This window comes from Glycine soja, chromosome 8 (genome assembly GCF_004193775.1).
Source record: "Glycine soja cultivar W05 chromosome 8, ASM419377v2, whole genome shotgun sequence".
In the NCBI taxonomy this organism is placed as follows: domain Eukaryota; kingdom Viridiplantae; phylum Streptophyta; class Magnoliopsida; order Fabales; family Fabaceae; genus Glycine; species Glycine soja.
This window is the reverse complement of record NC_041009.1, coordinates 18,955,880-19,018,978: the sequence shown is the minus strand read 5'-3', so window position 1 is coordinate 19,018,978 and position 63,099 is coordinate 18,955,880. Positions and strand designations below refer to the sequence as shown.

Here is a 63,099-nt window from a genome sequence, read left to right as displayed (position 1 = left end):
TTACGGATCAACTTGATCCTACACAAGCATGTGGATTATCTATGTCAATTACAGATCAAATATAACTTCTACGAATCAACAAAAACCTATGCACGGATCAACCTGAATGAGTTGGATGTATAAAAATATTTTAAAAAATAAACGAAAGTATTTTTACTTTTTCATGTAGGGTGCTGGGTGCACCTAACAACAACCTTAAAAAAACAAAAAAGCTTCTGCCTCACGAGCTGTTAAGTCTTTGGGAAAAGGATTTTATAAATCTGCTCTCTAATATTATATTATGTATGTCTTTGGATGAGAGAGAATACAAGTGTGATTTGGAATCTTAACGAAAGATAATTGCTGGATTTGTGAGAATGAATGATGGATGCATGAAAAGGATTTAAACTCACATACTTAAACGTGTATCTTTCATTTTTCTATCAGACAGGGATGTATGAAAGTGATAATATTGTTGAACAGTAAATGTATTTACTTTATGAAATGCACATTTCTCAATAAAAAAATTATTTAAACAACAGTAATAGGAGATCATTAAATATTTTAAAAACTTAATTTATTTACTTATAAATAAGACATATATATATATATATATATATATATATATATATATATATATATTATTTAATGTAAATATATTGATAGTATAAATAATTTTTTATCTTAATATTAAAACAATAAGATACCGTGTATAGTATAATTGTTAGATTTGTAATAATTAATTTTAAAATCTTATATATCTAATTAGTTAACAATATAAATCTGTTTATACTAATAATATATATAAATTAAATTACTAGTTTATAAATAAATTTAATTGAAATAAATTAATTGTGTAAACGTTGCTTTTATAGTGTTATATAATTATGGATTACTATATAATTGAAATTTATTAATTTTTGTAATAATTATTTTCAAATTTATATTTAAAATAATTTATAATTAATTGAAAATGGAACATATTTCAAAATTATTTTTTAAAATACTAAATACATTAATTATGATTTTTAAAAAGACTAATATGACTTTCTATATATGTACTTATTTTTAGGTGTAAATATGTACTTATAATTCTTAAGAATTAAGATAATATTTTTATATTTTTAAAGAGAAATGCCTCATAAGCTGTTAAGTCTTTTGGGAGAAGAATTTTAAAATTTTGCTCTTTTCTCAGCTACTATTATATAATTTTAATACCAATATTGATTGTATTAATTGGATAAAATAATTAATTATAAATAATAAATAGCATACAATAAATTAAAGAAAGGAAGAGTCAAAGAAAAGATAGTTGATAAAGATCTTAATTGTAATAAACACACCAGGGGTGGCTTAGTGGTGGGAGTTGAGGCAAAACACACAAAATCATAGGGTTAAACATCGATTATACACACACACATTAGAGTTGCTTCCTGCACTTCCGTAATTACTTCTTACACTAATTTGGAATATAAAATGACAATTTTTTATCATCCAAATCCGTCTCACTATAACATAAAATATTCACTTTGATGGAGTTGCCTATTCTCGTAGTCATACTCGTGCCTACCCGTTATATATTATTCTTTTATAACCTTTTTGCTATAGCATATATAAATTATATATTATTTTTTTGTTATAAATTTATATTTTATTTTTGAAATATAAATTAATTAGTTTTATAATCAAATAATTTAGATTATAATAACAATAATAATTAAATAACAAACTTAAAATCTTACATTTGACTAAATATATAATTTACTTAAAAACATACTAATAAATTAAAACATAATTAATAACTAAATACATAAGTAAAATATTGTTATATATAATTTAATTCTTAATTCTTTATCTTTAGTTTTTTGTTATTTATTTTTCTTTATGTTGTTTAGAATAAAATATAAATAATAACTAAATATATAATTTATTTAAAAATATATCAATAAATTAAAAGTATAAAAAATGGTGTAGCTAATTACCAATGAGTATTTGAGAATTCGATAAAATCTAACAGAAATGGAGATGTGTGTTAAAATTTTAAATCTAACTCTTTATTATTAATTTTTTAAAGTAAAAAAAAAAAAAAGCCTCATATATTAACTAAAAGATGTTACATATCACTCACATTCTTAAAATATAAAAAAATTTATCTCAAATTTTGTTTAAAGTCTCACTTTTTATTGGATCAATCTTTAATATATAAAGAAATAATATTGCATAAATTATTATACATCTCATCTTGTAATGACTCTAGATAACAGTGACACCCTAATTAATTCTCATCTTATTCCTAGGTCTTTCAGATGCATTGATAGTATGATCAATCTTATACAAAGTTTATGATTAAACCTTTGAGCACTTGTGTTTTGTATTACAGGTTGTTTTAGAAATTCTCGTGTTTCTAAATGCACTTTCAAACCCATGGCTCCCTCCACCGAAAGAAAGTTTTGAGTTCTGACTGCTCTAGAACATTTAGTTATGTAGTGTTTTCTAGTTACCTAATGCATTAAGCATATAATGGTCCCCTAACTAAGACACAGTCAAAATGCATGTGAAAGAAAGAACGTCAGTGAGCACAGTAAAGCAACCCAAAAGGGAAAAAAAATGTGTTGGATTATTTTTTGTGTCGCCTTTTATTACGAAGTGAAAGTTGATAGTGAGATAATGATTTGTGTTCATATACAAATTAAAAGATTATCAGGAACAGAGGGTGTATTCAAAATGAGGTGCAATTCCCTTTCACCTTAAATATTTTTTAAAATTCTCATTACCCTACTGCATGGTTTAACATTCTAGTTTAACCTAATCTTGACTTGTATGACTTTATTATCAATAAGGTTTTGAATTACAGTCGCAGTCACAGTTGTGAGCTCGTTGTAATCCTTAAAAAAATTAGGTACAAATATGATCGATTCCACTGCAATTATAGTCATGATATGATTACAAAAGACTCCAAAAAAACCTTGACATTTATGATTGCATATCTTTTTTAAAACCTTGATTATCACTACAGAACCATGACTGTGATGGCTGAAGGTCATAATAAAATTTCTCGTTTTTTCTATTCATTGATCTTAATTTAAGAATGATTGATTTAAAATACTAGAAAACAAAGGTTTTTTTCTTCCTTCCATGCTTTTGCATATTTGTGTTATATATACTAGTATTATCTATAGGGTAGATTAAATATAACCTAAGATTTGTCATTTTTTCCAACAGGAAAACGAGGATAGAAGTCCAAAAAAGAAAAGAAAGCACATAAGCTAGTCAACATTAGCAGCTGATCTGAATGTAACTGTGCAAAAGATGCTTCGACTTCAATAATTGGCAATTACTCAAGAACACCAAATGGGGCACCTTTTTCCCTATTCAGAGGCAAGTTCAATTAGGGACCAACTTTGATATACATAACTCAATGCTCAAAGACAAGAGCTCACAATGTTAGAGTGAGATTAGAGGCCATGGGACCATGGCATGTTGTGTAGGCTATGGCACCATATAGTGGTCCTTCATAATGGAAGTATGCTGAAGGAAAGCACTACATGACACAAGGAAGTAGATATTGGAGTGGTCAAGCAGCTGAAAATACAATCTTTATTAAAGGGTGGCTTGGGATAGTGACAAATGCTCTTTTAAGTAATGATACAAGAAAAAAAGAGAGAAGGAAAAAGAAGAAAAAGTAGAAGTTTAAGAGACAAAAGACTGTTATATTAGTCTTTAAGCCTTTGGACTTTGAATGAATTAGTCATTATTTTGAGTAAAACACAACTAGGGTAGTTTAGGTTAGCTACTCAAGAATAGTAAGTTTTAGGGGTCCCTTTAATCCCACCAATAACGAAATTTTGCTCCCATACCATAGGCTAGTGGAAAATGCAAAAGCAAATTGCAATACATATCTTTGGTCGAATCACTAATAGAATGACAAAATGTACCTGAATCTTATGAGTATCCGTAAAAATATTTCCAAACAAAAATGATAATTATTTGTATATTGGGACTAGGTACATAGACTAATATTTACTTGCAAATTTATGTGAATATGAACATGGATATGGATAATATAATATTCATTTCGTCCTGTCCCACACATGTCACATATATATAATTATAAATATAATTTTTTTGAAAAAATAATTATGCATTTTTTAATTGTGACTAATATTCTAACAATAACATAGACATATAATAATGGAATAAAATCTTAAATCTAATCCTTTTATTTGTGACTAATTTTCTATGAGCAATTTTAATTATTGTTTTTTATATTATAATCTTTAGTCTTCTTCTTGTGTTCTAGTTTCTATTTGTATTAGTGGATTAGTAATATATATATTTAGGAGATAAGCGTTTGCAAAAATATAGAGAAATTGATTCTAATAATAAAGTCAAAATCTCATCCATTAATTTTTTTTAAAAAAATTACAATATATAATATTTATAGACTAATTAGTTTCAATATATTTTTTTTATAGGTCTTAGAAAGTAATATTACCACATAATGTCAAATTTAATTAGAATTTTTATTAAGAGGTTATATTACACATTAACTTTAAGAATTATTTTGTTGGATGATTATGTTTACAATATTTATTTATAACTTAAATTTTGACATATTAGTATTATGCTTGTTTATTTTTACTATTAGATGATAATGTTTTTAATGTTATATTTTTTAAATTGACAGGACATAAAAAAAAAAAAGGAAAATCAATATAAGATGATTTGACTTGTTACTGACAAAATCCAGCTTAATTGATAGATAAACATGTTAACTTGGGCTCAATTCAGTCAAATAAAAACTTGTGTTCAATTCCTTGCATTGTGTATGCAAGCAGCAAAACTTCAATAATATCTACATTTCGAAGATATTAATCTTTGATTACTAGGTGAAAGATACGCATATGATATACTTAATCGTATAGTTTTCTTCTTCAAAGCTGTGAACCGCAGATGCCTCCTTATTTGTCTAGGAAGCTTAGTGAATAATTAAAAGCTATCCCAAGTCACACTTACAAGTGATAGTTATGATTCAATCGCATCTGCTTATGTACGTTATTATTCAGAAGAAAACCATATGCACAATCATGTTAACAACTGGCAAATGTTACATAAGTTTTAACACAAGTTTAATTAGTCAGTATGTATTAGAATTTCAGTGATATTCAGTTTATGAATCATTGGCAATATGATATTCAGTATATGAATTGAGCCACTACCCTTATGTACAATTCAAACAACAATTATATGCAAATGAATGGGGCATTACTAAGGAATGTAATACACGGGATTTGGAAGCTTGAAGGACCGAACAGATATTGAAGAACCTAATAAATCGCTCCACTGGTCACCAGAATTTCCAAGAATCCTGTATCCATCTTTCTCCATCTCACCTCTCTTCTCTGATTTGTAGAGCACAGCTGGTTTCCCTTGATCATCTGAGGTTCTGGACATTGTAAAATAACAGATTCAGAAAATTCAGCATAAAATAAAAGTAACATAGCTTCAGAGTACAAAATACAAGCATGATGATCCTAAAATTGTACATGATTACATGTACAAAGAAAACAAGTAGAAGCTTTTACCTTGCAGAGACAGCATAAAAGATACAGAGAAAGAAACAGTAAAAGCAAGAGGGTAAATTAACTTAGCAACTAAATAAGTCAAAATTAATGACTTAATATGATGATAGCAGAAAAGATGTTAGATTCCTTAAACATAAACAACCACAAAAAAGGGGGGCTACAACCAGGCATACTGTAATTAACTAGTGCCAAGATATGAAGAACAAGACTCCAGAATACAAGTGGACTGTGATGTAATTTCAGGTATCTTCACAATTCATCCATCAAAATTGAGTATTTTAGTCCACTTTAACAAAATTCAGAACATTCATCAATCCATAAAAGAACTGACTAAAGGTCTATGCCAGCACAGAACAAACATCTTGGTTGTGGAACTCTGAAATTCTGGAAATGAATTGCTCCGTGGAAATGAGGAATTAAATATTGAAGAGGGTGCTATAGTGGAATGCGTTACTTATTCTTAATTTTTTTCTTCTCATTTCAGTATAGCAAGTTAATTTATTAACAGCAACAGAGAAGACATAATCCAAAACATCTACATGAAGGCAAACCATACAGAATTTACAGACACAACAGAGAACATATATTAAAGGCATATGATATGTGATTCAAATAAAAAGAAACATCATCTCAAAATATAGACAAGACTGGCCACATTTGTGCTCATTCCCTTTATAAGACGTATATATGAATCAGCTTATAACTAATAATGCTTTCTCACAGATAATATATGTCTTGCCAACTTCCCGGCCCAATTTATGGATATAGTTCTATCATTGAACAAAAACACAAATTCGCAGACAACAGTGAGATAATATGGAAAGGAGACAAATTTATTTTACTTAAAACAATTGAGACTGTATCATTAAATTAATTTATAAATTTTAACTTTAGTTCTCTGTTCTCCAAAGATATTAAGAAGACAAATATATCATCATCTACCTCAAAAATAAGTCATTCAATAGCTTTCTGTAATTTCATCCAGCAACAGCATCTAGTCATTCACACGATATGCCAATATTGATCCTGACATGGTATTCACATGGATTTTATATGGAGTGCACATATGAACTCAAGAAATTAAAGCTGATGCCTACTGTTAACACTGTAGACACACTAGGTACACTGAAACTAGGGAGAGCAATGATAATTGATAAGGAATGAGCATGAAATCTTTCCAATTAATGTAGCATACAATAACAACTACAAAAGCCTTTTTCCCACTAGCTTAGGAGTTGAGATCAGCTTCATGGACTAGACAACATATTGAGTTCTGTCAAACGAATCTATAACAAGGGACAATATCATTTGAAAATAAGTGTGCAGTAAGGTACTAGCTCCTAGATATAGCTCACAAATCTATGTAGAAAGATAAGGGCTTCAAGTTAACCCTTGGTATACTCCTCTGGTTATAAGGAAATTCTGTGACCTTACCATGTGCAATCGGGATCCATTAAATTCTTCTATGGTAGAAGTAGTACATTAGCTGTAGCTAGCTAATGAGCAAAACTCATTTTGTAAAACTATATTCTCTTAACCAATCACCATTAAATAGGCTGCTTGAAATCTATATGCAATGCTCCACCTGACCTTGTCTAGAGCCATGCAATGCATCAAAATATCTGAAATCCACACCTTTATTCTCATAATTTCTATTATTTGTTTGTAGTTCTATTAATTGTACCATCCTGCTTTATTTTGCCTATACTTGATCTTCTCACTTGCAAACAATTAAACTAGCTTAACTTGAACTACAGGTATTCTATCCCTGAGAAAATATCAACTTTTAGTGTAACTTTTCTGATGTTCTGAAACATTAGTGCCAATACGATTTCTGGTAAGCAGATTCTGCCGTCCATTGAAAAAAGGAGGCTGGAATCAATGGGTCGTTTGCAAGATTCCTCCTAAAAATAAAATAAACAAAGGCAGAGTTTATCCTTCTTCAATGTTATGTTCTGGGTCATGCAACATTGTTTTAGGGTTTAATTACTCATTTGGTCCCTATAATTTCATGATTTGTATCTTTTAGTTCCTATAGTTTGAAGGTGATATTTTTAGTCTCTATAATTTATATTTTAATCTTCTTTTAGTTCCTATAATTTAAAAGTGATCTTTTTAGTCCTTATAGCTTGTATTTTGATTCTCTTTTAGTCCCTATAGTTTGAAAGTGATCTTTTTAGTCCTTGTTAATATATATATATGTGTGTGTGTGTATATATATATATATATAATTAACAACAAATTAGTTATAAATTATCAACTATTTTTTTATTATAAATTATCTTATGATAAATTAATTATGAATTACTAGTTAATATTTTTGTAGTTAATTGTAATTGATAATATTACTCATATTTTGATAATAAGGACTAAAAAGAAATTAAAATATAAAGTATAGAGACTAAAAAGACTATTCTCAAACTACATGCAATTAAAATGTAAATTATAAAGGCTAAAAAAATCACTTTGAAACTATAATGATATATTTTTTATGATAGCATCAAACATGCTAGGAGACAAAACCGTTGAACCATAAAGGAAATGGTACTATAACCTTATCATTTCAGATTATTCCTCATGTAAACATGCCAAATCTTTCAGCGACAAGTACAACGCACAATGCATCTGAATGATTTGGTGGTTTAAACACAAAATAACAAAATTTATCCAGATTACAAAAGCATTAAATTGTGGCAGTCATGCCAAACAGAACATGCACATATATTCCAATCTTATAGCATTTATTTAATATACAAACTTCATTTTCTATTCTAAAATTAGCAAATATGTTTTAGAAATTACCTTAATATGAGCTGGTCCCAGTCCTTAAACCCAGCATTGATCAAATTATCAACAGTGACACTCCTGTGCCTTTCATTACGTCCAGTCAGTAAAATAACCTTGAATCCCAGATTCAAAACATCTTCATAGAGCTTTAAACTGGGTTCAATGGCTGTAGCTACACCCTTTTCCACCCAATCGTTAAACTTCTCGTGGTCAAAGACCTCAAGCCTGCAAGCAAATACAAACAAAGGTTCAATGTTAGGAAGAAAGCAAAATAACACAAGTTAGCATGATAAATACAGAAGAATACTAGAGCCATTCATTCCTTGAGGGAATATTCACTGGAAGGAATAAGAAAACATCAAAACCTGAATAATCGCTCCAAATGGTCACACTACAGAACTTTTGGCTTAAAAGCTCTTTGGTGTAAAAGTTAAACTCCAATTCAAGCTCCAAATTTATCCAAACAAAAACTAGGGACGTTTAATTTTCAAATAAAAAATTGAACCCAGTTTAAAATTAGGGGGGGGGGGGGGGGGGGGGGTTATTGAGTTTAATTTTCAAATAAAAAATTTCACACTTTCAATCAGATCAGAAGTCATAACAAATTTCACTTCTTCTATTGGTTAAGTAAATTAATAGAGAAACTAACAAATTTATCGTGACAATTCTTGACGACATTAAATAATCTCCACAAATATCGAAAAATCCTTCAAATATACCTAACATAAGAACTAAATAGATGAACAGTCAATTAGAAAGTATTTACATAATCTCATCACTTCAGAACTCTTTAGCAAAGAGGATAATTCTTATGTTACTACGGTTTACTCTAACAATTAATGAAATTGTTAAAACGTGACCTAGAAATTCATGGTTAAGAGAAAAAAAAAATACATTATTATTAAGCGAGAAGAATTCATAGGTTCGTCAGTCTTTTTCACGTAGATTAATTTTTTAAATTTTTTTATCGACAAATGTTAATTAGTTTGTTAATTTTATTAGAAAGGTAGATGGAGATTCAATATCGTGACCTCTCCATTCTTTCCATTATTCCTTCTTTCTTCACCTATCTCCAACTATTGGGTCAACTTATATATATATATATATATATATCTGACAAAGATTAGTTATATCAGCCATAAATATTCCGCACACCAATGTCATGGTGAGGCAAAAAAGAGTAACTAAATAAAATACAAAGATACCCATATCCATGTGCGGCATAATAGGGGAGATTGGAGAGGAGAGTCTCGTCGATGTCGAAAACCCACGCGTCCTTCCCGTCGTAGCCGAGTGGCACAGTCCTCGCGTACTCCTCCGCCTCTTTGGAGACCATTTCCAGGTCAAGCGCGTAGCCTTTCCCGCTCATATAGTCCTTCACGTACTCCGCGCATTCCTCGGGAATTATCGCCCACGCGCCTAGGTTGTTCGCCTCCCCCGCCACGCGCCACGCGCCGCACCGCAGCACCGCGTCGAACTCCGGGTACTCCACGATCAGCGGGCGCGGGAGCACGGGGTGACCGGAATCGGAATCGGAATGGGAGAGTATGAGAGGAAAGAGGAGGAGGAACTGGAAGAGAAAGGAAGATGGAGGAGGAATCATGGGTTCCCCTCTTTTGATTTCTCCAAAGAGGGGAAAATGTAGAAATGTGGATGAAAGGAAAAATTACGTTGAGGAAGAAATCAACTTTATATGCGTTTCTTTCTCTGTGCAACAGTAACCTATGGAGGAAAATCAGCACGTCTTTTCTTTTAAGATTTTTCATTAAATTATATAATGTGATAAATAATTAAAATAATCTATAAAATATATCTACCTTTTTAATTTTTAGAAAAATTATATAAAGATTTTCAATCAACCTCAAACATAAAAGACTCCTACTCTACCAATCATTCCTAATTCCTAAAAAATCATTCCTAATTTCTAAAAAGTAGAACATATGATGTATTCAATGTGTATTTAGTCGATAAAATTAATTTTATAAAATTGATGGGAAGTGATATCATTCATATTTAGTATAAATTATGATCTAATACAAGTTATTATAGAGATAAGTTAATACTAAAATTTAGTATAAATTTTATGATGCAATAAAAATTATTTAAAATTATTTTAATTCACAATCAATTATACACCTTAAATTGATATCTTAACCTGATTTTGAAAAAAAAAAATTATGTGAAACCAAATATCAACTTAATTTCACGTTATCCATAATCTGTGTATAATCTATAACAATCAATAAAAGGGGATACCATTTTTGGTAATAATTTTTTTTCTCTCTTTTTCTATATCATTTTATCCTTAAAAAATCCACTCAACAACTTTTTCATGATTAAATAAAAAATAAAACAAATCATATACAAATGGAGAATATAAAATATTGAACAAATTTTGATTTACATGTTGATTTTATTATTTTATCCCTTCAACTAAACCTAAAACCATCTAATGTTGTAATCACTCACTAACCATTCTTCACTCTTTGATTTATACGGTTATATCCCTCTCTCATTTTGATGTTCAGTTTTTTTCTCCTATTAAATACGGAGTTGTTAACCATCTTCACCTCATTTTCACATATTGTAATTTTTATTCACGAGCATTCAAGATTAACAACATAGTGTTGAAAGTTGAATTCTCATCCGGAAGGTATTATTTTTCCCTTTGCATCCATTTTTTTTACTGTTTGTCATTTACATATTCAAGAAAGATCATGTACATGTAAAATAATTTTATAATACTTGCTTATATTGTGCATGTAAAAGATTACTATGATGTGAGTTGTATTTGAGAATTATCTGGTAAGTTAATTTTTCACCTCCCTTTTCTTTATGTTTGCTTCTTCATTTATCTTTCACTTTGGTTATTTGCATTTTTCCCCTTCATTGAGGGATATGCCAAAAAATTAAACTGAGTTGAGTATGATAGAACTAACCAAGGTCATGACATGGTGCACGCATGTTTTTTTAATCAATCGTGCCACTCATGGTTTAGAGAGGCTTTAATTTTCGTGCACATATAAAATAATTATATTATAAATTAAATAATTTAAATATAAATATTAAATTAATTATTATAAAAGTTAATAAATTAAATATATCCAAGTATGTGTAGCTGAATGATAATGAATATATTTTAATTAATTACATTTTATACTTTAATATTAAGTCAGGTAATCTCTGATCATTCCAAAGGTAGGATAAGAAAGAGGGTCAGACAAAGAACATGATAAGCTCAATAATTTGCTAGGGGAGACCAAAAAACTACAAGGCACCATCTAAGGAATTCCCATTTGACATGGTCTTATGCCTTTTACAAATCTATTTTGAGAACCACATCACCTTTTTTCCTTTTGTTCTTGTGCATGCCATGAACAATCTCATGGAGATGATGGCATTATATTCTATGTTCCTCCTCCTGAGAAAACTGCTTTGGAATTAATGGGCTAGTGAATTGAGTTGAATACAGAATGCTTTTTTTTTTTTTTGTAGGTGGACAATAATGAATACAGAATTAAGATATATAGAAAAGGTTTATATCGAAAATAAAATATTTTATATATTATTTATGTAACTTTTAATTTTTAATCTGACTGATTAATGAAACCATTAAAATAAATTAACAGTAGACTATTAAAGAGTCGTATACAACTGCGTGGTGGAAATTACTTCATACTGTTTGGTTTGTAAGAAGAAGCGTGGTAGCAATTTTTGTTTTTACAAGGTACCGTGAACGTGAATGCAGCTCCTTTGGTTTGAATGTAGTCAATAATAAATAAAATAAAATAACTAAAGTGATTTTTAAAACAGTTAATAGGGTTTCTAATTTTTCTATTAACTTGATTTTATCTACCAGAAAATTCTACTTGCAAACATAAAATAAAAAAATCAAATTCTAACAATCAAAAGTTGTTATAAATTGTGAATATTTTATTTCTTATTTTGCTCACACTACATAGACGGACTAACTAAATTATTTTATAGATTCCATATACTACAAAAAAAAAACTTCAAATTTAGAAAACAAAAAAATATCCAAATTTAAATGACTAAATACATATTTAAGTTATTATTTATTTGTTTACAAGTTTGGGTAGAGGCACTTTATAATATATCCAAAACATGTTTTTTTTTAATGCAACAAATGTACCCTTGGACAGATTCAAAAACTTATCAAAGGGGTTGGAAAAAAAATTAATGATAAATATATTAAATAAACATTAAATCATAATAATTGACAAATAATAGAGTATTTGTAAAAAAATATGTAATATTAAATTTTTCTCCCATCATTCTCTCTGTAAAAAGCAATCAAACAATCAGTTAATTAAAAATCCACTCATCTTATTTTTAAGCTTATTTTAAAAAATTTCATAATTATGACATTAAATATATTTACATTTTTATTTAGTGTTTTCTTCGTAAAGTATGGGAAATATTTGTAAGAGGATTTATGAAAGAATATAATATTAGAGCATTCATAATATATGATGGCTTAAATAATTAAGTTTTTTATTTTAATTTTGTAAATATGTTACATAAATTTAAGCCCCTTGCATAAAAATTTACTCCAATGTTAAAATTATTAAATTAAATGCTTAAATTTATAGATTGTACAATCCATTAGTTTCTCTCATTCATAGCATAAAATAACATTTTTTTATTCTTAAAATTTTTTAAGTATTGTTATTTATGTTGTTTTATGAATATCGTTACTTATATATGAACAATGATACCTATATAAGCAATGCAACCTCATGTGCTCTGATGATAATTTTTTGTTAAGTAAAGTTGTTTAACTTGAAGTAACCCTCTAAGAAATGACATTGGAGATAACCATACTTTTATGATAACAATATTCCTAATATATAGTGTACATCATTCTCGAGCAAATCACTCATAATGACCAATTTTGTCTCTCTTTAATTATTTAATAACATATCCTTTTTTTTCCTTTATTCTTTGTGTCCATGTCTTCCTCAGTTCCTACAAAAAGTGTATACACTTCCAAGGGTATCAAAAGATCATTTTTATTTATGTACATTGAATACACACTTATTAGCTCTTCAATTTCATCCCTTAAAATAATAATAAAATACTACTGGACTTATGAGTAAATTACTATGAAATTATTCTAAATTAATTAGTAAGTTTGAGTTCGAGTTTATATTAAATATTCAGAGAAAAACTTCATTACTCATAAAAATCTTATCCAATTCGAATAAATATACTTAAAAAAAATAAGTGAACATACTTTTTAAATATAATTGTACAGATACTAAATATTGGAAATAGTTTTCGTGCATCAGATAAAATTAAGGTGCATGAACTAGAATTGAGGAGACTCGTTATATATGCCATCTGGAATTTTTTACTTGGGGAGAGTATATAAGCAGTTCGCGGTCTGCACCTTGAAGAATCATGTTATTTGGTTTTATTTGATGTTCAGATGTTCTTTGAAAGTATAGATAGCAACTATTGTTAATAAGCTGGTTTCATTTTTATTTTTTTTTGCAAAATCCAGCATAAAGTAATTAAACTAAGATGAGGAGAGAAAAGAAAACAAAAACGCCAGGACACACTTCACAATTTCTTGCATTAATAGTTTCCTTCATTAATATCAACTAATTACTGATACAGATTCTACTGTTGTGCTGTTTAAATCAAACATTTATTCTTTACATATTAAGTTTATGGTCATATACCAACTAAAAAAAGTTTTACAGTATTGATATAAGTTTTAAAATAATTATTATAAAACTATTTTCTCTTAAGATAATAAAAAGTTAGTGTATATTTGAATTAATTATTTTTTAAAAAACTTATAACAAAAACACCTTGAAATGATTTTAATTTAAATATTCATTTCATATGACTTCCTAATAAGTATAATACAAATTCACTATTTCTTAACTCTCACTATTCAAATATAATCTAAAGATTTGTATTTTACTTTTATTTCTCATATTAATTAAGACTTGTCACTTGATATCCTTTCTATAATTATAGTATAAAAAGATTTATACCACTAGCATAAATTAGTGCAAACATAAACTTGTAGTTTGCAGTAAAAAATAAACTTGTAGTTGTATAGGTTGTTCTACTTTCTTTTTCTGTTTTTCATCTAACCGTTAAACCATGATTAATCAACTACCATAATGAAAGAGTGACAAGTTAGCTCATCCTTCAAGCCGTGAATGAGTGAGTAAAAACGATTATGAAAGAGTGACACGTTTGATCATCCTTCAAGCCGTGTCATATAATTCAACCATGATTCAATAAATAAACAACTATGTATCACATTTCCAAGTGGGCTATAACGTTAAGCATCAATCTACATTCTACAAGACAATATCATTTCCTGGCCTCCACACCCGAACAAGTTTGTCATAGAATGAGCAAGTAGCCACTAGAGGTTTGGTATTCCCACCTATGTGATTTGCTTCTCCTTTCTGCCAGTCTGCTCCATAGGCAAGAGAATCATGCTTCTTGTAAGTTTCCGACACTTCAGCATTGTTGCCTTTAATGGCGACAATAGCAAAACCATTGTGCATACAAGCAGCCAAAACCAAACCTGGAATGAAGGGGTGGTGCTTAACCCTCCAAACTCCTCCCCCCAAGTTAATTGAAGTCTTATTAAGGGGTTTTGACATTGATCTTAAATCCCATACCCTTAGGTATTCATCATAGCTGCCAGTTAACAAGGTATTTGGGTCATGTGGACTCTTCTCAATGCAACAAACACCCATTTTGTGGACTTCAGAGCTCTGAAATACCACATTGGGAGGTTTATCTCGCAAATCCCAGCAACTGAATTTACAATCATCAGAGCCGGTGTATACCAAATTTGGTTGGTGGATGTCAAAGGAGGTTGTCCAAAGTTCAAAATCATGTGCCTTCCACTCATCTTGTATTTCTAGCTTGGATTCAAGAAGAGAAACAATCGACACAGAGCCGTCAGAAAGCCCTACTGTGATGGATGTAGCTGAAGGATTCCAATCCAGGTACAGGCACATAGAGTTACTGATTTTTCCATTTGTGATCTCCTTTAGATTAGCCCCTGAAATAGAAACAATAAAAAATATTAATACAAGCAAATGAATGAGATGATATCTCTTTAGCAAAATACAAATTTAGAAATATGATAATTTAGATTTCATGGATGAGTAAATGAACAGCATATCCAGCAGGCTGTCTACCTTTGATACTAGCAATTTACATGTAGAGAAACCAAATTTTAGTGCTATAATAATAATCAATAGCTGCTATCAAAAAATATACAAGGTAACTGAAATGAGGTCAAAGTTTTGATAGGTGCAAGAGCATTGCAGTATTCATACTAGTGCACAAGGAATTAACCTTCCATTTAAAAATAGCCAATAACAAGATAGAAACAGCTTATAATCCCAAAAATAGCCATAAATGGGAACAAAACCAGATAGAAGGATGTCATAAATAAATCAGTGTTGTAGTGGGTTTTTAAAACTGCATGTTAAATTGTTATCAAACTTTCAAGTCAACTCAAAAACTCATAAATTCCAACAGTTTACAATTCTAAGTACAGGCAGCCAACTTGCTGTCAAACTCTTTTCTAAATTTACTTGGGTAGAATGGTAAACTCAAGCAAATTTGCATAAACTCTATCCAAGAAGATGGTCAGCAAGTCAGAAATAAAATGTAATTTTTTACCCAATTAACCCTTAGTGACGGCATTTATACTTTTTCCCATGTACTGTTTATGAAACCTACACTTTTCTAGGGGCTCAAATATTACACCAATCAACCAAATCCTTACAGTCTGTTTTGTGCAAACTAATTGAAGCTTAGTTGTAGCATGAAGTTTTGTTATTATCAAGCTTAGTGTTGTCAACTTGTCATCCATACACCCTATGAACTCAGCACCCATTGTGAATCCAAAATCAAGTGTTGCCAACCCATTGTCAAGAAGCAAGGATGTGTGTGAAACAGAGGGCTTTGCACAAACAATAAGGACTAAGCTATTGTGCTTTGATATGGAAAACTTTCTAGACAAACCCCACTATATCATTCCATAAGCAAACATACCATGTAGCAAAACCTAGCATTATACTTTCTGACATTTTAATAATAACATGGACAAACCTTCAACTGTGGAGCCAAATCAAACTATAACTCATCTTGAGTACATGTATGCAAGTCCATGTCTGTGTCTCCATTATAACTTGTGATGGGCTTACCTTGTGTTTTAATATTATTTCTAAATATTTTTATACTTGGAAAATTCGAGCCTGTGAGTCGAGTTTATGGAAGTTTCATGAGTTTCCTTAGATTCTATATTTTGATCATTTTCTATTTTAATACAGTTACAAATGTTATTAAGTTTGACATTTTCATACTGAAAATAGTTATATAGAATGAATCAAGAATTAAATTCATACCTTCCACTCCATTACAGCAACCCCCCAGTATTTTAATCCTCAAGTATCCATCAGCATCTGCTTGAGCTAGAAAAGGACTTGCATGCCCTCCAGCTGGACTCCATTTTATGTCAAAAATCCCAGCAGTTTCCTCACTAAAAACCATGTCAAGGTGACCTGTGTCCACATCAACACTGAAGAGTGAAATGCTTCCATGTCAACTGGGCTGACAACTTTCTTGTAATGTGTAAGTGGATACCGCTAAAACATTCTGGTAGGAATCATGTGGACAAAACTCCACAGAATCAGCATTACCCTTTAAATAGCAATGTGCTATGTCCATGCCAGCCAAATGATTTCCTAGATAGTGCAACAGCAACTTTGCATCAAGTATCAAAGCTTAAACATTATCAAACTGCCCTGGATCAAGCTTTAACACAAATGTAAACCACACACACCTTGTAAGAAAAGTATAATAAATCTGAAATAAAAAAAAAAAAAGATTAATAAGATGTTATGGGCCAGGCCATACAGATTAGTAAACCTTGTGGGGACAGAGCAGTGACTGTTGCAAAAGGGGGAACCTTTTGGAGGAGAGATTATCTCCTATTTTAGTTAATAGAATTTTTGGGTTCCCAACAGAAAATGACGCAACTTTTTGCATAAATAATTTATTGAATTACTGACTGGGCGTTCAATCTTATTGATACTTCCTCCCTCATGTTTTACACAATTATCTTTGATACGTCCCAAATCATCAGTCTTACTGAATGAAACCGGGTACCCAAAATAACCAGTGATGAAACTGAGACAGAACATATGACAGAAAAAAGACGAGACCAATCAGTTCATAATAAAGCATCCAAACAATTAAATGAGATGGAAGTCGCTGGATATTCAAAATGCACAACAGAAAAGAGAAACCTAGACTTTTATGACAAAAATTAGTAGTTGATCATAGATAACTTTTAGGGAAAATCAAAGGGAGTGTCCAAGAAACAAAATTCAGTTGGGGAACCATACCCTCAACCCAAAAGGGTTCTTCCCTCTTCTATTTTGAAATGTGTGAACTGCTTCTAAGTTCAAAGGGTATTGCTATTGAGTATTGTGTTAGTGTCATGCATGGGCTTTAGGATTCGATTTGGTGTTCTGGGCCAAGCAATCAAGCATAGTAAGCTATGAAGCCTAGATACGGGATACAGCACGGGTAAGGCACAACACGGATCCGGCGAATTTTTTGAAATTAAGGATGCGATACGTCTTTGATACGTTAATAAAAAATATAATGCAGATTTCTATTATAAAATTTTACCTAATGTTTATCACTAATCTTAAAAAGAAAGTGACTGAAAGAAACGCAAAAACAGGGTAAAGGACGAAAACACACTATATCACCCCAATAGAAACCCAAAAAACAGGGGGGGAAAGCTAAAAGCACAGTATCATCTCACAGGCACCTTACAATAGAAATGTGAAAAGCCAAAAAGGCAAAAACACACAATAGATACCCAGAAAAAGGGCGAAAACAGAAACCGCGTCGAAAAGGGCACCTTACCTGAACGGAAACCCGAAGAGAATGGGACCTCGCCGGAAAGCACCGAAAAAGGGCGAGAGAAGAGCTACCTCGCCGGATTTGAACCACATCGGAAAAAAGCCAGAGAGGAGAGAAGTCGTCCGTCGACGTTCGGCACCCGTCGTCCGTCACCGGTGGTGCTGGGAGAAGCAGTGGCGTGAACGGGGAAGGGATTCTGGTCTCGTGCGTGGAAGAGACTGATGAGGGAAGCTTAATCTTTTGTCCTTTTCTAATTTTAAAACTTAAATAATCAGAAAATGGCTCAAGCCTTATTAAAGCCATATCCTAATACGGCTTGAGCCGTGTTGGAGCCGTATCTTACTTTTTTTTAAGAAAAGAATATATAAAATAATCCTAATACGACACTGATATGTTGGCCATGAAGTATGGGAGCTTCCCAGATAATAATATGTTTGGACTCCTGCAAAAGGAAAAAAAAAAAAAAAAAACACTAAAGTCAAATTAATTGTTTTTACTTTTCTCTAAGTTGTTGAAAAATAAAACCCTAAAGTGAAATGCATTGTGTGGTAACCCCAGAAATACTAAATGAGAAGTAACATACCCTCTATTATTTAATTTAATAAGTTTATTAAAAATTACAAAACATAACAATGGTTCTGAATGTCATTTTAATGGATAGAGCCCATTTATGCAATTAACCACCGAAACAATTACAGAATTGTCGTTACTCATTAGGAAAAAAAGAAGTTAAAATATATTTTTCATTCATATAAATTTTAAAAAAAAAATGTTTTTCTAAAATTTTTAAGTGTGTTTTTCGTCTCGTAAAATTAAAATATGTTGTTTATTTTTAAAGTCGGGTTTGGATGAATCTGAGCCTATGTGACATCTTTTAAAACTTGATTTATAAGTAAAAATATGTTTTCCATCCTATAAATATTGAAATGTTCAAATTTCATTCCTATAAAATTTTGAGTCTTTTTTCATTTTTAAAAAATTAAAATATGTTACTTTTTTATCAAAACAGGAATCCGAACCCAAACCTATATGTCATTCTTTCATTAGTTTCGTTAATGACTATGAGAATGACGATTTCTAAAAGTTAAAAACGGTCACAAAATGTAAAAAAAAAATCCCCATAAATTTTGTAAATCCCTGATTCTTAACCTCCTTTCCTAACTTTCTTTCCAAATTACAAAAAAGGAGAAGATGAAAATTAAAATATATTTTGGATAAATAGTCATTTTCATCCGTGAATGTGTAGAGCACTGACAAATTTACTCCTGAATGTGTCACGTGTGCTCTTTCATTAACGGTAACGAAAAATATGGATGAATTTGTCGCAATTTTTCACTTTTAGGAATTAAAATGTAAAGTTTTATCTTTCAGGGATAAATTGGTTAGCACTCTAAGAAAATAAGTATTTATCATTGTTTATTTAAATTTGAAGAAGATGAAGAAAGTTAGGAAAGAGAAATTTACAAATTTATGGTTTTTTTTTCATTTTGTAGTAGTTTTTAATCCTATAAATTACCCATTCCCATAGTCATCAATGAAAAAATGACTCGTAGATTCAAATACGTGAACATACGTTTGGGCAAAAAAAAGTAACATATTTCAATTTTTAGATAAAAAAGACTCAAAATTTGACAAGGATAGATTACGAACATTTCAATATTTATAGGAATGAAAAATATATTTTAGCCAATAATTTAAGTTTTAAAAAATGTCATGTAGGCTTGGATTTGTCTAAACTTGACTCTGAAGAAAAATAACACATTTCAATTTTACAAGGATGAAAAATATATAAATTTATTTACAAAAATAAATTCAAAACTTTTTAATATTTATAGAGACAAAAAACATATGTTAGAAGAAAAAAAAACCACAACCCCTTCAACTCTATCGCCTTCAATACCCTTGAATGGTTCCACTAAAAGTTATACATTTATCTTTGTTTCTAAATAAATACAAGAATATAGAAAAGACACTAAATGTCTGTTTGGCTAAACTTCTTTAAAATACTTTTAAGAAAAGAAAATAAAAAATAATAAATGAGATGAACTTCCCCTTAAGATAGAATGAATTCTCCATTTGTTAATTATTATCTAATCCATAAAAATTCTTTCATGATAAAAGATAAAAAAAATATCTCCAAATTAACTAATGAGTAATTAATAAAAAAGTTACAGAGAAACTCATTTTTTTCTTATTTACTTTTCTTATAAGAATTTTCATATAAGTTTATCCAAATATGCCCTAGATAGAAGAAAAAAAAAATGTTATCAAGGTCTATCGGTTGCTGCAACAAACAGTGAAACTAAATATCTACTCCATTGGCTATAGGTTGAAAGGCTGATGCTAGAAGACACATACATATGTTAAATTGAAAAACACAATAATGGTTCTAAATGTCATTTTTAATGGATAGAGCCAATTTATGCAATTAACCACCGAAACAATTACAGAACTGTCGTTACTCATTAGGGAAAAAAATAAGTTACAATATATTTTTCGTTCATTAGGGAAAAAATTCTGTTCTTCTAAAATTTTTAGTGTGTTTTTCGTCTCATAAAATTAAAATGTTATTTTTTGTTCAAAATCGGGCTTGGATGAATCTGAGCCTACATGACAATTTTTAAAACTTGATTTATAAGTTCGAATTTCATCCCTACAAAATTTTGAGTTTTTTTTTTTATTTTTGAAAAATTGAAATATGTTACTTTTTGATCAAAACAGGTATCCGAATGTCATTCAGAACCTCTTTCTCTGTCTCCTTGATAGCTCTGATCAAACCTTTTTTTCATTTTTAAAGAAAGAGGTTGTCGAGGCTGAGAGCATTGTTGCAGTGGCCCCAACAACCTCTTTCTCTGTCTCCTTGATAGCTCTAATCAAACCCCTTGTCATGCCCTTGACACGCAAACCACTCCCTTTCATTTCCTCCTGTAGCTTTTCTGCCATTTCCCAATCCAAAGCCTTCAAGCAGAGAAACTGTATTAACTTATCATACTCATCAACGCTTAGACGACACCATAATCTTCCATCTCCCCATCATTTGAATAAGCGCTAGCAAGAACAGTTTAAGTGTACACATTTGGTCTCATGGCATACACTGCTTATACCTTACCAGCATAACCAAATGAAGGGCATTGATGTTGTATAACTTGTTTTAGAAGATTAGATGGCACTAACTACATGAATGAGTAGTTGTTCTGCCTTTACCTGAAACTCCATAAATTTTACATGATTTCTAGCTGGTGTAACAACATAAATGCTTGAAATTAAGTTGTTACAATGTTTGAATCAATCCTTTGGAAAAGACATTTTGTGTTAAATTTTGCTAGACTTTGATTTGTCTCCCAATCATTTTTTATTGAGTCAACAAATTTTGCATTCATACATGTGATATTTTGCAGGATAATCCTCGTAGGCATAAACCAGAAATGGAAAACACACTTGAGTCTTCTGGCAGTCCACGACATAGAAAGGTATTTAGCATGATCTATTGTGCTGTGAATGTGTCTTTGTATACTCTATGAAAGGTATATATCGTTGTCATGTTGCAGATATCAGCCAGATGGGATTCGGTTGAAGCATGCCGACCTATAGTTGATGAAGCACCTGTGTTTTATCCAACTATTGAGGAACTTATAATTATCACTATCATAGTATTATAGTTTTTGGTGGTGGTTATATTGTATTTTGAATTAACTTTTTGTTTATACTCTAATTAGGAGTTTGAAGACACACTTAGTTACATAGCTAAGGTTCGCTCTCAAGTTGAACCTTATGGCATATGTAGGATTGTCCCTCCAGCTTGTTGGGTACCACTTGTATTTTGCAAATTGAACCTTATGGGAAAATGCAAAAATTCTCACTCGTATTCAGCAAATTGACTTGCTTCAGAACAGGGAACCAATGAGAAAGAAAATTAGGGGAAGGAAACGAAAATGTAGAAAACATTCAAAGATGGGCATGGGTACGAGAACTGCCAAATCAGGTTCTAAAGCTAATGTTGCTTCTGAGCCTGAGGAGAAGTTTGGATTCCAATCAGGGTCAGACTTCACACTTAAATACTTTCAGCACTATGCTAATGTTTTTAAAAATTGCTACTTTGGATTGAATGATACCAATGAATATGAACATGTTCAAACAATTCAAACATTATACAATATAAATCAAAAAGCCTCAAAACTAATATCAACTTCAATTCAAACCAAAAAGCCTCAACATGTTCAAACAATTCAAACATTATACAATATCAAACATTATACAATACAAACCAAAAAGCCTTAAAACCAAATTTCAAACCAATATCAACTTCATCAAAGAATTAACACATAATTTGAAACTTATTTCATTACTCAATCGTACTCTACTTCACCCTAAAAGCCTCAAACTACCCTTAAACCCTAATAAAAACCTTTTTTTTCATAAATTACAACCTATTTTGCATTTTTTAATTAAAATAGGCTCATACGAATCAAGTTGATCCGTAACACTCACAGATATGCCCTAGATAGAAGAAAAAAATGTTATCAAGGTCTATCGATTGCTGCAACAGATAGTGAAACTAAATATCTACTTCATTGGCTATAGGTTGAAAGGCTGATGCTAAAAGACACATACATATGTTAAATTGAAAAACACAATAATGGTTCTAAATATCATTTTTAATGGATAGAGCCGTTAGACTCTTACAGATCAAGTTTATCCATATGAGTTTTACAGATCAACTTGATTTGTAAGACTCGTACGAATCAACTTGATTTGTATTATGCTTATTTCATCTGTAAGCCTACATACTATTATGGATCATATACCTCATACTTGATCCATATTCATAACCCTGTCACCTACCTCTAATGCGGATCTACTATATCCCTATGCGGACCAACTTAAATAAAAAAAGAAGTAGAAACGAAAACCATGGGGAGATGAGCCTTACCTCGACATCGACGGTGGAGCACAACCCAATGAACGTCCTCAATGTCGTCAAAGTAAAGCTCCAAAGCACAATGCAGATTGAAGAAGAAGACGACACAAGAAGAAGCAGAGCGGGCCAAGAAGAGGTGAAGAAGAAGAGTCACGTGAGAGAAGGAAATGGGGAGGCGTCGGGTGCATAGTCGCGTGAGAGAAGAAGAGAAATGCGAGGGGCACTACACATTTGTTTTAAAAAAAATACCTAGGAGTATTTTTGTCCCTTAACATAATATGCTGGGTGCACCAGCAATAATGTTGGGTGCACCTAGCATCAGCCTAGTTGAAATTGTAACTTTTATGCATCAATGCATCTCAAATAGACATAGCACAAAGCCTAAAAGCTGTAAACTTTCAACAACTTATGAATGAGGAAACCCAAAGGCCAAAATTTTAGGGTGTGTTTGGTTTGCATTTTCATTTTCTGTTTTTATTGCCTGTTTTTATTTTTTGAAAACTGTTTTCATTTTCAAAAGATTAGAATTTTGAAAACATGTTTGGTTTAACTTCTTGTTTTATGTTTTCAAGACATAAAAACACTAAAAATTTATGATATATTGATTTCTTGTCTTCTTGTATTTTTATATTTGTTTAAAATTACATTTCTTGCCAACGTATTTTCATTTTACCCAAAATGATGTTCTTGTTTTCAACTGAAAACAAAATTTTATTGTTTTTATTTTTTGATTCGTTTGGGAAAATATTTTTATTAAAAATATTTTAAAAAATCCAGCCAAACACATTTTCATCGCCATTTTCTATTTTCATTGAAAATAAAAACAAAAAATAACCAAACTAAACACCCCTCTATAATTTTCCAATGCTAAACCTCATTCCAAATTTTGAAATAAGGGAGAATAGAACTGAAGTGGTAAAATTACTTTTTGACAGATGCAGCCAAAAAAGACTTGTAAACATATGTTTATCCCCAGTATTAAGTTTCACAACTTAAAACCTTCCGCATCCTCGAGTGGCAACCCTGACCTTCTCTCACCGGTTCACCCTCTAAGTTTCTCACTCTCTTTCTCCCTAGTCCTCCCTGTTCTTGTTCAGTCTTGAGACTCCATTAACAAAACTCATATTCAAGAACTTTAAAAAATGGAGCTAGGTACTTTACTTCAATTTTTTTTTTCTTCAATCATGCTAATTTTAATCTGAGCTATTAAATTTTGTATGACAGGGTATGAATGCATTGATGTAATGATTATTTTGAACCACTTTATAAACATAAATGACTAAATCAATTTTTCAAAAGATAAGGGATTAAAGTGGAAAAATAAATAAGATAATGATCAAATAGGTAATTTGACCTTGTTTTAATATACTGAAACGACTTGTCTAAGAGAACCCTCACCCCCTACTCCCTCACTCGCACTCCTGCAGCCACCCTCATCTTCTCTGTTTATATGGTTCTTTACCCGTCACAGTGGCTGGAATATTAGTGCCTTACATTCCTATTCTGTGTTGGACTTTTGGTATTTTTTCTTCTCTCAAATGTGCTGATTTAGTGATTTTTATTATTTATAATATGCCTCTGAAATGTGTATGCTAAATTTCAGAGCACCTCTTTCAATCTTGTAATTTATAAGTATGCGTTAAAGCCTTGAAATATTTAAATTTGAGTCTGCTGGTCCTCAGTTGGTGTTGGCTGATATTTAAATCTTGATTATGAATACTGAAGTTTGATATGGAGTTTGAACGTTTTCAAATTATAATGGGTCGATGACAAGGAATACGGTGAGAAACTCATGAAATAATTCTCAATTTTCTTAATTACATTTTAATTTTGAGTTTTTTATATGAGAAAACAATTTCTTTCCATTTTAATTTTTTTTGTATAGATTGGGATTTTTTTTATATATTTAAATTATGAACTTGACCAAATGAATTAAAGGCTTAACCTTTACCATAGATAGTAATAAAAAGTGAAAATTGTTGTTTTGGGGTGATGTGGAGTTAAGGCTAGACTCAAGAGTGTGTTTTAACTCTACTCTTTTTGGATAAAAACGAAAGGTCACTAACTATTTTACTTCTTGGCTAAGAGAAATGCTAATAATACATTGTCTAGTTGTCTAATCCACTTTTTTAAACACACTCTTTATTGTTAACTAGAATTTATTGACAAACATAAATTTGTGTATGGTCCACTCATTATTTAATGTGTTATTACTCATCATTTTGTAGTTTCTAATAAATTCATTCAATAGTAAAGAATGGGTGTGTTGTTATCACTTCTCATTTAGTAATGTTCAGATGATATTTGTTACTACATAATACATTGAATTTCTCCCATGTTTAAATAGAAAAAAATGATTTTTTAACAACTCAAAGAAAATTAATTGGTGGTTATGCTGAGCTAGGAAAGTTGATTACTTGGAATTTGTGTGATGTTGTTCGTTTCTTGTAACATTATGGTGCAGGTTAATAGAGGTCCAAGGCCAAACTTACCTTAAGGTTTGAACTGACAGACTACAATACACTCTTCACTTATACAATCCATGATTGTGTTACACCCTTGTGCACTCCTTCCTTCTTGCACTACCATTACATGCTTCAAACCTTTTTCCCATAACAATCGCTTTGTGCCATCTTCAATGGTTCCGCGGCTAGCCCTGAGCTATGCCAGAACAAGGACATTCTCATGTAGTGCTAGAAATCGACTTAAGGATTTGAATGGTAGGGACTTCAGTATAGACATTGTTAACGAAAATCTGGAGCTTGAGGATGATGGCGGCGATGATGGGTTTTCGGCTCGAGGATTGTATGCAAGAAGTGAGGCAAATAACACTGATGAAGAAGATGGTGATGGTGGATATTCAGGTAGCCCAGGGAAGGATTATGATAGAGATCCAGAACTTGGTAACATTCTGGGGAGTTTTCTAGAGAATCCCCAAGAGGCACAATCCAAAGTAAGCATCACTTTATTGATGGTTTGATAACTTCTGCATTGCATTGTAGACTGTATCTTCTTCTTCCTGGGGGGAGGGTATTTTGTTTCTGGGTGTGGTGTTTGTTACATTTCGAGTTGTTGAAAATTAAAGAGTAGCAACTTTGGATTTTGATACTGAGGGATATAATTTGTGTGTAAATCAAATGAGCTTGGTATATTCACAGTTGGAAGACAGACTAAGAAAGAAGAGGAGCAAAATACTGCACACAAAGACTGGATCAGGAAAACCAATGAAAGTGTCATTTAACAAGTAAGTTCAACCATCCCTATATATGTAGTTTTACCGTGCATTTTTCCATTATTTGTGCTTGTGTAGTTACATGTTTCTTATTATGACATTTAAATTTCTCCTCAGTTTGGTGTTCTAGAATTTACTGGTGCAGTAAGTAGTAACCTCTCATTAAGTTATTAAACTGTATACAAATGAACTTAAAATGTGAAGCTGTAAGTGCTTTTTTATGAGGAAGGAAGGGGGAGGTTTTTTTTTTTTGGTAATGAATACTTCTGCCAAATTACAATGTTGTATTTGTGAAGTCTTAGAAATGTACAGGGGAGGAATTGAAGTTGTTAGTAAATTGTATAGTGATTGAGATTTGTCAATAAATACTTTCTCTTTCCCACTAGCATGTAGGACATTGAAGTAGTCTCTCCGTTGATCAAAGTGATCTGATATGCTTGACATGGAGACAGTGTTATTGAATGTCAAATTTAATGTATTCAATTTGTCAATATTTTTTTTTAAGAGTACTCAGGCATAGCTTTTCAAGACTTTTAGGATGGAATAGGAATGAATATTCAAATAAGTTTCAGATTATGCTAATAATTCAGGGCATAGTTTGAAGTGAAACTCAAATGCGAAGATGGTTATGCTCAAAACTTTGGTTTCTATTGTATTATGTTTGAATTCTTTGAACAAGTTGATATTGCTTTGAAATTTGGTTAGTATGTATTACTTTTTACTTCAGTGGATACGATGGTGCTGTTGCATGTTTGAATAAGTGAATACCTTATGCCAAATGACTTTAAAGAAATGGTCAGATTTATTTTGTTCTTAAGAGTAGTGGTTTGAGTAATTTGCATCAAATTGTTATGGACATAGACTGTTTAGTTTATTAATTGAGTTAGTTGTCACTGAATCCAGCTCAAATTGAAGTTAAATTTTTTACATAAACCCTGAAACTTTGGGGGTTATTCTAAGTTGATTTTAGGGAAGATAAAAAGCCAGAATAGCATACTTTGCGTCAATTTGATGTTTAAAAGGAAAAAGACAATAATTTAAGATGGAGGTGTTGCTGGGATTTTCTAATTCCTAGTTTGGATATGAATTATTAATTGTAGCCTAATGTCAGTATATGTTGTTCTCTTGTGTGGTACACTGGTACTGCCGAACTGGTAATTCTATCTTTGGGCATTTACTTGGTAGATGTATGTTTATTTTTATGATTAGCATTTACGTGGTACTTTAAAGAGTTGCAAACTGAAATTTCGTGCTATTTGAAGAGGAAAAGGGACTGGAATGGAAGTTCTGCTAAATTTAAATTGTAAACTACTGAGGCCCGATTTGAATAAACTTCTCTATAAGCACTTGTAAAAAAATAAAATAATAAAATTTAAGGAATTGAACTTCTCCCATAAGTTAAAATTAAATTATGTGCTTGACTTTTATAGAAGTTCTCTTATTTAACCTCTCCAAAAGCTAAAACGCATAAGTTGATTTTAGCTGATAGGAGAAACTCAATTTTTTTACCTTCTTGATTCCTTATCCTATAAGTAATTATGGAGAATTTGATTGAGATGCCTAAACTAAATGTGTACCAGACACTTTAGATAAGTATTTAGCCTATTAATTATATTGTGATGAATTTGTGTGGTTTAGTAATGGAATGAAGATCTGACCAAAATTTTAGTAGGTGTTATAATAGACTAAAAATGGGGTTTTAGTTCTATGTTGGAAGAATTTTTAGCATGTGTAGTTAATTTTTAAATAGACAATAAAAATTCTTGGTTAAGCTAGTTGCTTAGTCTAACATTTTTATAACATGCTATATTGAACACTTCTGAGTTTGTGATGCAATTGGTTTTTGGGTTTGAGAATCTGGCTTTGTTGCACATGGAGGCTTGGAATGTGGGCTTCAATTTGGTGGAAAAATTTTGGGTTTATAGTAACTGTTAGCAATACTTACGAGTTATGATTGATACCCATTGGCTAATTAATTAGTTAGTAGTTAGGTTAGTTGGTTGAAGAATTTTAATGTAGATATTCCTTTTAAAAGATTGTTGATATCCCTCCATTGGAAAAACAACATGTTTAGATCATAGTAGCAACTTAATCAAGGTTTTAAATTGCAGTTGTGGTTGTGATTGCAATTAGAACTAGGGAGCTGGCCTTGATCTTGGCCTTCATTTGCCCCTGGATTGGGGTGGGTGTGATTTTCTTGAGTTAACAAATGAAACTGAATGGAGATACGAGAAATTCCACTTAAAATGTTCATATAACACCAAGTTTGCATGGTATGTGTGTTTCAAATGGAGAGTCCCCTGATTATATATTGTGTATTTATAACAGAAAGGGTGAGGGGGCAGCAAAGAGCATTTACCTAAGTGCGTTATGGCAAATGAATAGGCAATTAGTGGGAGTGGAGAGAATATATCGGGAAGTGGAGGATGGGAGAGGGTAGGGAAAGTCATTTGGACTTTGGGATACCTCTGGCTTAGACTCTTTCCATGAGGACACTTACTATTCTCTTTTCCTTCTCTTCCAATCTTACTTCCATCTTGTTTGTGCCATTCAGGACCTACTGGATTAGGAGCTCTAATAACAAAATGATGTGTACTATCTAGATTAAGACAAACAGAAAAACATAATGGAAGTAAACCTGTCTTCTTATACTGGTAAAGCAGAGTATAGAACCGAGAATAGTTCACTCTTACAAAGAATTATGAGCCTTTGGTATCTTGCTTGTGACGCAAGTGATTATGCCTACCTTCTCCCCACTTCCCCATCCCTATATATTCTTTCCATTTCCATTAACAGCCTGTTCCTTAGGAAATGCTCCTTGCTGCCTGTTCATTTCCCACAACATTCTTAGGTAAAATCCCCTTGCTGCCCTTCTCACCCCTTCTGTTATACACACATTAATTGTAGGTCTATCACAAACTTCCCTTGCTCCCGTGTTTGCTTGTTTCTCATTTGTAAGAAAACCAGATAATTCCAACATGCTTCATATTGTGTGTCTTTTGCTTTCTCGTTTCCTACTCATTGACTATCAGAATATTGAAGAAATAAATTGAATCAAATGCAGATAGAACTAGAAGTGTCATGTTAAATGTATGATCAACTAGTCAAGGACTTTCACGTTTCTGCTTTTGAATTGGAATGCACTATGCACATGATATAAAAAATAAATAATTTGTTTCTCTTTTTTATCCTAAAAATATTCTGTTTATCTTACACGTAATGCTGGCATTTCCAGATTTGATTTTTCGAACTCATACATATGGTTTGAATTTTACAATGTTCCATTGGCAAAAGACGTCTCCTTGATTTGCAATGTAAGGAACTTTGCCCTATGACTATTTTGTGGTACGTTCTCCATGATGCACATGTGCTTTTAGCGGAAAATTGTGTTGAATTCGGGTCTTTGCAGACAATTCGAGCGTGGCACATTATCGGACGTCTTGGTGGATGCAATGCCATGAATATGCAAGTAAGTTCTCTCTTTTGCCATGGATAGCAAATTTTCTTTGTCCTTTCCTCCTTTATTTATTTAACTTTCTGTGTATTTTTCAAACATGACATTGTTGCTTATAGAACTAGCATTGTTCCTTCAGCTGTCACAGTCTCCAATGGATGCACGACCAAGTTATGATTATATTCAGGGAGCAAATGTGGAACCAACTACATTTTACAACATTGGGGATCTCGAGGTGCAAGACAACTTGGCTCGAATATGGTGAAGCACCAATTGCATATTCCTTGTACATGTTAATGTAATGTGAAATGCAAATACTAATAATTTCGTCTTGTGATATCACAGGGTGGATATTGGAACTGTTGAACCATTGCTTCTGAATGTTTTGATAAATGCACTGACACAGATAAGCTCCGAGTATGATCTCCACTTTATTCTATTAATTAGTTACTTTTGGTTATGTACAACAAAAATACCCTATCACAGGGAGCCACTAACGAAAGCTATTTAGGAATAAACAGTTCTTTTGATTATTTGCATGAGCAATACTAGAAAATAGAAGCAGTAGATTATCTTTTTGATTGGTTCTTGTCAAACATGTGTCTGTGAAGTGAGAGAGAATGTTGACTGAGATTTAGATAAAAAGTTTTAGCTATCTTTTTATTTTACCCTTGGATATTTTGTTTCAATCCCCTGATTTATTTATTTGGGTTTTTGTTTTTGATAGTTTTGTTGGGATCAAGCAAGTCATGTTTGGTGGATCAGAATTTGAGAATTGGAATGAGAATTTGAAATCAGAGGATGCAGGTTATGGTGTTCACAAGATCTAGCCAATTTTCTAGACGTATGAGTATTTTGAATTGAGGGCAATGAAGAGGAAACCATCAAATGCATCACTTTTTAACCGTTAGTATTAGACTGAAGAATAACCAGGGTTGTAAGCATTTCTCCTGGTTATATTATATATTATTTTCCTTAAACGGCAGGATGGCAACTTGATGAAGTATATATTTTTATTTATAACAATGCTGATTCTTAGAGTTTTGCAAATTAAAATTATGTAACTAGAAAATCAGATTAAAGTTATGTAACTGAGCAGGATAATGCTAAATGAACAATAATTTTATAGATTATTGATTTAGCAGCACAGAGGGTATGCTGAGTTGTAAGATTTTGTGTAGTCCAATACAGTGCCAATAATAGTTAGAACATTGAATCTACATAAAATTTCTTCTAACTAGACTGATTTTCCAAATGAAACCAAAGGTCTTAACTTTTTCAAAAAGGCTAATATGAAAAATATTAACAGGCGCTAAACACAAAAATTATTAATTTATCAAGGACTAAAATTAAATTTTTATTTTATTAGGAATTAAAACGATTATTTTTTATCAAAGAACAAACATAATTGGATAATTATTAGAGATTGCATACATATTTTAGTCTACTTGTTTAACATATTGATCTATTTTAGAATTGGGGCATACATCTCTTTAGGTCCGAGCAATGCGGTTTAGATCAGTAACTTGTGTGATGTACAAGTTGATTGTGAAATTAATTGAGTACTTTATAATTTTATTTTTAACTATATAACATAATTCCTGAAGCTGTCGAATGATAGCTAACTTTTGGTACTACCTTAATCCCTAAGAAAATTCTTTCTTTTGATTGTTATATAAATGCCCAAGTCAATCTTTTGTTGCTAACATTATTCAAAATGAAGTGTCGTGAGGAATCAAGTATGATGCATTAAAATCAAGAAAGCTTAATTAATTGTGTCAGGTATCTAACTAGATATATTTGTCCAAGAAACATTTCAAACAATTTAAAATAACAAATTACAGAGAAGTTTTCCGTCTAAAATTATAGTGCTAAGCATTTTTTTACAGAATCATATGATGATTTGGTGATAAGAAAAGTTGTGCAAATGATTACATAGTGTTGCAGCCTGTTATGAATTTAGAATTTAGAATGAGTGCTGCAACTGTGTTAGCACCAGATGATATCCCTACCTCGAAAAATTAGAAAGAAAAATAATTACAAATTCAGAATATAAATAGCTGGCAGTTACTAAAGAACCATGTGTAAATCTTAAGGTAAAATCCATGGTTAAATGAATGAAGCTTGAAATTTGTCATGCATTCATTGTTTATGATTACAAAATTGTCTTTTGAAGTTTACCAAGAGTCCTTCCTTCAAGGCCAACAACTTATAGCCATGTTAAGTGTTAACTGCAACTTCACCGAGAGGGTCTAACTCATTGGTTGAATAAAGTGTATGTTGTAAATTTCTTAGTACCGTGTTCAATTCCTATGGATAAAAAAAAAAAGTTTCCACTGACACTATCATTTGCAACTTGAAACATATTACATGGTGGACTGGCCTGTTAATGAGGGGGTGTTATTTAAATGGCATTTGTTATGGATATAGCAGCATGAAATGTTTGTTGGAATGTTGCAGAATCATAGTTTCAGCATGTTAATATTTTGGGAATTATGTTGATGCTCTTTTTGAAGTGGTGGGAAGCTCACAAGCATACTCTGGGAAGCATGGAGTACCAAGTATGTCACTTTAATGCTACAGAACATGAAGTGATCATTTTCATTGAGACAAGGAATGTGGAGGGGACGTTGGCTACCTATTTAATACGCATTTATAAATCACCATGGCAAGCCAAAACTTCCTCTAGACCATGGGAACATGAATTTTTGTCACCGCGGAAGCCAAACACTATGATCACGGGTGGTGACTATTTAGAAACAAAAGTGATAATTATGGTATTGGAATAAATTTATTTTATACATGATCAACTATGAAATACCTATCTTGTGTGCGCTTACCGTCCCCAATAAAGATTAGTCATTGGTTTCGGCGGAGTCTACTTCGTACTAATATCATGATCAGAAAAAAAAAGCTATAAGGATTAGGTACCTTACCATTGAAGGCAAAACATGTTGGGTTTTTTGGGCTCCCTTCCTAGTAAATGCTCAAATGAGAAGGCTCATTTTGTCTCACTTATTTAAGTGAAGAGAGAGACAGACATGGAGAGAGAGTGACTCATTTGAAAGAAAAAAACAGTTACATATCATTGAGAGAGAAAAGAGAAAAAATCATTGTGATTTTCGCATACCCACCAGAGAGCGTTTTTCATATTGCAGCTGCAGATTCATTCACCATTGGATTGGGCTGATTTTTGGACAATATGTTCTACACACGCGATACTTCAAATTGTACAGTTGGATCGTGAAAAAGATATCTAGAGAGAGAGATAAGTGTTTCACATTCTCTGCTTTATATTTTGGGGTTTCATCTTATTGTCTCTATTGTACCAATTGAGGGTCTGTTTTGATTTGGCTATTTGTAGCACATTTTAGTGCATTTTTTGGAGACTCTATTTTATCTTCATTGATTATAGTGGAGTTATTTCTTTGGTTTGGACGACTCGTGGTTTTTACTCTAGCATTGAGGGGTTTTCCACGTTAAACAAATTGTATCTCTATTTTATTTAATTTCTATTTTATGTTCTATACTTTATTGGTGTTCCTCACAGGTTCTTGCAACTTTGGAAGAATTTATTTCCATTGCCTATTTCTCTGTTATAGAGTTTGTTATTGTGTTGGCTTATTTTCTCCATCAGAGTGGTATCATAACTCTTGGTTAAGGGGATGTTTTTCTACTTGCTTAAATGATGGAGACACATATTTAGGGTGATAGAGACAAGAACAGAAGCAAGTCCAGGTCTCGGTACAAGAATGTTGAGTTTCATTATTGTCACAGAATGGGGCATATCCAGAGGAATTATTTTCTATGGAAGAAGGAGAATAAAGACAAGAAGGGTAAGCAAATAGAGAAGGATCATGATGATCACTGTGTGACTACTGCTACCAGTGATGATCTTGTTATTCTCCATGACCCTGATTCACTCAATCTTGTATTTGATAAGAGCATGTGGATAATTGATAGTGGTGCTACACTACATATTACAGCCAGGAAGGAGTTCTTCACATTTTACACTCCGGGTGATTTTGGAGTCTTGAAGATGGGTAATGATGACATGTCCAAGGTGATTGGTGTTGGTGATGTTTGTTTGCAAACCAACACGGGAATGCAGTTGCTACTTTGAGGAGTGAAACATGCTCCAGATGTCCACTTTAATTTGACCTCTGTGCAGGTGCTTGGTGATGCTGGTTATGATAACGACTTTGGTTCTAGAAAGTGGAAACTCACCAAGGGTAACCTGGTTGTAGCCTAGGGGGAGAAAATTTTAAAGTTGTATTGGACAAAAGCTTTGGTTGCTAGAGACAGTGTGAATGCTATGGATATGGAGGCATCTTTGTGGCACTGAAGGCTTAGTCATATAAGTGAGAAGGGGCTAAGTTGTTTAGCCAAGAAGGATATGCTTCCAGGATTGAAGAATGCAGGTTTGGAGAAATGTTCTCATTGCATGGTTGGTAAGCGAACCAGAGTATCCTTCAAGAAGCATCCTCCCTCCAGAAAATCTGAATTGCTTGAATTAGTGCATTCAGATGTTTGTGACCCTTTGAAGGTGAAATCCTTTAGTGGTGCACTCTATTTTGTCACCTTCATTGATGACTGTTTAGCCAAGAAGGATATGCTTCCAGGATTGAAGAATGCAGATTTGGAGAAATGTTCTCATTGCATGGTTGGTAAGCAAACCAGAGTATCCTTCAAGAAGCATCCTTCCTCTAGAAAATTTGAGTTGCTTGAATTAGTGCATTCAGATGTTTGTGGCCCTTTGAAGGTGAAATCCTTTAGTGGTGCACTCTATTTTGTTACCTTCATTGATGACTGTTTAGCCAAGATGGATATGCTTCCAGGATTGAAGAATGAAGATTTGGAGAAATGTTCTCATTGCATGGTTGGTAAGCAAACCAGAGTATCCTTCAAGAAGCATCCTTCCTCTAGAAAATTTGAGTTGCTTGAATTAGTGCATTCAGATGTTTGTGGCCCTTTGAAGGTGAAATCCTTTAGTGGTGTACTCTATTTGGTTACCTTCATTGATTACTATTCCAGGAAACTTTGGGTCTATGTTTTGAAGACAAAAGATCAAGTTCTTGAGAAGTTCAAGGAGTTTCATGTCCTAGTTGAGAGACAGTTAGGTAAGAAGCTAAAACGCATTTGTACTGACAATGGTGGTGAGTATTGTGGACCATTTGATGTCTACTGCAAGTAGCATGGTATTGTTCATGAGAAAACTCCTCAACTGAATGGTTTGGTGGAGAGGATGAACAGGACATTGATCGAGAGAGTGAGATGTATGCTCTCTGAAGCAAAGTTACCCAAGCACTTATAGGGTGAGGCACTGTACACAACGGTACATGTTATTAATTTTAGTCCTATTGTTGCTTTGAATAGTGAGGTGCCGAACAAAATTTGGTTTGGCAAGAATGTGAAGTATGATCACTTAAGAGTTTTTGGCTGCAAGACTTTTGTGTAGGTTCCAAAGGATGAGAGATCCAAGTTGGATGCAAAGTCAAGGCAGTGTATTTTCATTTGTTATGGTGAGAATGAATTTGGTTACAGGATCCTGTTGAGAAGAAGATTGTTAGAAGCCATGATGTGAAATTCATGGAAGACCAAATCATTGAAGACATTGATAAGGTGGAGAAGTCTACACCCAAGGAAGAAAATAGTGTGGCTAATTTTTAACCAGTTCAAATGCCTATTCAGAATATGAATACTGATGTTCAGAATGATGTTGATGTCCAACAACCTGGAGATGAGGTAGATGTTCCTGTTGATGATGATGATGAAGAGGAGCATGACATGTCACAAGATGAAAATCTTGGTGATGCTACCAAACCACCTCAAGTTCAACTCAGGAGGTCCAATGGGGAAAGACAACCTTCTAAGAGGTATTCTCCTAATGAGTAAGTGATCCTAATAGATGATGGAGAACCTGAGTGTTTTAGAGAGACCATGGAAAGTGAAGAAAAGAGAAAGTGGATGGATGCAATGAAGTATAAAGATGTTGTGAGATCGCCGGTTTGACGATCACCTCCACATAGTTGTGAGGGGGGGGGGGATTTGTTGGATTTTTTGGACTCCCTTCCTATGTGGAATAAAGGCTCAAATGAGAAGGTTCATTTTATCTCACTTAATTAAGTGGAGAGGGGTTAGATTAGAGAGACAGACACAAAGAGAGTGTGACTCATTTGAAGGGGAAAAATAGTTACAAATCATTGAGAGGAAAAGGAGAGAGAAAATCATTGTGATTTTCGCATACCCATCAAAGAGCGTTTTTTATATTGCAAATGCGGCTTCATTCACCATTGGATGAGGCTGATTTTTAGACAACATGTTCTACACACGTGATACTTCAAATTATCCGGTTGGATCATGAAAATGATATCTAAAGAGAGAAAGATAAGTGTTTCGCATTATTTGCTCCATATTTTGGAGTTTCATCTTCTTGTCTCTATTGTGTCAATTGTGGATCTACTTTGATTTGGCTGTTTGTAGCATGTTTTAGTGCATTTGTTGGACACTTTCTTGTATCTTCATTGATTATAGTGGAGTTATTTCTTTGGTCTGAACGACTTGTAGTTTTTACCTTTGCATTGAGGGATTTTCTACATTAAACAAATTGTGTCTCTATTTTCTTTTATTTCTATTTTGCACTCTATACTTTATTGGTGCTCCTTATAGGTTCTTGCAAGTTTGAAAGAATTTATTTTCGTTGCCTATTACTTTGTTATAGAGTTTGTTATTGTGTTAGCCTATTTTTCCATCAAAACAAGGAACCATCAAAGAGAGCAAGAATCTTGCCAATAATAGAGTTTTTTTTCAAAGGGGTAGATGTATTTTCAATAGTATGGAGGCTTCTAATAATGAATGAGATTCTTTCTTCAATAACAAAATGGATGCGTTAGCTTTGTAGGAAAAAAATCAAAATGCAATCGTTTCAAAAGGAAATAAAGCAAACTCATTTAATGTAAAACCAGAAATCACTTTCATGCCAATACTCGTCAAAAGAAATTAACGGATTGCAATGGATCATAGAATTACTATTCAATTATTATTTTGTACTACTTAGTTCTTACCAGTACCTTCATTTCTTTTTAGTGGAATCTATTCCAACCCAAGGACAAGATTCAATGATTTTAAACCTTTGTTTTTTTCCTCAAAGCAGTTAGTTGTAAGTTGTAACCTGCATATCAAAATTGAATTTTCAAGAGACCCACTTGACAATGGGCATTTGTAAATAGCTAACTAATTAGGGTAGCCACAATACCGAAATTCACTAATAAATAATGCTTACGCAGTAAGTTCAGTTAAGACCTTTGGTTTCATTTGGAAAATCAGTCTAGTTATAAGAAATTTAAGAAGATTAAATGTTCTAACTATTCCCTTAAAGTGTGTTTGGATAGAGAATTTTAATCGAGGAAAGTAATTTATCAGAGAATTTGAATTTCTGTGATTTAAAATTCATTGTTAGATGCTTTTTATGAAAAATTTAAAATTTTAAAATTTTAAAACAGAATTTTAAACAACTAAAAATCTGAAATTTCAATTTCTTTTTAAAAGGTGAGAAATTGAGATTCTATTCTTACAATTTTCTTCAAGAAACACCGTCTGAGCTCCTAAAATATCGATCGGGTGTGAGCATAAAAAAACACATATAACTAGCACACCAACCATATCTTTTTTTTTTTCATTCATTTTTTTCATCCTCATAATTTTAATTTTTTTTATCCAAATACAAAATTTTGAAAATAAAAGAATTTCAATTGAAGTATATGAAATTCTTAGAATTTAAAATTTTTCAGAATTTTAAATTTCTCCATCCAAACACATAGAAAATTATATAAGAGTATCCCTCCCCCCTCCCCCTTATTTGCACTATATTGGACTACACATAAAAATCCTACAGCTCAGCATACCCTTTGGGCTGCTAAGTCAATAATCTGCATTGCATGGTTAGAAATTATTATTTTAGAAACATGTAAATTTCTCTTCCCCATTCTTTTGTTTGCAATGTAGAGGCAGGGGGGAAATGATATGCTCAAATCAAGAAGATAGAAAGATGGAGAATCAAGGACTTTTTTTTTTCGTGGCCAATGAACGTTAAAAAGTGATAGACATCAATGTACTTACAAGGGGATGATATCTGTGCACATTACCATAGAATCTTTCTCATGATATAATGTGGACTTAAATGACCAAGATAACAATATTGTTCTATTTAGAATATGATTTTCTTTTGTTTTAAATTATATATATATATATATATATATATATATATATAAATAAATTTTGTGTAGTTGAAGTCATGTACTTTTAGTTTTATATTTTATTGGAGAACAATTCAAGTTTCATTGAATTTCAAAATAAATGAAACGGGGATGAAGATTTAAGGAGATTTTTTTAGGAATTTATTATGTTTTAAATCTTTAAGATTTTATCTAGATTTAAATATATTATTAATTTATTTTAGGGATTTGTTTCTTCATGCATAAATTATTAAGCGATTATGAAGAATGCATTGGGACGTAGTCTCCAAAAATTTTATACATAGGGGAAAAACACACACAAAAAAAACTCTCCGTGTAGATAAAAAAACTTGAAATAAAGAAACATAATGACAGAGATAGTGATTGAGATTTAAAAATATTCTAGGAATTTCATTTTTATTTTCAAGTTAAAAAGCAAATAAATTAAGGTGAAATTTGTCTCTAAAAATAGTTTTTCAAATCCCTTAATTTGTTAGCAAATGTAGAGAGTAAAACTAAAATACCAATTTATTCATAATATTTTTAAAATTATTTTATTTTCCTCTTTCCTTTAACATAATTTAAAAACAAATAAATGTTTCATTTTTTTCTCATTCTTAGATTCAAAATTAGTTCATAATTAAAAATTAAAAAAAGTTAAACACAAGTAAATATTTGTAGGGGATTTATTGAAACCATTAAATTCAAAATATGGTAAATTAGTTGGGGGTGAAGAATTACTCCTTTGATAGGTGTTGGAATGACTTTATTTGCCATATTTTTATCTATTATTTTAGAGATTTATAATTCATTCATTTTACTTGACGGAATTTCTATAAATTATATTCATAAGAATTGGGTAATTAGTTTCTCAATAGAAATAAAAGTTAAGCATTTAGGTTTCTTATTGTTTGTTAGCCTATTCCATTTTGATTGAGTAGTTTAATCGTGGAATTTTTTTGTTTTTGTATTTCCAAATTATGGGTGTGCGGCTTGTTTTACTTGATAGTATTAAAACTATAATACATAAAATGGATCTGTCATCTTAATGAAATAAAAATTTGAACACAGAGAGTGTTTCTGCCAGTACCCATAAAGTTAATAAATTAAGGAGGAAAGGAGAAAGAAAATTTGGTATCCATGGCAGAAGAGAAAACTTACTTGCATATTCATGGCATTGCATCAACCAAGATGTTCGATAATGTACGATGCTTGAATTGTCTGCAAAGACCCGAATTCAACACAATTTTCAACTAAAAGCACACCTACATCATGGAGAATGTACAACAAAATAGATATAGAGCAAAGTTCCTTACATCACAAATTAAGGAGACATCTTTTGCCAATGGAACATTATAAAATTCAAACCACATGTATGAGTTTGAAAAATCAAATCTGGAAATACCAGCATTATGTGTAAGATAAACAGAATATTTTTTGGATAAAAAAAAAGAAACAAATTATTTAGTTTTTGTATCATGTCATCCATGTGTATACTGCATTCCAACTCAAAAGCAGAAATAAATGAGAATAATATCAAATGAAACAAGGACAGGCCACTTTTTGGAACAAAAGTAAAATGTGAAAGGTATTGACTAGTTGATTAAGCATGAAACATAACACTTCTAGTTCTATCTCCATTAGATTCAGTTTTTTTCTTCAATATTCCGATTGTCAATGAGAGTAGGTATGGAGAAAGCAAGAAACATAATATGAAAGCATGTTGCAATTATCTGGTTTATGACAAATGAGAAACAATGACAAATGAGAAACAAGAAAACATGGGAGCAAGGGAGCAATGAAAGCTTGTGATGGACCTACAATTAAATGTGTATAACATAAGGGGTGAGAAGGGAAGCAAGGGGATTTTACCTAAGAATGTTGTGGCAGATGAAAAAGCAACAAGGAGCATTTCCTAAGGAACAGGGTGTTACTGGGAATGGAAAGAATACATAGGGAAGGGGAGGTGAGGAGAAGGTAGACGTAATCATTTGTGTTGCAAGCAAGATACGAAAGACTCAATTCTTTCTAAGAGGGAACTGTTCTCTGTTTTATTCTCTGCTTTTCCAGCATAAGGAGACAGTGTTTACTTCTATTATGTTTTTCTGTTTGTCTTAACTATATATAATGGGGGGGACTCTGCATTTGAAACACACATAACAAGCAAACTTGGTTTTATATGAACATGTTAAAAGTTGAATTTCCCGTATCCCCTCAATTTCATTTGTTATGTCAAGAAAATCGCACCCCACCCCAATCTAGGAGCATATGATGGTCAAGATGAAGGCTAGCTCCTCAGTCCTTATTGCAATCACAACCACAACCACAATTTAAAACATTGATTAAGTTGCTATTACGATCTAAACAGATTGTTTTTCCAATAATGGGATATCAACAATCTTTTAAAAGGAATATCTACATTAAAACATGTATCTAGTTGGAAATCCAATGGTTGGATAGTATAAATTGTTAGAATTAATGTCTCATGTGAGAGACATGTGACTTATGTAAGGGCTAAGAAATAAATAATTTTCTTTCTACTTCACAATGTTGACACTAAACATAGTTTAGTGAACGGACAATCTACTTTCTTGTGGCATAAACGTTTAGGTCACATTTCTAGAGAAAAGATGGAAAGATTAATAAAAAATGAAATTCTTCCTGATCTAGATTTTACGGATCGAAATATTTGTGTGGATTGTATTAAGGGAAAACAAACAAATCATACAAGGAAATGAGCTACAAGAAGCACTCAACTTCTTAAAATTGTGTATTCTGATATTTGTGGACCTTTTGATGTTAATTCTTTTGGAAATGAAATATACTTTATCACCTTTATTGATGACTATTTACGTTACGATTATGTCTACTTACTGCATGAGAAATCTCAAGCACTGGATGTCTTAGAAATTTACATGAATGAAGTAGAAAAAAAATTAGATAGAAAGGTGAAATTTGTTAGGTCTGATAGAGGTGGTGAGTATTACGAAAGATACGATGAAACTAGGCAACACCCAGGTCCATTTGCTAAGCTCCTTCAGAAATGTAACATTTGTGCGCAATACACAATGCCCAGTAGACCACAACAAAATAATGTATTAGAAAGGCGTAATAGAACTTTAATGGATATGGTTAGGAGTATGTTAAGAAATTCAACATTACTTGTACCTTTGTGGATGAATGCCTTGAAAACTATCATGTATTTGTTGAATAGGGTTCCTAGTAGTTCCAAAGATACATTTTGAACTGTGGACGAATATGACACCTAGTATAAGGCACCTGTATGTTTGGGGTTGCTAGGAAGAAATAAGGGTTTATAATCCACAAGAAAGAAAATTGGATGCAAGAACAATAAGTAAAAATTTCATTGGTTATTCAAAAAAGTCAAAGGGATATATGTTTTATTGTCCTAATCAAAGTATTATAATTTTTGAAATTTGAAATGCAAGATTCATTGAAAATAATTAAATTAGTGGGAGTACAGTTCCACGAGAAGTTGAAATTAAAGAAGTTTGAGTGCAAGTCCCTTTAGGTTATGCCTCTAGTAGTAAGGGGATTACTCCTTTAGTTGTTGTTCAAAATAATAATGAAGAAGAGCAACATAATAATGAACCCATGATACATAATGAACCTATTATGGATGCAGAACTATAAGAAGTAGCATTAAGGAGGTCTCAAAGAGAAAGGAGACCAGTTATTTCGAATGATTATGTGGTATACTTACATGAAACAGAAATAAACTTGAGCATTAATGATAATGATCCAATTTTGTTTTCACAAGATGCAAGCTGTGATAATTTTGAGAAGTGATTAAATGTCATGAAAGAAGAGATAAATTTCATGGAAGATAATGATGTTTGGGATCTTATAGAATTGTCAAAGAGTTGTAAGAGAGTTGCTTGTAAGTGGGTCTTCAAGACTAAACGTGACTCTCATGACAACCTTGAACGTTATAAGGCTAGACTTGTTGCTAAGGGATTTACTTAGAAAGATGACATTGAGAGACGTTTTCATCGGTGTCACGAAAGGATTCTTTCAGGATTATCATGACATTAGTAGTCCATTATGACTTGGAGTTACATCAAATGGATGTGAAAATTGTCTTTCTTAATGGAGAATTAGAAGAGAATGTTTTTATGGACCAACCAATAGGGTTCTAAGTTGAAGGAAAGGAACACATGGTGTGCAAATTAAAGAAATTAATATACAGTCTTAAGCAAGCTTCTCGCCAATGGTATTTGAAGTTTAATGATACCATTGTTTCCTTTAGATTTATGGAAAATACTGTTGATCGGTGTATATATATGAAGGTCAGTGGGAGTAAGGTTATTTTTCTAACTTTGTATGTTGATGATATTTTGCTTGCAACTAATGATCTTGGTCTTCTTCATGAGACTAAGGAATTTCTCTCTAGCAACTTTTAAGTGAAAGATTTGGGTGAGACAAGCTATATGATAATGATAGAAATATTCAGTAGTAAATCACAAGGATTGTTAGGCTTATCTCAGAAAACATATATCAATAAAGTACTAGAGAAATGCAGGATGAAAAGGTGTTCAACATCACATGTTCCAATTTAGAAATGAGATAAATTTAGTCTCACACAATGTCTTAGAAATGATCTGGAACTAAAACAAATGGAATTAATTTAGTATGCATTAGTTGTTGCATCTACCGTTAAAACTGAATTTGTAGCATGTTTTGAGACTACAATTCAAGCTAATTGGTTGCAGAATAATATTTTTTCTAAGAACGACAAGTACTCTAAGAGTGCTAAACATATGGAATTGAAGTGCTTTATCGTGAAGGAAGAAGTTCATAAACAAAAAGTGTCAATAGAACATATTAACACAAACTTTATGATAGTTGATCCTTTGACAAAGAGATTACCGCCCAAGACATTTATTGAACATGTTGAAAGTATGGACATTATTGTTATTGATGATCATTAAATGTAATTTACCTTATGCATTTTAGTGACACTCTGAGCTCATTTATGATATGTTTCTGATTACTTGTTCTATATGTTTGCATACATATTTGTATTAGAGTAATATTAACAGGTTTTGTCTTGAATAAAGATATTATGTTGGACCAATTATGTACTCCTAATTAATGATATCATATTAAGGAGAAGACTAATTTGTAATACATTGAAGAGACTATGTCGATTAAGTGATGTACAACCTTCATAACTCAAATTGGTTCCTATTCTTAATCATGAAATTATGATGTACCCAATTTATAAAACAGTTTAGTCATTTTAATGTACATTATGTTAGTTTAATCTATTTATTTATTTAGTCCATAATGTTTATTAATGTTACATGAGTCAAGTGGGAGAAAGTTAGAATTAATGTCTCATGTGAGAGGCATGAGACTTATCTAGGGACTAATAAATAAATAATTAATAATTAGAGACTAAATTGTAATTGGATTAAATAAGAGAAGTTTCTAAAGATAACTGTTAGCTACTTGATGAAAGTAGTGGTTATAAAATAGGGTAATACCCATTAATGTGAAATAAAGTTCCCTTTTTGACAGAAAAGTGTCATCTCTAATCTCTAGCCATCACAAACGTAGAGAGGCAAAAATAATAATCAAGGGAGTAAAATCTTGTTTCTCTCATATTTCAAAAAATTAAAGTATACCGAAGAAAAATCTCACTATGGAGAAAAGTACACATTATTTATTTATATGTGAAAATCGTAGGTTTTAAGATTTTGTTTGTTTCCTATAATTATTAATCTGAGAAACCCTTATAATTTTACATAGATCTCATTTTAAGATAGCTTCAAGAATCAAGGAATGTATTTCAAAACAGAATAGTTACATTTCGATGACAAATTTTACATATATACACAAATAAGCCGATAGAACTTGGTATCTTATTAGAAAGAATAAGGACTTCCTCCTCCTCCTCTCACTCTAAAAAAAACTAATAAATTGAGTTTCTTGTATAAGCTAAGATCAACTTATACATTTCAGCTCTTGAAGAAGTAAAATAAGAGAACTTTTATAAAAGTTAAGCACATAGGACTAATAGAGATGTTTATTCAAATAGGGCTTTCGTAGTTTACTTAGCAGAAACTCCATTCCAATCCTTTTCCTCTTCAAATAGCACCCAATTTCAGTTTGCAACTCATTAAAGTACCCCTTTATGTTAATCATAAAAATAAACATACATCTACCAAGTAAATGCCTAATGGTAGAGTTACCAGTTTGGCAGTACTAGTTTACCACACAAGAGAACAATATACACTGACATTAGGCTATAATTAATAATTCATATATCCAAAGAATACTTGGATATCAAGATCCAAAAGAAAAATTACTTGTAGGCTCAAAAACAAACATGAACCATCATTACCAACTGAGTTGGAAACAAAAACTACTTATTGCATGGAGCACACATTTATTCGAAGTAGTACACGCATCTTTGTGTGCAACTTTTTCATTGGGCATACCATGTTACTCGGCAAATGTTGTAGGCATCTTCAAGAAGCCTTTTAGGGCTTCAGAATCAGAGTCAATACACCATCCATACTCACTCTCAGGATTCGGATAACGAGCGCAAAATTTGCCACTCCCTTTCTTCATGCATTCATCATGAGATTGACATAACTTGGGATGTTCCTTAATCATGGCAACAAATGCAGGTTCACCTATGCATAGACCAGTATCAATTGGAAATGGATATGGAATTGGGGGACGGGGGAGACACCCACAATGGGAGCCGCATTGTGCGCTGTTTGAACACTGAGATCTCGCACAAGTTCCTGCTTCAATCTTCTTCATTGAAAACATCACTGAAAATTATAGGCCAAAGTTAAAAGCAAATGGATATAAGGTTGAATTGGTGATGAAGAGAAAACACCCAGGAGAAATTATAGATTTGAAACCTATCTAATAATAAAATTAAAACTTAATATTTGTGATAATTTTCTTTTTTATATAAATGCATATGTATATGTTGGGATATATTATAATTTTCTCATAGTTCCAAAATATATAATTAAAAATCATGAAAGATATATTAAAAAAATTGAAGAATGGAACGGTACATACAGGAAGTGGCAAGCAAGAAGACAGCCAAAGGAGCAAGGCTAATGTAAGACATTGTTTAATTTGATTTAGTAGTTCGAAAGAACTAACTTCAGATGTGTTGTGTTAGTCGTCCCTTCTTGCGTGTAGCAATTTATAGGCACAGTTTATTGCATATGCTTTTTTCTTCTTTTCTTTTCAATAAGGGATATGATCATTTTTCTTTTCCGTCCCCACAAATGTGGATCACGTGAATGGCTTCAGTTATTGCATTAATTGCTGTATTGCCGATTGCCATAGGTGATTAATTGCCAACTTTCATAGGTGGATATAATTGCCATTGTTGCTATAGGAGCCAATAGCCAAGTCTAAGTCTGTAATATATATATATATATATATATTTGTTGATGTAATTTAGTATTTTTTTAATTTTTATTATTTTATTTTTTTTAGTTTTAATCCTTATCAAATATGTTTGTTTTATTTTTCGTTTTAAAGTATTTTAGATAATGATTTTTTCACGGTTCAAAACACTTTTGAAAAATGTTTTGAAAGGTTAATTATAATTCAAAAAAATAAAAATTAATAACCCACCGATAATTAATGTTAAATTGACAAAAAGAAAAAAAAGGCTATTAAAGTATATATTTGATGAAGTTTAAGGTATAACTCAAATGAAATTAAATATAAAATGATTTATACTAGAGGATAAAAAAAAGTTTAATCCGTAAAAATCAAATATAATATGGTAAGATTTATAGTACCCTGTTGTATCAACTCGACTAGACCACACAAAAGGATAAAATATAAACACCCAATAGGTTTAGCTCAATTAATATATATATATATATATATATGCTTTTTCTTCATGTTTTACTTAGTTTGTATAATTTGATTTTACCCAATTAATTAGTTAATATCTTTAACTGTTTCTTGGTGATACGACACTTAATGCTTGCTAATTAAATCTCAAATTGTTAATTGTTCGTCTTCACATATTTGTGATTTGCTTTATGATGGTAACAATGCTTTTCACATTCAAGTAATTATTATTGTTGAGTTATTTTGTACTCTTAAATAGTTGTTAATTTGGCAACTTTTTTTTATTTATAAACTCCCTTTCGTTTTTTTTTGGGTAATTTTTTTTTTCAAAAATACATTTTTTAAAACTAATTTTCAAAACATATTTTTAGTTGTTGTAGCATAAGTTTTAAAGTTGGTTTTTAAAATATATTATTACTCAAGTTTAATTTCTATATAACGTCAGTATCAAAATTTTATTTTATTTTAAATCAAAAAATTGAAGATCACTGTCATTATAAATTTTTAATTAATTATCATAAAAATTAATAAATTTATTATACATATTAATTTATAAAATTAGATTCAAAAGTGATACTAAAATTTCAACACTTGTACGAAGTGATTTTGGGGAAGTAAATTGCATGATGTGCTCTATGTTAATTTTAGATTATCATTACCACGCGCGTGATGCTAGGGGAGACTCTTCAGCTACATTGCATGGTGTACTGTGTATTATTTAGAACAAGAGGAATGATATTTCAATACTCATTTATTTTAAACATATTATCAATGACTCTTACATTTGTTTATTTTTATCTTTCTGTCACATCAAAAATATTATTTATCATATTTATATATTTTTTTCTCTTTTTTCCGCTTTATCTAAATATCAAATAGTTTTTAGGTGTAATTTTTTTTTCTCACTCTTAGAACAATTTACTTTGCATGTACACCTAACCACACCCCCACGGCCACACCGCTAAATTAGCTTATCATCTACTTCAGTTTGCACAGGACTTTTTTGAAGGAACGAAACCAGGAAATCATACTTGTTTTATAATTTACCAGTTACCAGAAAATTGATTTTATGGGATAAGGACTCTATTAGTAGCAAGAGTATTAGTTAATTAGTTAATGACTCTAAACTCTAATTAAGAAGAGGGTGAATTGTTTGGTAAAAATGAAGTAATAATCTAAAAGCCATCTGCAACGTACAGACTACACTTTATTAAAGGACCTCAAATGCATGTGAATGCGATAATTAACTACTACGTACTCTTTGTAATTTTGGTGCCGTTAACGTTTGGTTTGCATTTTTTATTTTTTGTTTTTATTTTTTAAAAAATGTTTTTATTTTTAAAATATTAAAATTATGAAAATATTTCTTGTCACTTCGTTTTTATTCTACCTAAAATGAGGTATCTGTTTTGAATGGAAAACTAAATTTTATTGTTTTTATTTTTTGATTCGTTTGAAAAAATATTTACTGAGAATATTTTCAAAAATCTAACCAAACATATTTTCATCACCATTTTTTATTTTTAATGAAAATAAAAATTAAAAACAAATAAAACAAACATGCCTTAATATTTCACATGCTCATGTTCTATATGACTATTTAAAAAATAAAATTATATAAAATATTTTTTTATATATGCTCTCTTCTTTCTTTTTCTTGTTGATGATAATATTAGTATCAAGTTGTTGTTACCAAAAACAATGATAAATCTTGATAGGAGAGTATGAGTATAAGATTTAAGGTGGTTATTTTCTTCAAACATAATTGCTTTCATACTCAGATTAATTAAGATTAGAATCTTGTAATGCAAGTTCTTTCTTTCTCTTTCATTTTCACTCTTTTCTTTTTTCCTTTCTATAGATCTTACTTTGTTGACAACACCCACCACCAGCAGCATGTCAACCACCTTCCCTTTATGGTCGTTAGGGGTGTACAGCAGATGGGTTCGGGTCAAAAAACTCAAACCACATAAACCCATTAGATCTTATAACATGTCTGTTTTTGCCCATAAGATCAATCAGGTTTGCCAGGTTCGAGTGTTTGCGGGTTTCGGACGGGTCGAATGGGTTGCGTCAGATCCGACATTTCATAAAACTTTGCAGATCTGAGTGCTCTTCTAAAGTCTCAAGATCTACTTGAACTGTTGTGGAGGAGGAATATCTAATATATAAGATATATACGTACGTGTCTTTCTTTAGTTAGAATATCTAATATATAATTAAGCTATATATCCACCACTCCAAGAATGATCCAGAAAATTAACATGGAATGACTAGTTCCATCTTACCTGTTACAGCTAAATGGTTGTGGTTGGCCTGATGATATCGGTTTATGTTCTTTCAACAACAATTTTATTAGGCTCACATGATACAAGAGAAATGTACGCGGTACTTTTTTTTTTTCTACCTTTTAACGACATATTTCAAATAATTTAAAATAGAATTTTTAATTTGAAATAATTGTTATTTATATTTTTTATATAAGAAATATTTTTTTAGTGAAAATTGTCTAATTTTAGTTACTCAACTAATTTTAAGTGTTGATACTTGATGGTAACAAAAACGTTTTTGTTTCATGTTGTTCATCGAGTGCAATTAAACCTGTGATTTTACGTGAGTTTAGCTCAACCCTATAAATTGGCTTTTTGACATGATATTAGAGCCTATTCTAAATGGATCCCTATGGTTGTTACGCTCTAGGTAGGTAGCCTTGAGTTTGAGAGGAGGTGTTGTTACACCTAGATAGATGAGTATGTTGGGAGACTCATAGGACGAAAGAGTCATAAAAAAAAATGGGGCATGTTGAAGTCCCACATTGAATGAAGATAGTGCCGATATAGACTATATAAGTGAAGAGTAATTCTCACCTTATAAGTCGATTTTGTAGGATTGGGCTAAACTCATGAACCACCCACTTTCTAACAAAACCACTTCTTTTATGATTGAGTTTTTCAAACACTTCTGTTTAATCCTGACAATTGTTCTTGTTTTCTATGATACATTACTTTGAGTGTCCTTAAAAGGGTTAGTGCAACATTTTTTACACCTAAAAATGGAAGTCAGCATAACAAAAGCACAAAATTAGAGGATTTCTATAGAGTTTATAAATGAAAAAAATATCAAGCAAGAGCAAATTTAAGAAAAATCAGAGTAATTTACTGTAAAAAAAAATACGGCCCACACTAAAAAAAAGTTGCTTTGTGTTTAACTTTTATATAGTTGATACACAAAAAAAAAAAGCAAGACTTTTTTTGGATGACAAGGGAAAAAGTGTTACCATTATTTCGGTATAAAAATCATTAGGGTCATAATTATGCACTAATACAAGCTTTAATCCGAGAGAATATTTCCCAAAAGAAACAAACAAAATGGACACCAACAAAGTGATGGAAAAAATAGAATTAAATAGCTTTTATATACATTTGATAAATAACTTAATTAAAATATTGTTATTAAATAAATGTTTATTATATAAGTATTGAGTATATATCGTTTTTATAACTGAAGAGGAAATTAATATGATTAAATTATTTTTATATAAGCTATAAGTTGTTTTTATAAAATATCCAGTAGAACTTATTGAAATAAAACTAGAAACAGTTTATAATAAGCTCTCTTAAACACATATACAAGTACGAATACTTATTATAGGGGAACGGATCCATCATCCATTAAATGGGCTGATATGTAAGTATGTGTAAATCAAGAATAAAATTATTTTATATCAATTTAATGTAATACAGAGTTGTTGATTTTAGAATTGCTGCATAAAACAGTCAACATTGTCTCACTACTATAAATATTGTTTTTCTACGTCATCTGTGCTACGACGGTTATTTAGAAAACCGATTTAAATAGTGATGCGGTGACATTTTTATAATTATTCTAAAAAAATTGCATTTTACGACATACATTCTAAGGCGGTTATTAAAAACCGCCTTAGAATGTTATACGTAATAAACTTTACGACGGGTTTTGGTAAAAAACCGTCGTAGTTGGGTTAAAAAAACAAAGCCCGTTAATAGTTTTTAAAAGTAATTTAACTTCCCAAGATATATGGAGGAGAACATACGGGCTCCTGCCATTGATTGGTATACCTGTTCCTTTCATGAATACTTCCACCTGCAATATTGTTTGACATCCTATAACCCACACTTTTTTTTCCTTCTCTGTATTATTTTTGTATTGCTACCTAGTTATATAATAGTATACATTATCAAACTATGATTGTTATATGCATAATTTATACTTACATATTAAACAAAATATTGTACTGATCTCTGAATACTACGTTATTTATGTTTCCCAATTCTGGTTAAGTGGATATCAGAGTATTAGTGGCACCTGGATCTCATGCAACTGAAGTTGCAGGTTTTAATTCCTTACTTCTTTCTCTTTCTTGTTGTGGGTGTGTTAGTTATTGCACTACTTCAAATATTATCTAAACTCTAGAGATGTCTTTATATGCATAATTGGCCATGTCGTTTCTTTCTTGGAGAGTGATGCATGTTGTTGCTAAACCTATTACAACACGTTAACTTTTAGAATCCTTTTTTTTTATAAATCATTGATCATGACACTCACACTAATGCATTTTAATTAAATGATAAAGAACGGGTGGCAGCTGCACTAGAAAACCCAAACCTTCTGAATATGGTTAATGATTGTCTTGCTCCATCTTATGATTGAAGGAAAATATGTGAACATTGACTTTGGGTTCTTGTATTTGAAACTGGATATTTTAATATGAAAAATATGTGTGGACAAAATGTCAATTAATTCCTGGAAAGAGAGTAAAAAAATATATAAAACATTTGGTGTTAAAAAGCATCAATTCTGAAACAACATTCAAAGTTAGCAGATGCAGCATTCAAAGACTGTTAATAGCTAATAACCGTCTTTGAATGTTAAAGCAGACACAACATTCAAAGACGGTTAATAGCTAATAACCGTCTTTGAATGTTAAAACAGACATAACATTCAAAGATGATTATTAGCTAATAATCGTCTTTATATGTCGAAAGACACACAACATTTAAAGACGGTTATTAGCTAATAACCGTCTTTATATGTCGAAGGATACACAACGTTCAAAGACGGTTATTAGCTAATAACCGTCTTTATATGTCAAAGGACACACAACATTAAAAGACGGTTATTAAATAATAACAATCTTTATATGTCGAAGGACACACAATATTCAAAGACGATTATTAACTAGTAACCGTCTTTATATGTCAAAGGACACACAACATTCAAAGATGATTATTAGCTAATAACCGTATTTGAATGTTTCTTACTTTCAAAGACGGTTTTTAAAATAATCGTCATAAAAAGTTATTTGGTTTTAACAACGTTACATATAACGATGGTTTAAAATCATCGTTAAAAGCACTTATTAACCATCGTAAAAAATCCTTTTTTCTTTAAAAGCACTTATAAGAATAAGAGATCTCCTATTCTTATCCCTATTCTTATAATAAACAACGGTCATAAAAAAATCAAGACCAAACAATTATATTAAAGCCCATCAAATTTTCAACACTTACAAACATCAGAAACAATATTATATTCCAATCCTACGGTACCAAGGGGTCTAGTTGGTGGGATGGTTGATTCAACGTCAAAACAAAGAGATTAGCTAAGCACCTGAAAGTCAAAACTTTTACCATTAGAAGCATGAACCAAAACTTCATGAGATGTATGAAATTAAAGAAAATAAAATGAAAGGAGTCAAGCAAAAACAGCACGGGCAGGCGACAACAATTCTAAAAAAAACATAACTTTGAATAATAGTTCCAATAAAATTGAAGCTATCATAAACTAGAGCTAGATGTTGTATTGTTGTTCTGCAGGACAATAATTATTGACTCTGTTGAGGTAATGGATAATTCTAATTAGAGCTACATTACTAGTAGAAGAGGTTAAAAACACGGTAAAACTTTCTTAAATTGCAACCCAAAAGTGAAATTGGAAATAAAAGTAGCAATCACTTGGGGACTTTGTTTGATATGAGAACACCCTAGCTAATAACGATAAATATAAATGGCTACTGCATAATGCAAAATATAATCTTCAACGAGAGACTCGAGGGGCTGTGCTAACACAAGCCATGCTATAACAATCATAAACAACGAATCACAAAAACAAGAGGGACTCGAGGTTTATGTTCATACCTGGTTCAACGTAAGAGAAAGAGAGTGGCAATGAGGGGCTCAAGGCCAACCACTATCACATGAGCAGAGACGAAAAGGCAACGACGGAGTGGAGGCATGAGAGATGGAACGGAGACAGAGAGGTAGAGAGTACGTAGTGAGAGAGTAGAGTATACGCAACTAGAGAGTAAAAGAATTAGGGTTCTGTGAGTGGAGGCGCAAGAGGTTTTACATCTAGGTTCAACATTGGTTTTGAATAAAAACTGATGTTAACTTATCTCTAGATCTACCTTCTATTGGTATACGTCCATTGAGATCTTTGAGGATAAGGGAAATTTCGTCGATGATAAGGATCTCACGCCATCTGAGATTGCAATCTACTGAGTGGCCTTTGATGAAGAGATATTCGGGGAAGAGATGGTTTTGTCCAACGAGGAGTGCAATTCCTTAAAAGACAAGAACGACCCTTCCGGATATGATTTCACCCTAGGTAGTATTGGGTCTTGGGTAGTGACTGCTCTGAATGTAGGATTGTTTTTTCCTTTTTGATGTATATTTGGGTGAGAAGAATTTTATACTCAATGTCGTGATATTTTGATGTATTAATACTCTTGGTGGTACTATATATTATTTTATGCGGTAGTGAACACTCTATCTTTTGGCAAAACAATTGTAATTATTTTCACACACTTTTATGTATCTTAAGGGTCATTGAGACTCAATACGTATGATCATGCATTTATTTTGATAAAGCGAATGTATATGTTAATTATTTTGCTACTTATCTGCACCCAATTATTTACTTCTTATTTGCAATAAAGGAAAAAAAAGAGATAAAAGTTAATGCTTTCCAAATAATGTGTTTATTTTATTTTATCATACTCCAATTTATTTAATAAAAAATATATATAACAAGATGTTTTAATAACTTAGATAAAAAGAAATTTAAATATAATAACACGTATTCCGCACAATTTATTATTTAATGAGTTTTTAAAACAATATTTTTGAAAAAGAATTTAAGGTGTTACAATTTTCAACAGATAGGGGAAAAATAATAAGTTGTATTTAATAGATGAAAAAATAGAGCTAACAAAGAGAAAGATAAATTATAAATACAATAATCAGAGTTGACTATGCCAACACAGAATAAAAAAATAACTTAAAGTCAGCTATGCTAACGCTAAGAATAAAAAAAAGGTTTTAGGAAATTCAATGTTAGTGTCGATTATGTGTGTTGGGATAGTTTAAAGTGTCGGGTAGGCCAAATTTAATCAGTGTCCGCCTCAAAGATCAACACGGGCAAATTTAGCTTCCATTGTTTTAGCATCCCAAAGGAAGATGACACATCTTTGACGCAATAAAGTCGGTTTTTGGCTGTTAGAGTTGCTAATCGCATGTTTTCTTGTGCGGTTTGGTCAAGGTTATTTAAAAAAATTCATAGATTTGAAAGGAATATTAGCTGAGAACATGTGTTACGGGAATTCAATCGTGATCTCTTGGCTAAACAAGCTAGCTCTTTGAGTCCTTGTTTGCATGCTTATGGCTTTTCCCCAAACTTTATTTGGGGCTTAGATCTTCCTCATTTTCTTTTCTCTTTATTTCTTTCATTATTAAGCTTCACTACAAAGAAATTCACTGATTAGCAAGGAAATTTAGTGAGAACAACATTAGCCAGGATCAATGAGGCAAGTTAATGAAGAAATTACTCCCTCACAAATCCCTCGCTATTTCCTTGCAAGTGTTGCTTGTCTTTTAGCGAGGACTTATTCTCTCACTACTCCCACTCCAACATGATCAATAAGTTAGCGAGGGACGTCATTCCTTGCAAATATGATAATCTTTCAGCAAGAGATGTTTCCTTCAGTATTCCCTCTTAAACATGATTAATAACTTAGGGATGGACAATCTCCCTCGCAACTAATGATAATAATTTAACGTGGGATAAACCCCTAGCGTTTTTGTCGCTAATCTAGGTTTGGGAAACACAACATGTATTCTATTAGAAAAAAGAAATACGCATATATGATTTTTTATGTTAAAGTTTATTTTTAACATAATAATAAAGTAAATAATCTTTTTTTGCTGAATTCAATAAAGTAAATAAATAAAATCATTTTTTGTAAATTAATAATACAATATTTTCAAATGAATTTAAAATCTATTTAATGACACAATTTAATTAAGAAAAATATTTTAAAAAGTAAAATTGAAAAAAATTAGTAAATAAAAATATAAATATGTTAGTAAGTTTTATTATTATTTCACATTATGTATAATAATAATAACAATAATAATCTTAAATATTTCATTGAAATTTTTGGAGTATGAATAATAGTAATTACATCCTGATTAAGATAATTTGTATAAATTCGGTTGAGCTATTTATATTAGTTTCCACCAATTAGTAACATTTGTTTCCATCTCTATAGCACACATGTGATCTTTAGTAACATTTTTTTTCCAATAATTAGTAAAAATATTGTTTAAACTTTTGATAACATTTAAAAAATATTACCAAATATAAATAAATGTTATTAATATATTTTCATGACATTTTATCAAATATTATATATAACTCATGTTGCTAAAGATTTTTAAGAAAGAATCATCAAGATCATTATGATATTGCTACTAGCTTATAGGTGGACTAGATTATGTTTATCTTTTTGTAAGACTCATTGAATATTTTTTATTCATATGTTAATACTTGTGTTTACTATTAAATTAAATTTAGAGTATTTGTTACATGTTTTATTATAAGATATATTTATTTGATAAAATTATTTGAATACTCATTTTTAATATATATATATATATATATATATATATATATATATGTTGCAAATAGTATTTCTAAATAGACTAATTTTAATAATCTTTTTTTTTGCTGAATTCAATAAAGCAAATTTGATTTTTTTAATAATTAATATAAAATATGCGAGGGGTTAACGAGGATCATTGTGCTACATATGGCGAGGGATATGCAAGGGTTTCTTTTGTGAGAGATCAGTGAGGAATTTGCGTGGGAATAACAAAGGATAATTTGCGAGCGGCTTGCGAAGGACTATAGTCAACGATAACGAGGGAGTTAGAAGAAGAATAGCGAGCGAAAGTGATCATCGTTAATTTGCAACTTTTGTCTTTGGGGAGAGAATGTTTCTTCGCAAATATGTCGTAATTTTCTCGCAGAAACATTTTGCAAGGGAACATTCCCTCGCTAATTCACAATTTTCTTTTTAAAAAATAAATGTTACTTCCCCTGAATGTACGTATGTGTATCATTTTCATTTTAATTGTTGTCTCAAAAGCTTATGAAATTAATAAAATGGAAGAAAAAGTACGGAGAGGATTCATTTTCCTTTATTTTCTAGGGTCATTTTAAAATATATGAATATTTCAAACCAAAAAATGATACAAGCAACTGGTAAGAGGAGAGGTGAGAAATTGATCCTATTCCGGATGATTATAAATAAATTATTCTTGGATACATTCATGTGTATTTTTTACTTCAACACATATAATAGAGAATAATAAATAAAGATTATAACATCTAACAGGTTAACATGTCCCCAAAGTGTCCTATATTAATTAGTAAATTGTTCTTTTTATATTATTTCTATAAATAGTTAATTTTTTAAATATCATTTTGATAAAAATCCGTAAATCTAGATTCTTGTTTAGTTTTTCTAATTGTTTTTCTTAACTATCTCAATGATGGGAATGGTGTTTTTGTTTTTTTAAAAAATAATTGAGTGATGGCGTTCATCTTGTTGTTGTTGATTGCTCTTGTCGCGATTTGTTCGGGTGTGCAGGGTGGCAGCCTCTGTTGGCAACTGGTCAGAATTGAATAAAACACGTTACTAGTTGCCAATGTAAAATATCAATTGAATTCGTGATACAAATACTCATCATTGGTATCTATAAGATTATTATAACATTATAGTATCATTTATTAATTATATCTATAATTTTCTTTTCTTATCTCTTAAGTGCCAACCAACATATGGGGTCATTTTCCTTTAAAAAAGTTCCAGGACTTCTAAATTTTAGTCTTGATAAATTTATAATGATCTCATATTTAAGATTTTTTTCTTTCACTCTCACTTAAGAAAGATGCTCTCACTAATTAATAAGTTTAATTTTCATATATTAAAATATTTTACATTATGGATCACACAACAACGCCATTCAGCTTGGTTAATATATGTACCTCATAATATAAATAATTGATCATTTCTAAGACACATAAGAAGAGGGATCAACTTATATGTTAGGTTAAGTCTTACACTACAATTAAAAATGTTCTAAGGAAAACTAATTTGTATAATTGTTCTTATTTGTAAGTATGTCTAATATGGTGCAACCAGTAAAACCAATATGCCTATTAAAGTCGAGGAAAAGAAGTAGTATTGGACTCTTTTATTCGAGAATGACCTTCATCCTCACAAGATAATGCACCTGGGCCTCCACAAGCACAATGATACTCAACCTTCCATAATAAGCTCATGGTCGAGACCAACAAGTCAACCTTTGTGAGCATGGTTATAGGCAAAAGTATCACAAAAAGATATAATCCTGATGAAGTTTGTGGGAAACCAGATGCTAAAGGAGAAGACAAGTTTGGGTCTCTAACAATTATTTTCTTTTGTGTTAAGTTTCTAATAAAATATATTTTTTGGTTTTGGTCCTTGTTATTTTGTTTAAATCCTAATATATGTTTTTTATTCATTTTTGTTTTATAATATGTAGATCATTTATTATTAATTAATCCCTATCAAATATTTTTCAAAGAAACTAATACAATAAAACAAAAATGGAGAAAGAGACACAAAAACTCACACCCTTAGAACTAGATGTGTCTTGCCTCTTAGCCTAACATCCATCTGGCCAACTCCATCACTCTCAATGATGTAAAATATATTTCGTGTAGTTGTGATGATATAAACAACTGGTGAGAGGAGAGGTGAAAAATTTGCAGAGGTAGAAGATGAGTATATGGCACATCAACAAAATATGTGATACGATGATATTGACAAAATTGTATTGTTTTACAATTCAAAATTCATATATTATAAGAGTTTATTGGTGATACTAATGATGTAAAACAATATTTTACATTATCATTTAGTCACAAATTATTGATATGACTTTTAAGATAATTTTATTAAAGTTAACAAACTTATTATAATTAAGAAGTCTTGTTTGGACGATATTGTAAAATAATTTTACACTTTGCATAACTTTTTTTTCCTCATATTATAAATGAATTGTTCTAGGATATATTTTTGTGGTTTTTACTTCTAAATAAATAAAAAAAAAGATTAAAATTGTAACAGGTCAAATTCAACATGTCCCAAAAGTGCGCTCTATATAAATGAGTAAATTGTCATTTTTACATTTATTTTTGATAAATAGTTGATTTTTTTATTATATTTTGAATAAATTATGTAAATCCATAATATTCTTTCTTCTTTAGTTTCTTATTTTTATTCATAATTATCTCATTCATGGGGGATGGCGTTCTCTTTTTTATTTTTTTCTTTTCTTTTTCCTTTTATTGTTAAAACAATATTCCGAATGAGTGAGGAGAATACGTCCTGATTAATTGCACTGGCGGTGGTTTCTTCTGGTGGGCTAGGGGCGGTCTCACTTGGAGTGGATAGATCTGAATATCTTAATAATTAATATATAAATTAAAATAATTTATCCAGTAGATTTTGACTTAAAGACAGTAGTATTTAAGTGTCATTTATTCTTTTTCTTATATTTTGACAAAAGTTTGTTTTTTTATATAAAGTGTAGGTTAAAATGTAACTTTTTTCATTTTATTTTTTAAAATATGTAATTTTAGTTCTATTATTTATTAATTTAAACATTTTATTCCTTATATTTAAAAAGTTTTTAATTTTATTTTCTTATTTTTTAATTGAGATATTTCGTCTTCCATTTTTAAAAAATATGTCATTTTAGTCTTTGTGGTCAATTTTAAATGTTAATCTATATATCCTATAAATATTGACTAATACATGTCTATTTATTATTTACGTAATTTTTTTAAAAAATTATTTAATTGCTAACAAAGTTAATTATTAAAAAAATAATTTAAAAAGGAATTAGTAAATATGAAATTGACAAAAGGGACTAGAATTACAAATTTTGTAAAAGTGAAAGAGAAAATGTCTTAATTTAAAAATAAGGAAACTAAAATTATAAATTTTTTAAAAATAAAAGATAAAATATCTCAATTAAAAAAAATAAGATAACTAAAATCATAAATTAAAAAAAAAGAACATATTACATTTTAGCCTAAATTTTATTATGAAGATAATGATATTTTCTTTTGTTAAGACAAAATACTCCATTTCACTTTTTATATTTTCATTATGGAGATAATTGCACTCTTATTTAAAAACAAACAAAAAAACTATATATGCAACTATTTCCTCGGGTTTCAAAGTAAAAAAATATTGTGCTAATTAAGAAAGTTACTTAACTATATTTAATTACATTAATTTTAATTAAAATATTTTTTTTTTCGACTTACTTTTTATTAGAACTTGATCATATAAAAAATAAGAGTCACTGAAACTAATTAACACATCAATTAAATAAAGAATATTTTATAGATAATAACATTAAATACAATAAAATTAGTTAAAATTTTCTTATATTTAAAATAAAAAAATATTTTTTTCTTCTCATATTTAAAACTAGAGAAAGGAAGTATCATTTATGTTTATTTTAATATATTTTTCTTTTATAACTCAATTGTTTTAAAAGGCTATAGATGACTGTATTTACAATCAAATCACTTTATTAATCTTTCATTTATATTGATTTGAGAGTTAAATATTCTTTACATTTTTATAATCATATATTAATACAAAGTAGTTTTACAGAAAATAGTAACCGACTTTGTTGGAGATGGTAAACACGCGTAAAATGAGTATTTTCTTCCTAACATAATTTATTTTATATATATAAACATTAATCAAGATTTAAATCCTAGATCAATTGATTAAAAAATATAAATTTCTATCATTGTTATTATTAAAGACTATTTATTAAGCTTTGCAAATGGGCGACATATGAAAAATATATAATTAATGGGAAGGTATATTTTCTAAAAGTTTATGGTTAATGTAGATACTTGTAATTTATAAACTCATGAAAGTTTTTGCTGACATATGAAACTTATTATTGATATTTTTGTAAACTTGGATCTTTAAAAAAATGTTCATAGTTTGTCTTGTATAAACATATTTTTCTGTTTTATGTTCTTTTATTTACAGCAATGCTAAGATACGGAGAAAGAATTATCCTGAACTTGAATATAAAAAAAGGGAAATGTTGTTTGTTACGAAAGTGAATTTCGTAAGGTGAATCTCCTTTTACATGTTTTTTTAAATCTTTTAATCAATATCTATTTTATAAAATCACAGCCATTCATTCTATGTTTCGTGCAATTCATCTGAATTTACTTTCGTAATAAATAGCACCACTCTAAAAAAAATGACATATACAATTTGCTTATTCTAATTTAGTTAAAATTGATTTTAATATATTGAAATAATATTAATATTTTTTATATTGATTTTTCTTTAGAAAAATATTTATTTTGAAAAGAAAAAAAAACTGCTAAATTTTTTAATGTATATAATTATAGATGATTTTTGCAACATACCAAAAAGATTTGATAGATTATTAGTATAGTTAAGGTTTTGAAATATATAACTATGACAATATTTTGTATAAAATTTGATAAACATATTTTTATTAGGGTTATGTTATGCAAAATTAACTAAAAAATTAGTTGGAAGTTCAAAAGTTAACTATTAATTTAAGGGTAAGAACTAATAGCAGAAAACGTGCCTTATAAGATTGTAAGTGTTATTAGCTATTAAAGTGGGGAAAAGTATAAAATATCATAAAAGAATAAAATCATAATTTATTTAAAAATAATAATAATAAATTTTGATAATTGATAAATATATTAAGAATAATAAGGAAAAAAATATAAAAAAGTAGAAGTTAAAATAGCATTAAAAAAACTATTTTAAGTAACATTTCAACATTAAAAATTACTTAAAAATTTTTATTTATCGAATAATCAAACAATATTTTCAATTAATAAAAAAAATTAAAAATTAATTAAAATATCTTACCCTACCAAATCTACATAAAAATGAACTTTTAAACTTTTTCTGACAATAATAATAATAAAAAGGTTTAATTAGTCATTTGATCCCTATAATTTTATCATTTGTATCTTTTAGTCCTTATAAATTTAAAATGATTTTTTTAGTTCCTATAATTTATATTTTAATTAATTTTTAGTCTTTATAATTTAAAAGTGATTTTTTAGTCCTTATAATTTGCATTTTAATTCTCTTCTAGTCCCTATAGTTTGAAAGTAATATTTTTAATTCCTTTACTTTATATTTTAATTTCTTTTTAGTCCCATGAATAATATTATCAATTATAATTAATTACAAAAATATTAATAAGTAATTGATAACTAATTTATCACAAGATAGTTTATAATAAAAAAATAATTAATAATTTATAACTAATTTATAATTAATTATTTTTATATATTTTTATGTAATAAAAATTAAAAAATAATTAAAATACAAATTATAAAACATAAAAATATCACTTTCAAATTATAGAAACTAAAAAAAATTAAAATACAAAAACTAAAACAATCATTTTTAAACTATAAAAATTAAAAAAAATTAAAATATAAATTATAAAAAAAAAAATCACAGAAACTACAACAAATCATGGCATAAACCTATACGAATCAAATAACTAATTTAACAAACCTATACGCATCTAATTTAACATTATAAAAAAGTCGTGTAAAGTTGACCCACCTTTAGTTGTCAGGATATAAAATAAGGGAGTTTTATTTTGAATATGGACAACACGCATGTGTCAATTGAGTTCGCTATATATATCATGAGTCATGCACCTTATACCATACACTCAATTGCCTTCTACAATCTTCCCTTTCATACCATATAATGGAGATTGGACATCTAATCGTTTTAGCTTTATTATGTGTAAGCTATTTTCTTCCATCTTTGTTTCATCATTTTTTACTGTTTTAACTTCACCACTTTATTACGTGCTTTAGATTGCCATTTTCTATGCCATAAAAAATTAAAAAGATATCATTTTTTTGTTGGTTTAATTTGCCCCCATTATATATGTCTTCACTCTTTTTAGTTTATGATTGTTAATTTAATAAGAAACTCAATTTCAGATTTGGTTATTACCAAGAATGTTATTAGCACAAGAATATTATTAGCACCGGGGAAAGGCACTTCCTGCCTCTCTAAATTTTTTGAGAAATAAAAATAATAAAATAAATAATATTGGATAGTTTTTAAGATGTGAATGTGTTTTTTTTTTTAAAGATGATTTGAGAGATAAAATGTGTACACCAAAATATTATATTTCTTTTATTAATAGTATAAATATATACATAAATGTTTTAGTTGGGGTGAGACTGACTCAAGATAAAACAAGTAAAACTTAAGTTTTAGGCCTACTGATAATATATACTTTTACTAGCTTTTATAAAGCAAAAGAAAATCACTTCACAAAAAATCTAATATATATCTTCTTTATTTAAAGTAAAACAAATTAAAATTCATTTTAACCATCACTCATCATTGGACTACTCCGAGTTGGATGATTAAGTTTTTTTGGAGCTGTTTGAGGTTGTGGTTACAATTTTTTTATTGAATCGAAAATACTATTACTAAGTAATACTGTGTTAATTCCTTTTAAAAAAATAACACTGTAAATCAAAGAAAAAATTGATATGTGATCTTAATCTGAACATTCTTTTGCAGGTAACTCTCAAGGGAGCTGATGCGTCGCAATCCGCGAAAGATTATTGGCACTCCGTTTTTCCAAACACTCGTCTGCCCAAGCCTCTCTGGGATCTAGTGTTGCCTTGTAAGTTACACAAATTATTCTTATGTTGATTTTCGATTCAATCTTTTTACAGGTGTGTAATGTTTAGGCTATTTGCTTATTTGATCAGGTACTAAATTTTAGTTGATGTCTTGACTGTTTAACAAAAGATTAATGACCATGTGAACACTTCTCTACTGCAAACACTCCATTATAAGCACTCATCATCACCATTATCTCTTTCTATCTCTCACTTTTCATCATATTATATTATCAATTATATCTATATTTTTCTATCTTTCCAGGTATCAAGCAACATATGATATCATTTCCCTTTAAAAATGTTACACAACTTTTAAATTTTAATCTTATACAATTATGATTTATTTCTTTCATTCCCATAATAAGTTTAATTTCATTCATTGTCAGTGTAAAGTATTGTATATTATTTACTAATTAAAAATCATTCTAGGTACAGTATTTAGAATAATATTAAATTATAATTTTAGTCTTTCTAATTTCTTAAATCCATGATTTTGGTCCAGGTAATTTTTTACTATAATATTTGATTTTCTAATTTTATAAGTTTGGTGATTTTAATCCCTGATAAATTACTAATTGATCATTTCTTGCACACATATAAGAAAAGATTAACTTACACTTTTATAAGAAAAGATTAACTTACACTTTTTTGAAACCCATTATTTCTCTTTCCACTTAATTATTTCTACCTAATTAATTAATGTGTGATAGTCTTTTTGTCCAATTCTTCTAAGAGATATAATGCAATTATCTTTTACACTACACTTGTTACTTATAAAAATGACCAGAGTTAATATAAAATAATTAAGGATATTTTAGTAAAAAAAATAATTAATGTAAAAGATAAAATAAAAAATATCTTATAAAAAAACAAACAAAATTAAAAATAAGACTCTTACGTTAAAGGAAGGAGGCAGTATAAGGAAGATTTGTATAGTTGTTCTTATTTGTTACTATGTCTAT

The 63,099-nt window shown here is 30.3% G+C and overlaps 5 protein-coding genes across 7 annotated transcripts in view; 2 read left to right on the top strand and 3 right to left on the bottom strand.

The window, feature by feature from the left end:
- Positions 1 to 5,069: 5,069 nt before the first annotated feature.
- LOC114422585 (acid phosphatase 1-like) lies at positions 5,070 to 10,035 on the bottom strand. Its single transcript, XM_028389016.1, has 3 exons — positions 9,557 to 10,035; positions 8,367 to 8,576; positions 5,070 to 5,425 (listed from the first exon to the last, which is right to left on the bottom strand). Exons 1-3 carry the CDS (start codon positions 9,952 to 9,954, stop codon positions 5,248 to 5,250), a joined length of 786 nt encoding a protein of 261 aa, XP_028244817.1. The 5' UTR covers positions 9,955 to 10,035; the 3' UTR covers positions 5,070 to 5,247.
- Positions 10,036 to 14,532: 4,497 nt separating this feature from the next.
- On the bottom strand, positions 14,533 to 18,551 carry LOC114422584 (diphthine methyltransferase homolog). Its single transcript, XM_028389015.1, has 2 exons — positions 16,772 to 18,551; positions 14,533 to 15,414 (listed from the first exon to the last, which is right to left on the bottom strand). The coding sequence occupies exons 1-2, from the start codon at positions 16,914 to 16,916 to the stop codon at positions 14,696 to 14,698; spliced, it is 864 nt and encodes a 287-aa protein (XP_028244816.1). The 5' UTR covers positions 16,917 to 18,551; the 3' UTR covers positions 14,533 to 14,695.
- A 5,661-nt stretch (positions 18,552 to 24,212) lies between these two features.
- LOC114422580 lies at positions 24,213 to 31,075 on the top strand. Of its 3 annotated transcripts, none has more exons than XM_028389009.1 (8): positions 24,213 to 24,372; positions 25,685 to 26,173; positions 26,379 to 26,464; positions 29,688 to 29,766; positions 29,862 to 29,921; positions 30,046 to 30,167; positions 30,252 to 30,323; positions 30,634 to 31,075. In XM_028389009.1, exons 2-8 carry the CDS (start codon positions 25,763 to 25,765, stop codon positions 30,734 to 30,736), a joined length of 933 nt encoding a protein of 310 aa, XP_028244810.1. In that variant the 5' UTR covers positions 24,213 to 24,372; positions 25,685 to 25,762; the 3' UTR covers positions 30,737 to 31,075. The 3 variants fall into 3 exon arrangements, with proteins under 3 accessions (XP_028244810.1, XP_028244812.1, XP_028244811.1); XM_028389011.1 differs by lacking the exon at positions 24,213 to 24,372 and adding an exon at positions 24,432 to 24,739 and having other exon boundaries at positions 25,693 to 26,173; XM_028389010.1 differs by lacking the exon at positions 24,213 to 24,372 and adding an exon at positions 24,432 to 24,739.
- A 13,253-nt stretch (positions 31,076 to 44,328) lies between these two features.
- LOC114424579 (albumin-1-like) lies at positions 44,329 to 45,342 on the bottom strand. Its single transcript, XM_028391440.1, has 2 exons — positions 45,209 to 45,342; positions 44,329 to 44,949 (listed from the first exon to the last, which is right to left on the bottom strand). The coding sequence occupies exons 1-2, from the start codon at positions 45,258 to 45,260 to the stop codon at positions 44,612 to 44,614; spliced, it is 390 nt and encodes a 129-aa protein (XP_028247241.1). The 5' UTR covers positions 45,261 to 45,342; the 3' UTR covers positions 44,329 to 44,611.
- Positions 45,343 to 61,130: 15,788 nt separating this feature from the next.
- LOC114424385 (unknown seed protein 30.1-like) overlaps positions 61,131 to 63,099 on the top strand; it is a 2,820-nt gene continuing 851 nt past the window's right edge. The window contains exons 1-2 of the mRNA XM_028391225.1: positions 61,131 to 61,232; positions 62,031 to 62,136. Of these exons, the coding sequence (XP_028247026.1) occupies positions 61,194 to 61,232; positions 62,031 to 62,136 (145 nt within the window). The 5' untranslated portion in view covers positions 61,131 to 61,193. The remainder of the gene's footprint in view (positions 61,233 to 62,030; positions 62,137 to 63,099) is intronic.

What these genes read in the sequence shown, in the direction of transcription:
- LOC114422585 (XM_028389016.1), bottom strand. Translation starts at nt 9,954, where the DNA reads ATGATTCCTCCTCCATCTTCCTTTCTCTTCCAGTTCCTCCTCCTCTTT. An exon ending in TATGCCGCACATGGATATGG is followed by an intron (nt 8,577 to 9,556) that starts GTATCTTTGTAT and finishes ATTTGCTTGCAG; the next exon opens with GCTTGAGGTCTTTGACCACG. An exon ending in TGGGACCAGCTCATATTAAG is followed by an intron (nt 5,426 to 8,366) that starts GTAATTTCTAAA and finishes TACAATGTCCAG; the next exon opens with AACCTCAGATGATCAAGGGA.
- LOC114422584 (XM_028389015.1), bottom strand. Translation starts at nt 16,916, where the DNA reads ATGGTTTTTAGTGAGGAAACTGCTGGGATTTTTGACATAAAATGGAGT. An exon ending in TTGCTGTAATGGAGTGGAAG is followed by an intron (nt 15,415 to 16,771) that starts GTATGAATTTAA and finishes TTTCTATTTCAG; the next exon opens with GGGCTAATCTAAAGGAGATC.
- LOC114422580 (XM_028389009.1), top strand. Translation starts at nt 25,763, where the DNA reads ATGATTGTGTTACACCCTTGTGCACTCCTTCCTTCTTGCACTACCATT. An exon ending in GCAATGCCATGAATATGCAA is followed by an intron (nt 29,922 to 30,045) that starts GTAAGTTCTCTC and finishes TTGTTCCTTCAG; the next exon opens with CTGTCACAGTCTCCAATGGA. An exon ending in GACAACTTGGCTCGAATATG is followed by an intron (nt 30,168 to 30,251) that starts GTGAAGCACCAA and finishes GTGATATCACAG; the next exon opens with GGTGGATATTGGAACTGTTG.
- LOC114424579 (XM_028391440.1), bottom strand. Translation starts at nt 45,260, where the DNA reads ATGTCTTACATTAGCCTTGCTCCTTTGGCTGTCTTCTTGCTTGCCACT. An exon ending in CTTCTTGCTTGCCACTTCCT is followed by an intron (nt 44,950 to 45,208) that starts GTATGTACCGTT and finishes TATAATTTTCAG; the next exon opens with TGATGTTTTCAATGAAGAAG.